Here is a 72,089-nt window from a genome sequence, read left to right on the forward strand (position 1 = left end):
TTCATTCTCTGGGAAAGTGTAAATTGCTGTGCCAAATACTTCAGTACAATTATGGGAAGCTCACACAGTAATTCAGTAGTTCTTTAAGTACACTGCAGGTTGAAGTGAATGTCCTTTTATCTACTTTAAGGGAGCGAGCAGTGAACATGCTGTATTTGCTTACTCATTCCTGACAGGGATGGCATTCAGAAGGGCAGTACTCCTCACTGCTTTCATGGGCACAGAGTGAGACTCTAATGAGAAGTATGCTGCCAAACTAAGAACAAGCAGTTTTAGGGGGGCTGAATCAAGACAGGGAGTGGATGAGGCCAGTGATTTCTGTGCATGAGCCCTGATCGCTAAGGGAAACGAGGAGGAGGATTTCCAACGTGCCTGTTGCAAACAGCCACTGCAGTTCCCATGGGAGAAAGGGCAGTGGCAGGGAGATACAAGTCTTTGGAAATTATTTTAATGGGTATTTCCATCTAGCTGGGCTGAACTGTATTGTTAAGAGCTAGCTCTTACACTAGGGACAGTAAGGCTCATCCTCACCAGAACTTTACCAAGAGTAATCTTGGTAAAAAATTTCTGAGATATTTTCTTCTTGGGCTAAGCATGGATGGTAGAGGACCACATGTTAATATCAAGTTTGGTACCTGGGATCTTCTCCAGCTAAAAGGGATTCTGCAGCTGGCCCTGTTTAAGTTAGATATTCAGCCATGGTTGAAGTAGTTGCTTGCTCCGTTACCTAAAGTTACTTACTTTAACTTACTCAGTTACTGAGTTGCTTAGGCTACTTTTTAGAGCACATAATGCAAGTTGGTGCAGTTCCTGTCTAGGTCAACCAAGAAACTAGATCTTATTTTTGTGGATGACTTGGGAGATTAATATACTCAATAGATGTATTTATTGTAATAATTAGAAAGATCATTCACTGATATTTAACTTTGTACTTTATAGTAAATTAAGTTTCTGAGCTATGGATGCCTTAAAGTTTATACAAGTAAGGCAACATGTTAATGGATATGGTTATCAGCAACACATCACTTAAAACCAAGGAGCTCAGTATAAAAAGTAAAAATAAAAGACAGGTTTACACAGAAGTTACAACTGATCATCTTGTATGGATTTGTAATGTGTCTTCCTTCAGGGTAAATCATTTCTGTTGTGTAACCCTGAATACTACAGCATCATCATATTTCACAGGTAAGGAAGTTTTGAACTGGTTTATTCATTTTTATTCAGGGTCATGATGGCACAAAACCACTATCCTACCAGGAGGGATGGGCTTTGTATGAAGTTCTTTGCTGCTGCTTTCCGTTATGGACCCTATTGTGCTTTTATCAAAGGTTTTGTTTTAACTAGTGTCCTTGAAGGATTCCAAACTGGAAAATGGCAATCTGCCTGTAACATCCAGCACAAATTGCCTGCTTCCTCTTTGAAAGGCTGCAACACCCTGATCCAATTACTTATCATCTATGTAAAGAAGGTTGATCTCAGAAGCGAGCAGCCCAAAATGTCACTCTGTAGCGTAAGTGGGGTCAGTTTTAGACAAAGTTATGTTGTTCTTTCTTTCTGTTAGCACCTACAAAGATGCAACATTGTTCTCCTTCAAATTACTCTTTAAAATCTTTCTTTTGTGCCTTTTGAAGGATATCTTAGCAAAGATCAGGCCATCTATCTGTTCAGACTGCTGCCTATCATGCTGATTCATATCATCTCCCTATCTCCTTGTGGTCCTCTCTGTTGTCTTTGTCATCCTCTCATAAACATTTTGCTAGAGCTGTTTTACATTATTATGCAACTGTTGTTCTCTCTTTGACAAATTAGTTTTCTGTTCTACGGGGACTATCCATAGTTATAAAGTACAATCTAAAGAAGTTTAGTTACTTTTAAAGTTTCAGGGAACTATTCTAAACAACTGGGGAGGGGAAGGCAGGGTGGATGGTGTATAGCTTTTCAAAGAAATAAAACCTGACAGACTAAAGGTGATCAACTTTGGGAATGACTATCATTTTTTCTTATTAGTAGAACAACTCATTTCATTCTAAAAAAGCCCCAAACCCAAAACCAAATAAAAGTCAATTTTTCAGAACAGCACTTTCACCATATAACTTAGGCAAAATAGTTAAGCTGTCAGAGCAATTCTGACAAAACCAGTGTTCTCAGCCCTAACAGGCAAACATGATGTTTGATGAGGCACAAAGATAATGAATTTAACTGTGCAGTGGTCTGCTGTGTTTACACTGTCAAAGTGTTTATGAGGATAACTTTCGATCTTTCATTTAACTTTATAATCACTGACTACAAGGTTCTGCCGAGAAAACTCAAGACTCATAAGATTAATGGTGAATGATTTTATGTTCTTTTTGGGACAGTATCAAAGAAGTTACTTATTTGTATCATTTATTTTATATATGTAATGTTAAATGCTTATTTTAGAAGGCTGTTCTCCTTAAGCTCTCTCTGCTACAGGCATTTTTCTCTGTTGGATAATTCATAGCAAGAGTTTAAGTTCACTGAGGAGATTCTGGAAGCTCTGGGAAAGACTATTTCTGTCCATTAACTGTATCTAGAGCTGTGCTAACATTAAGAACAAATAAGCTCTTTACTTAGGTGTCATAAGAAGATTTTGTGCCCAATATATTCAACTATTCATGTGCAGCAAGACTTCTCTCACTAATTAAGCTTCTGGTAAACAAATATTGAGAAGATTTACATTTTTTTCAGATTTTATTTTAGCAGTCTTTGTACATTATCATCTTTGAAAATTATCACATATATTTGAGTTTGAAATAATGTATCAACAATTATGGCAGATTTATTTAATAGTTGATAAAATTTTACTTGGCATGAACTGAAAGTAAGCATCCTAGTTTAACAGAGCCGGCTTGAAACATTTAAACTTTCAGTCAATGCATGTAAAGCTTATAACTCATTCAGAGATTTTCATTGTTCTAGTAGCAGGGGGATTTTCTATCCTTAAATTGCATATGTTGGGATATTTTGGTGATATGTCCACATGTTTGTATATAGTAGTATATCTTTTATGTGTTATAAAATCTGGAACTTAAGGAACTAATATATTTTGCAACAGTAAACGCCATCAAAGTAGTGCTCAGTCACAAGCCTACGTGAAACTTAACAGTGCAAATTAATTGTATCAGCTTATTCATTTATATTCGTTTTCATTTCTCTAGTGCAGCAAGCTATCGACTATTTCTCAAATGGGAGGTTAGTTGGAGAGAACACAATAGGAAATATATTTACTCATCTCAAAGTCTACTGTATACATATAAGTTTGATTATAAATAACCTCCAAAAACCTAATACTTGTTACAGCATCCTTCATATAGCATTTAGAGACAAGAGTCTGTCAGGATTTTATAGCAACAATGTAGAAAAGTTGTAATACAAGTTCTCCTCTACATAATAATGTTTTTTTTTAGAAAACCCAGAAGAAATTCCATTAAATATGTTTATTCCGTGAGAAGCAGATGAGCGGGTCAGGAATCTATGGTTTTAGATTTTGTACGCAAATATATGTGGTTTTACATGTGTACACTCTTCTGGTCAGACCCAGATGGGCGAGCACCCCACCATGATGGGGATACCACAGACTAAACAGGTTCGAGTAGCGGTATAGGTGTTTGTGTGACGATGAGTGGATTCACATTATCAATAAACAGATAACCTTTTAATAACAATTAATAATTAACAATTATAACTGATAACCTGGAAAACTTTGAGATAGATATGTAAATACATATACAGTACTTACAACATGAGTGGATGGATAAAACAATATAAAGATGAGTGCGTACAGGGAGCAGTAGGTTTATCAAGAGAAAACAGAACACAGCATACAGCTAAAGATGACAACAATAATAACAAAAGACGCCCGAAAGGATGTGTTGGGCAACGCACCTCTCCCCAATACTGCGACCATATTATCAATCAGGCCACACCGGCAGGTGTGCCGTCCCAATCAGGCCATGCCTACGGGCATGCCATCTTTCCAGAACTAGGATTGTATTAACGCTTACTTGCCTGCTGGGCCCTGGTGTGGCGGCTCCTCTGGTGGCTCCTGGTCTGGCATCCCGGAGCAGGATTGTGGTCGGAATGGCCCTGAAAAAGGCCACTTAGCTACTTGTGGCCTTCAAAAAGGCCACTAAGCTGTTGGAATAGTGATTTCCCAGCTCTGGTAGTGATTTTCCAGCTCTTAGTGCCTTCTTCGTTCTTCTACTCCACCACCATCACCACACACACACATGCACACACCTAGCACACTGCAGCCCTTTTTATAGGGGCCCTTTTTATTTTTTTTATATTTTATAGTCAAATAGTGACCATAGGCACATCTGCTAATGCGTGGCGCGTGCTTAGTGGTCAGTTTCTAATCCTTCATTTGAAGGCGGAGCCCCGTGGGGACTCAAGGTGTCAGGTCCCCCCTAGTGGTAGAATATCACGAGTTGCACTTTGGCTGGTCAGGTGGAAGATGTTGTACCCGCTCAGGTGAAGGCTGGCCTGGTTGGCAGACTGCAGTTGCTGGCACTTTCCAGGGGCTGAACGGCTACATACACATGCACGTGTATTTAGGGGTGTTAAAGGAAATAAAAGCTCATATTTATAAATTGCCTAGACATTCATAAGAAGGGTTACAATGTCTTTAGGCAAGCTACTGCATCACAGGCATCACTCTGAGATGCCTTATGATGCCCCAATGAATCATATTTATCTGCCTAATTACTCTGTTGTTTATAGTAGGCAGGGAGGGAAGGGAGACTCATTTACTGTTTTTTTAATGCTAGAGACACACAAAGATAGCTGCTTTGCCAGTCAGATAACAGATGGGGCTCTAACCTGTCTTCAGCTTTCCTTTTTCTACCATTGGTTCAGTAGTTGATTCCACTCCCTCTCCCTCCCTGCTGGTATTTGTCTGCCACAGAGACCAGGACAGAGTTCAGTTGAATGGTAACAGTATAATAAACCCAAGAGCTATGGCAGACCAGTAAATGCATGTTTTACTCAAAGATTTTGGAAATAATATAATTTTACCCTTCAATATCATCTTTTGGTATGGATTCACTAAAATTTACCATAAAACCCTAGAATGTTTTAGGAATATTTTATCTGTGGGAACCATTGCGTTTAAATTGGACTGCCCTTGAAATATTTCTGAAAACTTTCTTACAAAATAACTATTTGAGCTTTTGTTTTCGGAGTGGAAGTTGGTTACCTCTAAAATGCCTAATTCTTCTACCTTTCTGTGGGTAGACTTGGGAGCAAGATAACCCCTCTAAAGCATTGTTTCACTTCTTTTACATGCACATGAGTATTTATACCAGTTATCAGGTCTAATGTTGTCACAAGATCCTTTGGCAGAGGTTTTAGCTCTCTATTGGATGCACCAGTATAATCCATTTTAGAAGTAGGAATATCATTTAGAGAAAATCACCTGCCAGTCCATATTGAGATTTCTCAGGTATCTTTCAGCTGCTGTGTTCCATATATGGAACATATATAGGCATCAACAGGTAAGCACTGTGGACCACTTGTAGCTTATGATGGTAGAGTAAAATCTGATCTGCTTCAATATTGTAATTTAGACATACCTAAAATCTGGTCTGCTTCAATTTTGTAATTTAGACATAACTAAAGAATAAACAAACAAAAAATCCTGGTCTTTCCTTAGGAGCATAGACCTTATAAATACAGATTCATTTGTCTCAGTTTGCAGCTATTCTAAGGTTTTATATAACATCCAGTAACGGGAGATTCTCCTTTTCCTTTAAAGAGAAATAGATGTAAAAAAAAAAAAAATCCACATAAATCTGCTGACATATATAAATCCTGTTTTTGTTCCACAAATGAAAGTGTGGAGTGTCAATTAAGTTCTGGTGGACTTACCTGAAATTTGAACTGAGTTACCAAGTTGGGAACAACAGTAAGTTTCCATGAGAAACAGCAGCCTTTTTTTTTTAAGACATTTTTAATCTTACCTCTATGTTGAGGGTCTATATTTAGGGACTGACTGAAGTATCTGATGTTAAAGAAGTGCTTGATGTGTGCATGTGGACCCATGTATGTAAAATATGACAGGATATCAGCACCTTGTCCTATACAAAGAAAAACCTGAGCCTAAGCATAGAACAAAATATACATCAAGATTATTATTTAAAATTGCATTGAATTGCACTGACATATTGCTTTCTGAGTGACACAAACTTAAAGAGTGAATTATCTTTTGAAGCAATACATAGGTAGAAATTGGGACCTGAAAAGTACAACATGAATACAAAGAAGCCAGATATTTACTTGTAATTGTCTCTTCAATTATTCAGAATTTACTCTGAAATTTAGCTACTTCTTTTTCTCTGCACATTTTTCCCTATGCTTAATTTAAAATTATACAGGAACAATATTAGAATTATTTTCTATGCTCCTACTAAGCGACAGGAAGAAGAAGAGTAGTTGCATTAAAATAAGCTTTTTTTTTTTTTTTCTGCCATGATTTTGTCATAAGAGAAAGCTAAAATGTCTTAAAAATGACTTTGTGGAATAAAATATCAAGTAAGCCTAAAGCAAATAGAATTTAAATTGAAATAGAGAATACTTGATGTCATATAGCATAAAGATTTTATATTCAAGAATTTGGGATGATTCACTAATGACAAGAAGAAAGTTGTAAGTGAATCATATAGACTACAACAGGTCAGTGCTGTGACTGTAGTATCTGGTTTTCTTTGCACAGGAAGAGGTTAGAAGTATACATTACACCAGTTTCGGTTTCTGAGGTTGATCAAGGAATCAGACTATTTTATTTTGAAAATTGCATTTCAATGTAAAATTCACGTTTTTGTCAATGAATTTTTATAGAGTTTAATAATGTAAGAAACTTGTGGCTTCAGTCATGCTAAGCTTTCTTTTGTCACTTTTCACATTTTGCCATTTGCCATTGCCATTTTGTCAACTTTTGCAAGTTTGTCTTGTGTTAAGCTGTAGATGCTTCCAGGGCATTTATGTCCCAAATTCTGTTCCCTGTATTGTAACCTGTAACACAGGTTACAATATTTTGCTAAAGTAGTATAAGCTTCATTCGTTAACCAAAGTCCAAAGACGAGCAGTCCATACATCTCTTTTCAGATGGAATGTCTTCGGAAAGATTATGGTCTCAGCTAATGATGATATGTTCAAAGTATAACATCTTTAGACAGATGAAATATATTGAAAATCACAGAAAATTTTATATATCATGACAGGATGCAAACAGTCGCTTAGTTCATTTTATAGATAATGTCTGATTAGAAGGCTATATTATGTTCTTATCTCACACATTGCTACAGAAATGGCGGGTCTTTGCAGATGAAGTAAGAGTAATATGTCCAAAACTATTATACATAGGACAATTAGCTGAGACAGCAATATATGTCTTCCACAATTTAGAAAACAAATTCTCCAAAATAGGTATAAGTTATTACTTCATCGTCACCATTTTTATTTGTATGTACTCCTAGTAAATATTTTTGAGGAAAATAATAAATTGCTAACATTGGATTTCCATTCTGTATTACTTTACTAGTAATGAAAAGGCTTATTTCTTACCTTCTATTGAATCACTGCAATCTCCTGCTAATGCAGTATATGACAGTTAAGGATCTAAACCTGAGACAAGCTTGAATATAAGCTCTTCAGGCAAGGTGGCCATTTGTTATCCTATCCTATCCTAATTAATGTGTTTTCACCTTGCAATAGCGCGTTTACCAAATGCACATGTGTATAGGCAAACATTAAAACACTGGTTATAGTAGCAGCCTGAGTGATTAAATGCTAAGAATATTTGTTTAGTTATACTTAGGTTCTATTTGCTAGACTCTTCAAAACATAAAATATTCATTGCAGAAAGTAACTCTCACTTTAACTGAGACTTGTTAAGAATTGTGTCAATTAGGAATGAATTCATATCTCTCTCCTCAGACTCTCAGTGCATGCTCATTTTCCACTCTGCACTATAAACTCTTCTGGATAATGAAAGTCTATTTATTTAGACAACACAGATGAATAAATGGAATTCAGAAAGTAAATAAAACAGAGAGCTGTAGAATCAAACTTAATGTTGGCTAATATCCTTTTTTAGTACTGAAGAAAGACAGTATGCATGTTATTGCACCACTTTCAACTTTGACCTTATTGCAACTAACTTCAGGGAATAACAGAAACTTTTGTTTCTCCCTTTCTGACAGTGCCATCAATGTCATTTGCAAGGAATCAGTACTTTACAGACTCTATTGAGAGTTAAATCACAGTGTCAAAGGATCATGTTAATGAAAAAGCATACTAGGGTTTCCGCGTGGAAAAAATAGATCATGAGCCATTCATCCTTCCAAATATGACCTGATTTAAGTTGCTGTGGTCAACACCTGTTTGCTATGTCAAGCTTCATGACTCAATGTATCTTTTATAAATAATAGATAATAATGAATGCAAACTAACACTGAATCTAAATGTGTTGGAAATTAATATTTTGCAAAGAGAAGAGTACCTTGTAGTGGTTGAGTGGTTGAGTGGTTGACGGGTAGTTTTCAAATATGAATATAGATACATTAGAATGAACCTTGCTTAATGAGAAAAATCAAACTTCTTTCTGTTTTATAGGTAATTACAAATATATTCAGTACTGTTTCCTTTAAATTCTAGAGTACCTAGAACTGAGAATGTTTCCACAGCTTGCAAATTTCTGATGATATTTCTTATTCCAAAATCATTTAAATATGAATCATGATACTGTTAGTGATCTGTACAGAAGAATTTAGATCTAATGTTTGATCTAGTATGAATTGTATACGTTGTCTATCTCCCCTTTCTTTTTTTTTAATTCTTTAACTAGTCGTCTTTTCCTTTTATTAATAAAGAAGGAAGCTTCAAATGTTCATTTTCGGTACTGTATAAAATGTTATCATCAAGGCCAAGCCAAAAAAATTCAAAAAATTTTGATTTTTTTTTGATTGTCTAAAATAAAAGGATAATGAGAACTTACTTTTTTAAAAATAAAATAAGAAAAGCCAAAAATAGACACTGACCTGTAGATTAAGCCTTTTTCTGTGTCTAGGTGAGATTCAGCTCCCTACTCTGCCCTAGCCACTAGATTATATAGTCAACCTTTTGTTTCAGTCTCTTCAGCCTACTGCAATATATATAAAATAGTTAGGCATGAATTTGACTCTAGAGAGCTTGAGATCATATCTTGATGATTAAAATACGCATCTGGAATACAGAGAGCCAAATTCATACCAACAGTTCACTTAGGATGTGATAAATCTTTGACACTGAAAGCAAGACTCATCATTAATTGACATTACTAGGATGTTTTTTTCTCATTGCAAGTTCTGCTCATATGAGATAAAGCTACTTATCTTTTTATTTTCTACAATTTATAATACTCTGTATTTAGACTGCCTTAATGCTTCATGTGTTCTAAATGTGCTGCTCTCAAGTAGCTGTGTGAAACATCCTCCAAGCTTCAGTCAGAGAATTGGCCCAAAGGAATATAGAAACATGTTCCTATGACGAAGATTATATCTCGTCAGAGATTATATCTCTCCCAGGTCTTCAAGAAAAATGTATAGCATTTAAAGCAGCATGTCCTTTAAAGGAGAGGTTGCTGTTGACTGTTCCTACCTCTCAGTTTCCAGGTTAGGCTGCGCTCTAGACCAGACTCAAACATTGCTAGGGAGCTGCCAAATCTAGTAGCCTGATAGCGGGGAGGCTGTCGCAGCTCGTCCAGCCAGTAGTGAGGATGAGTAAGTATTTCTCATTCCATGTAGTCCCAGTAGGCACCCACACAAACACCTGTACAACACACACATGCACATATACACACAGCCGGCCACACAAAACAACACAAACAGAGACACTCAGCACTCACACAAACAGAAACAGCGTCAATGGCTTCATCCTCTTCCCCTCTCTGGCCAACCAGGGTGAAGGTCCATTAGTGTGAAAAATATACATATGTTCAATGTGGATCCTTCCAGCAGGTGGGCTTGGACACTAAGTCCTCCTAGCAGCTGGCCCTGGGTCCCTACTCTCACCAGTCCCTGGCACCAGGACATATGAGCTGCCGAGGCCTGCAGTTCCTCTCCCATTGCTGGTACAGACCCCTTTGTACACACACGCATGCACACACAGTGGATCCCTCCTGCAGTCCTGGTTCCTTGTACTCCCCTGTTGCCTTCCACACAGAAACACACACGCAAACGGGTCTCTTAGTCAACGCCCCAGTCCGTACAGTCTCTCCAGTGCTTGGCTGGGACCCTCTGGCCCCTCCAGTAGTCAACTGCCCCTTTGGTCTCACCTTCAGAGACATATGCACACATCCGCTCCCAAGCCGCTTGACCTACTCACTGGCTAGTCCAGCTTGAAGTTTGCTAGCAATCACAGGCTGACTTACAGACCCTCACTGTCTCCAATTGTTTTCACCCTGGACACAAGGCCCTGTGGCCCAAGGTCCCACTGCAGCAGCTGCAGTCAAACCTCCACACAAACAAATGCATACAAAAGAGAGGGCCCTTCACTCAGGAAAATAGTTAGAAATTGAGTTTAATGAGCAGACAGGACAGTCTGCCCTGATCAGGCACATGGCATGGCCAGACAAGTGCATGGAGCAGCCCCTGTTTAATGGTAATTGATCCTTTTTATTCCTTTTCCCCCCCTTTTTTATTCCTTGTTCCTCCCCAATCCACCTCGATCCCTCCCCTCGACATCCCAGGAAGCTCTTCCCCTGCATCCCATAACGAGCCCTGCGCCTGGGCAGTGCTCCAGCTTGCGAGGGCCCCCGAGAGCCTCTTTGCTGGTCACAGGTCTCCCCTTGGCCCATGGGGCTGGGGCTCTCCTGGGACAGCCTTGGGGGCCGAGGCAGGGGCTGGCGGCTCTGATGGGGCTATTAGGGCTCCCCCGCCTGCTCCTGGACTGCGGGGCTCTGGGGTGTGCGTGTATGGGTGTGTATGTGTATGAGTGGGTGTAAATGGGCCTCATTTTGGTTGATAGACTGCCTTTCGCTGAAGCTCAAAATGTGCAGAACACCCAGATGCCACCAGTCTTGGAGACCTGCTTCAACTTTTCCCCACAAAAATGGATGGAGATAACCCTACAAAAACTTGCCTGTGTGCTGATGACAGAGATGATAATGCATTTGAACTCACGCTGGACTGACAAAGTAAACATTTTGTTAGTGTTTTTTTTTTGTTTTAACCATTTCCTGTAGAACACGTACATTTCTGTTTATCTCTCTGGCTCTTTATCTGTTTATCAACATTTCTGAAGAATATTTCTGTATTTAATACATGGAAAAAGATGTAGATTGATCTATAAGCCTATTTATATCCTCGTCAGAGGATAATAACGATTCATTGCTCCCCATGTGTCTCTAATTTGGAAATATTTGAGATGCTAGAACTTGAAATATGATTCCTATGACACAAAAAGCACTCTTCCCCTATTTTTTGAAAAACTCTTCCTCAATTTCTCTCAGTGTCCTATACATGCAAACATACACAGACACACACATGAATATGAGACTTGGCTAGTCTTCCTATAAAAATGCATCTTCATGGTTTGCTTTATGCATACACTGAAAGAAGTTTTATAGATGAGATAATTTGCAGAAACTGTTTTGATGAGACCAACATGTAGGATAATTGTACAGAATATTTAAAATTTAGTCCTAATTTTAGCCATTTTTCCATGTGCAGATGGTTTATTGATCTGTGAGATGACAGTATGTTCTAAAGTGCCCTTACAAAGGAAAACAGAGGAACCAATACAATGATCTTGTCTTGGCACTCTGCCATTGATTGTTTTTAGCAAAAATATTAAGAATATATTTGCATGGGATAAGATTTAGTGGTAATGGTTGAGAAAAGACTCTAAGATTTGGTCATTATAGGCCTTTTTAGTGTAGAGTCAAACACAGAAATCAGACTAGGAGGGTAACGTGAAGGGTAGGCGCTCCATTAATCTGTTCTGGTCAGCAACGGATGTAAAGATGAACTAAAGAAGAGAGATTAGACAGTAGTCAGTAGGATAGAATGGATGAATTTTCCAAAGAGAGAGAGCAAAACGTTTTTGTGCTGAGTAGGTAAGAAATCTGAAAGGACTTTAGAAGTTGGGCTGAAATGAGAGAGCAGGGCTGAAAGAAGTTAAAAGATGAGACTGACTGTAGATATTGGAACAGGCAAATGGGTTAGAAAGCAGAATAGGCAGGAAAAGAAGAGAAGTGAAGGAAAAGTAAGAGGGAAAAAGAGGATTAAAAAAAGGAATAATATCTTTTTTTTTTCCTTTCCTTAAGTAGAAGGTATTAAGCCTTTGTGTAAAAAAGCAGGAGCAGAGCATGAAGACAGCAAAACTAATTTAAAAACAACCTGAAAAATAAAGTGCATGCCAATATTTTTGCTATGTGTTATAGCAGAGGAGTTGCTTCACCCCCGAAAATTGTGAAGATTACACGATTAATAAACAAAGTGTATCACACTGTGTCATAGCTGATTCAATTACTTCTAAATGCTCTAAAATGCTGTAGAAGCTATAGACATGGCAGATTTCCCTGTACTTCTCCAGCACTCCATTACTGTACCATTTGTCTTAACGTCTTTTCACACTGAGACAAAGTTTATGTTGTTAGATGTATTGCTTTGTTAGTCTACAGTGTTCACATTGGGATCATTATTACTTTTAAATGACTGCACTATTCCATCTCTTTAGGTTCCCCAAAGACAATCACGCTATATTTCACATACACCTGAAATTAGAAATAGAGATTTATTGCTATTGTTTTAGCTTTGGTGGTTACTGCATCTCTATTGCAATGTACGTTTCTCCTCTGGGATAACCTCTGATTTTTGTTCTACTCACATCATCTATTACATTTGTTGTTACTTACCTCATTTTCTTAAACCTTGCACTCATTCTATTAGTAATTCAGCAATAGTAGTCAATCATAGATATGTATATAAAGCATTTCTTGCGATACCCCGACCAAGTCTCTTTATACTCGATATGATGCATTCAGAATAGCGAATTTAAGGATAATTATACCTTTTTCCACTGTAAATGAGATATTTTAAATGTTCCTTGGAAATTAACTACGGAGCAATTATATTTAAAAGGCTTGATATGTTTCTTGGGCAACAGGCTTGACCTGTAAATATTTTATACATTCATTCCTGATGAAAATTCATGACATATTTCTAATTCAAAATTATGTTCCTGAAAAAGGAAACCTATAGACATTTATTTAAAAAAAAACAGTAATAAATTTTGTACATTTAAGTGTAAAAATGTACATAGTGGTTCTGGAAAATGCTAAAAGAATAGTCAGCAGGAGGAAGGGAAAAATAGAAGAATATGTCTTTGAATTGTAATGAAATGAAGGACTGGAAATATGTTAGGAAAACATACAGTAGTACTGAAGACCCTTTTCTCCTGACTTTCAGGGGAAAATTTTGATAGCTTTCCTGCAAAATTAATGCTAGTTCCTTCCCAGAGACTGCAGTAGAGGGGCAAATAGCTTAGCCAAGGTACAAGGGTAACGTGCTCAGAAATCCTTGAGAGAAGTGGACAGACCTGCAGGTGAGTGATGAATTACTTGCGTGTTGTGACAAACTTGAAAGTAAAGTCCTTAATTTGTCTACTGAAGAGAGATTTTGCAAGCAAAGTCCTTAATTTGTCTCCTAAAGTGAGATTTTGCATTGCACAGACAATATTTACTTGCTGATATTTCTTCTGAATCTCCTGACAAGATTTAGGTTGTCATGGCACTCTACATGATATAAGCTGTCAGTATTGGGGATGAGATTAGGACTATCAAAATGACTTGATGTAAAACCACAAGTCATCTTTAAAAATCATGTTCTCTTATTTATATTGTTTACATATTCCATATATCATGTGCGAATCAGACATGAAATTAGACTTTTTGATTAGCTTATCTTCAGAAATCAATCCAGTGCAATGACAAAGAGATTTATAATCCTTAGAGAAAATTGATGCATCAAATCAAAAATGTTTTAACTGAAATCATTAAATACTTTCCATTTATTCAATTTTGTTATTTTTGTATGCATATATATTGAAACATATTGAACATACACATGTGCATAAAATAATTCCTCAATGTCATTAATCTATTTTCTTTTGTACTTTTGTTTTTCTTCTGTGAAATGTAAATCAGGGGAAAATTGCAGAACACCAGGTGCAGGCTCTCCTGAAAAGTCTCTTATCAAGTCATCCTGAAATTGTGTCTCGCACATAAAGGTCAAGGACAGAAGGAAGCAGTGCAAATGCAGTATGGAGGAAATCAACCCTTGCATTCATTCCAAAGCGAAACGCCTTTAAAGAACTATTAGCAGTTTGTCACGAAATCAATGGATCTGATTCTCTTTTCACTAGCATAAAAATAAATTAGGAGCAACTCCACGTTTATGAATGAAATGTTGTTAGCATAACTCTCAGTGTATGATAAGCCTGGAGGACAAAACTGTCACCTGGTTTCTGTTTGCCTAGCTCCAATACCACACTACAGAAGACACAAGCAGGCACACGTGTTCATGTTAACACATATGCACTGGTTTAATTTCTCCATTTTCTTTTTTTTTTCCAAGTTCATAACATAATTCAGTCTCTGAAAGCAGGAATTTCACTCAGTATGAGATTTTTTTTTTTTAATAACTTAAATTTGTCTGAAAGTTTATTTATTTCTTCATGGAATTGTTAGATATAAATTAGAGAGATAAGAATTCCTTTGTTTATGGTATTGATATGTTCTAATTTTGCCTTGCTTTATATGGTGTAATTAAAAAAAAAATTAACCTAATTTACGTCTAGTTGTGGAGTACATACAGAACCGTTGCTGAAGAATAGAAGAGAATGGTTACCTGAGGGATTTTACCTCATAAAACTTTGTTTCTTTCCTGCTGCCCATTATATGTGAGTGCCATGTGTGACTCCCTTTCCATGATCAGGCTTGTGTAAATGAAGCATAAACTGTAGAAGCCTGCGCAGCACAGCTAGGGCACGAATTGTCTTTCTTAGATGTGTCAAATTACCACTACGAGGTGGCAATTTCTCTTTGTTGACTATAGAGGGACTTGAAAGAGGTGAAGCTTCTAACTTATAGCTCATTTAGCAGCTCAGAGTAAGTATGATGAATTCTCTGCTCAGCATTATTAACTCTCATACAGTGTCTTAAAGTCTGGACATGATGTAATCACCATACTAGAGCATATGCAATTACGTTCAATTCAATATGTCTAGTCCAGTGTGCCAGACATACATATATGAGACCAGAAACACAGTATTACGAATAGAGTTGTATTTTCTAGTGCGATGCGGTTCTTTAATGCATTAATCTTTTATATGCTCAGTTGCTAGAGAAATGACTGAATGTAAATGTGAAATAATTGCTCCTTTCAAACGAATGTCAAGCATAAAACTGCAGTGAGTATATCCTTTATTCCATCATCTTAACTTTGAGCATAAGCATTCTGAAGTACCAGATGTATAGATTTTGTTTGTTTGTTTGTTTGTTTGTTTTTTAATGAGGCATCAGTATTAGGATTTCAAGGACACTATAATCTTGTAAATAATTTTCATCTTAATTAAGCATTGAATAAATGTGTTCTTTATAGCCTGTGCGGTCTGCCTAGATATGAAGTAGATCATTAAGGGGGCAGTGAATGTACATTTTCTTACTTTAAACAATACTTTTTATTTTAGATTCTATACTACAAAAGCAGAGATTCGCACAGATGATCTATTTACTGTCTTGAACCCAATGCAAAGTCCTACAAGCTTATACATATTCTTCGTCCTGTTGAAGTCCATATTAAAGTTTAGCATATGTGAATTTCTCTTTAGGGGTGATACCTTGGGAGTTATCTTGAAATGTCCTTTGTATTAGTGATCCGCTGCATTGACCCAGAGTGCCACTGACCTTACTGAGACTCAGGGAGATGTAGAGTTGTGTCTGCATGGAAGTCATTACAGAGCTGTAGAGGAAAACCCCCCATTGCTTTCCAAAGTCTCACATTACCCTCAGTGGGCCTGGAGTATTTTTCCCAAAGTACAGACTACAAATGTGAAAGTAAAGCCTCCAACATTCAGTCTAAAAATATGCTGGATCAACAGAAACGTTTCAAAATAATTCTTACATTTTAACAATCTTAACTGAAACTTTTCTCACAACATTTGTGTTCTAATTTGCTTTGGGTATGGTATATCAACATCGGCTTTGTATGGAGAAAAATAACATATTCTCAATACTCTCAGAGTTTTTGTCTTTTTATTTAATTTGTAAAGTAAATATGGTCATAGATCAGTTTCTTATTTTCTGTTGTGCCTCCAATGCTTTTATAATCTGAATTCCGAGTACTTTGCTTGCACATAAAAGGCATTTTTAATATTAATGTAATTCAGTGATAATTTATTTTAAAGGTTAAATGTTACTGCTCACTGAGTTCTTGGTAGGCTTCAGGTTGTTGCACAAAATCTTATTGCATAAATTTAAAGAAATATGAACTCTTATTTTACTGTGAACACTATTTTTCATTTTAATGCCATTAAATCTAAGAAACCGCACCAAAAATCTTTAGGAGGAAATCATACTATAGGAGAAATTAAACAAAAATTGTTCTTGTTCACATAAGTTGGCTTAATAATAACGAAATATTATGTGGCAGTAACTTAAGAAAACAGAACCATAATTTTCTGATATTAAATAATAATTTAACTACTGCAGTATTAATTTCCCAAATAAAGTTTAGTTTAAATAATTGTTTTCTTTCTCTGTTCATGCAGAGATACAATTTGTCCTCTTAGCTGCAAATTACTGTTAAGTGTTACAGTGTCAGCTTAATCAGCTTTCTTTTTATTTTCTTTCTCTTAGTGGGAAGGAAGTTGGGAACATATTACCTTGGGGGCAATATATCGGTGAGAACGTTCTACTATAGCTGTGTTAATCGATGTCACATTGTCCAATTAATCCTAATGGTCAGATATTAAACATAATGTTATTTGAATTCATTTGAAGGTAATAATACATACAAACAAGATAAGCCACGCCAAGTCAGAAGAAACATTTGTCTATCACACATTTTTGCACCCCGATTTTCCGTCTGGTTTCCAGGCTTAAAAGTCACTGTTTGCTTATACTTACCTGCACAGAGCCTTTCACAGAGCCTTTGATTTTGTTAGCTTGAACATACTTTGCCATATCTAACAGAAAATATTGATTATACTCCAATACTAAGTGGTAGCAAGAGACTACTAAGAAGGATTTCTCCAAGACATTAGAGTCTACAGTTTCGGAAAAATGGAATGTGAAATAAATATTTTATGATCTATAATTGTGCCTCTTAGGTTCTGTCTAAGTGTTTTGCATAGGCTGGAGATTGAACTAAACTCCTTCATTAAGAGAATGACATAGTGTTTTAATTTCTATTTTGATCTTATCTTCAAAGCACGTTCAAAGTTTCTTTACTTATTTGACAATAGGGGATATTTTTTCTTTCAGTTTCCATATCTTGAAGATGAATACAGTAAAAAGTGTCTGGAATAGGCATGTATAGGTATAATATATATAAGTGTATATGTGTATATATATACATATTTACTTTTATACTTAATGAAAGCTTGATCAGAGGATTGACTGCCCTGCTAGATTTATTTTCTTTAACTGCCATATGAAAAAACTCAAGAAAAAAAATCTTTAAGAGCAATTTCACAAGAGCTTTTCATATTGCAATTAAGTTTTGTGACATTACAGAGAAGGTCTTTTAAACAATGATGAATTTACTCACATTCATGTACCTTCTAGGAACAACCTCACAAATATCAGAACAAGTTTTAGTCAATTTTTTCATGAGATACAGATTGGAAAGTTGACTAACTCTAATTCAGTACAAGACTAAGTAAAAGAGAAAACTATATATATTATTTATATAAATTCAGCCATTCTGTTAAAGAAATAGGTGAAAAAAGTCTATCTATCTAAAACTCTAGGAACTAATATCAGTAAGCAAATTAATATTAACTATATAGTATGTAGGATTAACATAAAAAGTTCTATAGCTCAAGTCACAGGGACAATTCCTTCCAACTCTGCATTGTTATGGTAAGTATCCCTGCCGCCTTTGTCAAAAATCTCTTTCAGCATAAGTCTTCCCAAGTGTGCCTAAATGTTTAGTTAAATTTGGCTTAATTTGAACTGAGGCAGGAAACCCGTTCCAATGGCTTTCTAAAGCATGGCCTGCTGACCAACACCATCACATCAGAGACAGCTTCAGTGTTGCTGCTGCTCCTTGCCATGGTAGCGTAATGTGGGAAGAAAGTCAGTACACCAGTGTTATATGGATACATTGATCATAACTCATTAAACGTTCTCTGCAAACTTGCGTGTAGTCATGGCAGTTCTTGCCCTGTTAGTTCTGCCCTAGCAAAATGCCCACTCAATAAAGACCTCATGCGTTGCAACAGCTTTCCTCTCTGCAAAGGTTTAAGATCTAGAGCTTTATGAGAATATGCTGAATGAACATAGCTCTTGCAACATGGAAAAGAAGTGTTAGAACTTCCTAGGCAGATGCAGACAGGATAAATTTGATGTGGCCGTTGCTGTGCTGTGACAGGATTTTGAATTCACTTCTGAATTGGGAACACGAAAAACTAATAATAAACCTACTGCCTCCATCAGGAAAGAGCTTTCACTCATCCAGTTTGGGTTTGCAGAAGATTCTGCACACAGTGTCTTTATAATGTTAACTAGTAATTCAGGTAGGCACTTTGAATCACTCATCAGAGGTTTTCACTTCTCCATTGCCTACACAGGGACCCTAATTCATAATTGTGAAGCACACAGAAATTATTTTCTAAGTACTGAATAAGAAGGTGGTATGAATTCTTAATAAAACTCATGAAATAACTATTGACAGATTAAGCATTTAATATGTATGCATCTTTATTTTAATGTTCTATAGAGTAATTACACTACTATTATATCTGAGCTGATTTCAATTACAGAAATTCTCATTTAGTTTGGTACATACACATTTATTCTCATGCAAATGCTGTGTCAAAAGATAATAGCATTTTGTTATTCTGGAACACCGAGGACATTTGTCCAGCTTCAAGTTAAATTCTGAACGTGTTCACTGAAACATTTGCAAAACTTATGTGAATTTTCCACAGCTTAGTTCTACACTAGCTATTGCAGGAGGTGAAGGTTCAGCATGATCATTTTTAATTTAAGTGGAATGCTCTTTAACTTAATGCAGTACAGATGTGAAACTAAGTACATAGTTTAATTAGGAAGAATAACTCAGCTATGTGCACTGACAGAAAATTTACATTCACAGAAACATGAGTTCTTTTGGTCAAGTAGGTAATTAGTAGAGTTCTGTAAAACTCCTACACTATGTAATTTGGGGGTGTGGAAATGTTTCACATTTTTGATAAATATTGATTGGAGTAATTGTAAATCACTCCTGTAACTGTGCTCTTCTTAGAGCAGGCAATCACTCAGAAAGCCACATTTTGCAACATTTTCCATTTATCTAGCTATTGCTTCATTTAATTCTGCATCTCATGCAAAAAAACGGCAAGTAGTGCATCAAATTTCACTCGGAACAGATTTAGAGAAGCAGAAGATCTGTCTGAACTAATAGGTAGGACAGCACTGTGGCTAATGCCTGAAGCCTAAGCTTTCAAGCATGATTGCAAAATCTAATATTTAATCTAATCAATGTAGTCTTCAATTAATCTTAATCTCATCAGTTTCATCCAGGCTTCATTGTAAGGTTAGAAACCTGTATTTATGGCCTAATTCTCAGGGTTGCTGAGCATTGCCACTTACACTGTTTGCTATTTCATCATGAACACAATAGAAATGTTAACCATTTCTACTGCAAAAACAGTATAGGATTACAGCTTTCACAGCATCACTGATTTCAGTAATCACAACCCTTTTGAGCAGAGAGCAAAACAGAAATGCAGCAGTTTGAGACGTGTATACAGAGAGATCCCAGCTGCTCCAAAGTGTCCAGCTGCAATTTGTGCTCAGCCTGGAGCCCCGGCAGTTTCATTAGCATGAGCCTAGCACTAGGTCCAGGCATCCTCCTCAATGCGCCAGGCTGCTGGGGCTTACACTTGTTTCCTGTCTCTTTATGTTATGATATCAAAAGTAATTTCTGCATATCAAAAGTAATTTCTGCACGGTTTTTGTGTACATCTTTTTTACTTAAAATCTTCTAAGACTAACGTGTAGCTAGTAAAATTAAATCAAACACATGCTAATTAACATGTATGTGAATTCATCATCAACTATTTCTTTACTAAGATAAAACTAAAACAATAAAAATTAAGGAAAAAAATCAGGCAGACTACTAACAACTTTACAACAAACAAACTGGTCTTAAATATAATTTAGGAAACAGACAAAGAGTAAAATATATGATTTGTATTAGTATGAGGATATTTTCATAAATGTAGGATTATCATTAATCCATTTATCTTCCATAAAAAAAACTAGGTAACTTTGAGTTGAAACTTCTAACTGCATATTTTTTATGAAAGATAGTGCAATAATCATTTATGATATATTTTATTTTGTACTATATCTTGCACTCTTTATTGAGTTATCAAAATGTGCATGCATGCACGTACGTGCACACCTGCACACAAAATGTGGCGTAAAAAACAACATATTCTAGATTTGATCATTATTGACATATACTTGTCATTAAAAGGCAAGCAGGTTCTTTTATTTTCTTGAAAATAAGTTTTTTTTTCTTCTCGTATTCAAGGATGTTGCATATGAAATGTAAAATACACCCTTCATGTAGATATAGGATCTATCTATCTAGTGCATTCACAAAGGTTTATGAACCCAGAGTTCTGGATTTTCACAAAATCACAGAATAGTTGAGGTTTGAAGGGATCTCTAGAGATCATCGAATCCAACCCCCTTGCTCAAGCAGGGTCAGCTCAAGCACATTACCCAGGATCGCGTCCAGGCAGGTTTTGAACAGGGAAAGACACTCCACAACCTCCCTGGGCAACCTGTGCCAGTGCTCTGTCACCCTCACAGCAAAGAAGTTTTTCCTCATGTTGAGATGGAACTGCCTGTGCTTCAGTTCGTGCCCGTTGCCTCTTGTCCTTTTGCTGGGCACCACGGAGAACAGACTGGCCTCATCCTCTTGACACCCCCCCTCTTCAGATACTTGTACACATAGATGAGATCCCCCCTCAGTCTTCTCTTCTGGGCTGAACAGGCCCATTTTGGCTTTCTCATATGACGCTCTAAAAGCTGAAAGCACATAAAGTCTAGTTTCACAGAGCCATACGTAGCATGTGTTCCAGATGGCCAGGGAGCCTGCAGAGACCTGAGAACTGTACACACTAGGCACTGAAGATACGCATTGTGTGTTGCTGAAGAAAATGCAGGAAACAAATCCTGAAGATCCATACCACATACCTGTTGAACAATTTGTTGATATGTTATTTTCTACATTAAAAAAAAAAAAAAGAAGATGGGTAAAATGTCCAAGACAACTTCTTATAATCAAAATCTTCTCTTCTGACTGGGCTAAGAAGCACGCAAGATAATATACCCACAGAAGCTGTCACATACAGACAAGTATCTCATTGGCTAGTCGTGCTGTCCTGGGCATTTTTCTGTCTCTGCCTCATAAATTTTGGCAAAGAGCTCATTTTTCTTCTCAGAGTTATCATATGGAGCCCAGCACAGTTTTCTAATCTGAGATTCTGCTTAGCTGCCCACTAAATAATTGTCTTCAGTCTCCCAAAGGTACACAACACTGTCAACCTACCACCGCCTGCCTGTTGATTAGGCTGGTCTGTCTGTTATCCAGATAGTAAATGAAAGGCTTCAGCAAATATGGTGATAGAACCCAAAAAGGAAAAGAAAAGAAAGGCTTACACCTTCCTCTTCCATAGTTTGTAATATAAAACACACTTCCTGCAGATATGGTCATTGTGAATGTTTCTAGGCTGATAGGACTGAGTGCTAGAACACTTTAAAGAAGTCTTCATTTTATTTATGAATTGTGAGGCCTCCGGTGTGAACCAAAGAGTATGAATCATCCACAGCATCCACAACAGTAGTGTAATTGGAGAATTCTTATTGTTCTCCTGCAGGAATAACCCTACATTGCATAGGACAAGCCAAAAGTTCAAAAAATATCTATATAGTGAAAAAAAACCATATAGGGAACATGCATACCTTGTTGAGTACATGCTTTATGTTAAATTTTACTTGTGTAGAAATAGTAATTTGAGAAATAGCATACTTTGGCACTTAGCTCAGATGCAATTGCATCAAAGCAGTTGCACTGTAGCTTTTTCTTGAATGCATCTCCATTTTAGATAAACCAATTTGTGTAGACAAGTCCCAAGAGGTAACCATACGATAAGTTTGTGAGGCTATAAGAAGCATATTGTGAAAGTTTCAAAAGTTCAGGCCATTCTTCAAGTGACAGCTCTATCTTCATTTTTAATAGTCATCATCACCTGCAAATGATCCAGGCTTCAGGTGCTTCTGGTTGGTTCTATGATGTTGCTTATCTATTTTTTTCACTTACAGCCAAGCATAAAGGAAGTTGAGGGACAAATAGATATTTAATTTGAAGTTCAGTTAGACAAACTTTAGTTTCTGGATACTTACGTTTATGCCTTTGAAATAATGATCTTTGTTACACTAGAGTGTTTTTTCACCTATCATACAGAATCTAAACACTGATGTCTTAAGGGCAATGTAGTTTTTCAATGATAAATGGTTAATTTAGAAAAGTTTATTGGCAGTAAGTGCTCAACACCTGACCTTACAGTTAAAGGAAGCTGAAAGAGCACTGTGCTCAACTTTCAGCAGCAAAGCTATTCCTTCCTAGCATCTCCCTTTCACCTGAAGCAATAAGTAAAATGTAGTAAAATCAAATGTCTGACCTCTAAGTAAAGCACATCCAGTGACTTCCGTAGAGATTCTGCACATGCCATCTCAAATCCAGCGTTCACTTCCCTGTCTCTCTTACAGAATCCCTAGTGGGGTCTTATGTCTCTGCATCTTCCCTGCCTTGTAAAAGCATGAAGAACATGGTAAGAAATTGAGGGTTATTTCACTTTGACCTTGATGTGAATTACAGTGCTCTCCAAAGCCTGATAAACCGTAGTTGTTATAGTTTATTCTGTTTTTGGAAGAGTAAGTTTCAGAAGTTAGAAGGAAAAATTTAGCTATCCAAGTAGTGTGAACCAAGCAGGTTGCTGTGGGCACCAAAATTATTTTAGAAGACCGCATGATAAACTTATGGAAGGGATTCCTGAAGATAGATTTCATGTAGATGAAAACATATCTGTGTTTTGAATCTTTAGGTATCCAATGTTTTTGGTATCTCTAAGGTTTTGAAAAGACTGTATCATTGTTTGATTTCATCTTTTCCACAGTACTATAATCCTAAACTTCAGGGTACCTACTGGTGTAACTGGCGGTAGGGACCAAGGGAAACACGATTCCCTGCTCCAAGACTAATGACTTGTTTTATGGGTTTTGGTGTATTTTATTTTTTTATTCTATTCTTCTTATTCCCAAGCACTGGTGGTTTGCCATGCTTAGAAACAAGATGTGTGGAATTGATCTGATTGCTCTTTCCATCCCCATGACATTGCTGATTTGAGGTCAAAAAGAAAATTGTTAATCCACAGCTCAGATTGCCAGGTTTTTGCCCTCTTTAATAGCACAAAATGTATTTCTATCCCAAGATCACATCAAAATTGAAATTTTAATTAATAGATTCCCTTATGGAAGTGTAGGATACTTGTGATATAAAGTTTCTGCTGTCCTCCTGTAGCATAGTATATTTTTGGCTTTCAGTATTTTGCTATAAATCTTTAAGTTGTCTGGAGAGTACAGGGAAGTTTTTCTGTGGGCCAAGGTAAGTGCCAGCGTCTATCCTAGATATTGTAGAGAATTTTCTTAGTAAAACTCTTACTGCAAAGAAAGAGATTAGATTTCATAATTTAGAACATTCCCTTGCAGCCTTTTCTTCCCAAATTCGTGGTTCCTAAATGCTATCTGTAAAAGAGAACTGTCTACCAGTGGTCACGCAGAACACGGCAGCAAGTACCAACAGGAACAGCAAAATTGAGAGCGTGCAGAGAAATAGAGACTGGACAGAGAAAAGTGATCTTATGTATTCGAATGTGAGGTCTGTCAGTGATTTGTACAATCGTTGGTGTTATTTATGAGGCAGATCAAAGTAAATCAAAATAGCTGTCACCTAAAGAAAAATAATGCAGAAATTAGGAAAAGATATTCAATTAAAGATTTGTATTTTTTTCTATTTTATTTACTGCCGATAGCATAAAAATTTTTATTTAAGATATGCAAATAAACTCTTGGAATAGAACTATTGATATGAAAGGGCCATCTTTGCCAGATGCCAAAGAGCTCTTATGTATTTCATAGATTACTTAAGAAAACTGAATGAGTGTAGCCATATTTATCATGCATGGTCAAAAACAGTTTATCAACTGAGACCAAAAACAATTACAGCTGTCTCTTGGTTTGCTGCTGCATCAGTAATACCAGATTAATGGGACTTATGGACTTTCTTTTATCACATCACATTTATTTTTATTAGTTACTACTACGACTTCCTGTAAGTTTCTAGTATGATCGCATATACAACTTCCTGGAATTTATTTTTAAGAACCTTACAGCAAAAATAGTCTAAAGCATAACGTGTCTAAATGTCTTCAGAAATTAGCATGTCAAAAAAGAGGATAAACAATTTAGTGTATAACATTAGATGTTTTAATATTTAATTTTTAATATGCTTTTAACCATCAACATTCAAATAGTGTGCATATGTGACCACTGAAAATTCAGTAATACAGGCTTACATGAACTTCTTCCAGGAAAAATTGTGTTAGTGGTAGATAAAAGGTGGATGGACAAATGCAGTACTAGTTTCCTGAGGCTAAAATCATTCTGACAAGAAAATAGTTGTTAAGGTTTTTTTTCAAAAGGACAATTGGAAAAGAAATACTTCTATATGCATCTTAGTATTGTGCAAATCCCTATCTATTTTTCTCTTCAAAAAGACCATGAGATCCCTAGCAACTATTACCTAAATCTAATCATAAATAATAAGATTACATATATATGACAAAGATTGTGGCTGGTATTTTTTTGCAGGTCTACAAACTTCTTTCACTTTTCTGATTCAGGTCTGAGAACTGGATAAAGTACAAAAAATTCCTTTTTTTTTTTTGTCTGATGATTGCGTGCTATTCATAGAAGAAAGCAAAGTGAAGTGGAATGCAGATCATGCTAATTCATTTGGATCTGTCAGCTGTCTTTGATGATAATGATGGTGTAGGTGGTACACAATCCCAGAGGTGTCATCCCAGAGACTGAGGAAGTCTACTGCTTCTCCTCATCTGTGAGGTGGAAAGGACTGAAGTTGGGTCATGGATTACTTTGTACAAATCAAATATGGAATGTGTTGGCAGCACTGCAGGACAAAGCTTTGGTGGAAGAATGTAGTTCCTCTTGTAAGGGATAACTGAGCCTTTAAAAGGTTATGAGATAAAATGCAGCATTCTCCAAACATGGGTTTTGAAGACCCAATTAGAATGCATTAAAAAGTCTGCTTCTCAACAAGGGAGATACACAAATCTCTTTCTTGCCCTCCTAAGCCCTTTTCCCTGTTTGAAAGCTTATCTTTTTTACTAACGGCTCCACACAGGTCTTGGCTCTGACTTGGATATGTTCCAGCTAGTACTCAAGAACATTAGTGACTTTCCTGAGGACCAGGAAAATCAAAGGAAAGGATATGAAAGGAATTATAAATAAGAAGCACCTTGCTCATAGCAGGTGGAGACGATTAAGGCATGAAAGGAGAATGTTGTGGAAGATGGACATTTTTCATGTTTTCATGCTTTTTTTGTATTATACGGATATAAAATTTAGGGAATTACCCGTTGTACGTATGACTCATCTTCACTGTGTGAATATTTAGCTACCCATTTCACTCTTGAGTTCTAGTCCTTCAGCTGGCTATCTTGGGTACATGCTATATCTCACTGTTTTTTGGCACAAACCTATTAGCTTCCTTCAAAACAAACCTTAAGGATGCTTCTGAAGTTGGTTCATTCTGGAGGCTTCTCCCAGTAAACAGTATCCTTAGCTGTGTATCAGGTCTCTCCCCTACATAGTTCTCTTGTGTTAATCCAGCAGTTGTGCTCACTCTTAAGAAATACCACCTATTTTTATGCTGTTTTTATGCCAGGCACCATATTTCCGTTTCATGTACCACTCTGATGGCCTGCAACACAGCTGTCAAATTATTTCAGATAGTGTATACTAGAAAAAAAACACACATAAAATTGATCACAGGGATACCATATCAGACCCAGAACCAATAATCAAATGCTATGTTTTATGATGAGTTTACGATAGAAAAGGTTATCTCTGAGGAGTCTGGAGATCATCACTTTTTAACGTGTAACTCACTTTCTGGAGTAATTGTTGTATATATAACCCATCTACCATGCTGTCTTCTACCATCCCTCAATAACTTTTGATATCCAACTTTGATAGACATCTTAAAGATAATTCAGTTTTGTAAACTAGAAAAGCAAGTAAAAATGCAATAAAAACTCAGAAGCTGGGAAAAACTTCATTGAAACTCATTGCCTCTTAGACTCCTGAAAATTTGCAGAAGCAATGGAGGCATTACAATGCTCTTGAATTAGCATATTCCCCAACCCTTTGTGAACGCATACTGATTTCAACTGACCCAGAGCCTCTTCCTTACACTACTCCCCACTGGAGTAGTAGTTACTACTAGTAACTGGAAACTTCCCTATCTCACCTTTGGGGACAGGCCGGCTTATTCCGAATTCCTATCAATATATATTCCCTTTTTCCTATCAGTATGGGCTATGTTGAAAACTTTATTTTTCTGAATCTTATTTTAATTGGGAATAGGATTAGCTGACCATTTGGTCTTCCTCTCTTTGCACATAATATCTGTTGAACCCAGCAGTTGATTACACCTGCAGGTTATGGTGGCAATGGAGGAGCCAAAAATATTGAGTTCTAACCAGTAAAAAACAATGAGATAAAAGGGAGAGCCAAAGTTGAATTATCCTTTTGAATGAAATCTACAGCTGACTGTAACAACCCATATATTTTCATCAATGTACTTTTCCGATGATTATAAATATATGTTAAAACAATAGGAAAAGGTAACATAATTAAAATGTTAATCAAATAAAAGCTACACTTCTATAGGGATCATAGGCTATTTTGCCTCCAGAACTACCATTTTATTGGACTTTTGAAGGGAATTTAGATGTTTCCTCAATATCCTTGCAAGTCATTAATCTTTCATAAAATTTATATATAATTCTGAATATTTTTTTCTGTGTAAAGTGTCAAAAAGCAAATGCTGTCTATCAAATGATACAGTGTAAAACTGAGCACTTGCTGTCAGCAGTGAAACAGGAAACTTTCATCTGACTGAAAGGTGCGTGTTAAGAAAAATCATCAAAAGAAAGTTTTAGATTTTGATCAACTGTAGCCATGTCTACTAGGTGTAGCAAGTAGTAGAGTGCAACAAGACTAGATTTGTTGCGAGAAATAGTTGGTTTTGATGACCTAACAGCTGTGCTGTACACATTTCAGGGGTTTTACTTTGGATTTGTTTCATACTGATTGAGGGTTTGAATTTCTTTTAGTGGTTGAAACAAGCCTTTCAGTTTAGTTTCATGCTGTTTCTGCACTCTGATTTTTTCTTCTTGCTGTGAACCAAACATTGATAAGTGGATAAAATGGGGTGATATTTTTCAAAATTGAACTCCTGAAGTCTGGAGATGCATTCCAGCAATATGTATGAATTAATGAGTTGCAGTTATGCTAAGGATTTTTGAAAAGGGCATCACTTTTATTTAGATAAACAGATATAATTTACTAGGTAGCCATATCAAAGCAAGACAACTGCTAATTAACAAATATTTAGGTAGAAGCTTTCACTCTGTTCCAACATTATTCTCTGTGGATTTCTGTTTTTATACTTTCCTTTGAAACTTCTTTGCTAGAGCTGATCAAAAAAAAAAAGAAAGGTATGTTAAAATAGAAAACTAATTCACAGAAATTCTTAGGTAATACCTAATACCTGATATTATTCAAGAGATATCTTGTTTGTGTTTAGACACAACACTTCTGAACTGTACTATGTGTTGATATATGTTAATTATCTGTCATGTAATTATAAAACATAAAAAATGCATAATGTTATAAATGTCTATAAATTATAGAAAATATAAAATTCTGTGTAAGTATAATTTAGAAAACCTTTATTTATTCTACCTGCTGCTTGTATACTTCCTTTATTTATTCTACCTGCTGCTTGTATACTTATTAGATTTTTTTAGGTATATTATTCTTGCATAAGTAACCTCTGTCTCCTCTGCCTCCTAATACAGCAGCCAAAAATTTGCTTCATGTGTTTGTTGGGAACGTGATTATTCATGCCTAATGTTGATATACATAAGAGCAGTGTTAACAAACTAAGTGGAAGAGCTGGTGGAAACCGTGCAATCACCTTTGAAAAGGAACATAAAGTCAAGACTACAATGATTTTTTGTATCTTGAAACTGCCTCTGCACATTGCTCATCATCTGATACTGAATAGATCACAATTTATTTGATTTATCAAGAGCAGAATCACGGTGCCACCATTAATATTCTATTATTACTGTTATACTTTTTAATTTTTTTAATATATTGACTTAAATAACTGGGTATAGCAAGTACAATAATTCTAATTGCTCCAAAGTATAAAACAATTAAATGCATCTGTGTTGTATTTAATGTCAGCTTCCTTTTGGGTTATACTATCAATTCACTAGAATATTATGAGAAACAAAAATATAACACTTTCATTCTATGAAATGCTACCTATCATGGTCCTTTAAAATTATTATTATTTTAAAATTCTACATTGTTTTCTATTTAGAAGTGAAGGCAGAAATTCTCTCCTTGCTCCCTTTGAGCAGTATACAAGAATATGCTTAAGTATTTTGAAGTTACCCTTCACAACAGGAAAGCCAACACAATAGATATGATCGGTTGTGCCCAGTCATACTGTTGAGAGGTATTTCATTTTACGTTTCATGTCATGAAGGGTAAATGCAGATCTAAGCCTGTTTTTGCTCTACAATCTAATATGGCTGGTGAAAGTTTACCTGAAGAAACAAAGAAAAGACATCTCCGAATATTTCTTGATCGTAATCATAATCAGCATGTTTTCTGGCTTTTGTTTTGTGGTGGTGAAAACACAGGAATTACCAGACATGGCAGAAGTTAGTTATACCTCACTGATCTCTATCATTTTTTTCATTATGGCAACATTTTGGCCAACCGTACTTAAATTATTGCTCAATGAGTTGTGAAAGTGACTTCAAAAGGGAAACTGAAAGGTCAGACTCCGTTTGCATGAATGCCCCAAAGGTCATATTTCTTTCTCAATTGATTCTGAGATAGAGAATAGGAAGTATGTCACAGTTGCCCACTATTTTAGACAGACTGTCTCTGTTAAGTGGTCTCTTTGGCACAACTGCTCCAGTGAAATCACTGAAAAGCAAGCAGAGCAGTTAAGCTAACATAATGGACCTCCAAACAATTATATATTTCAAAATAGAAAGCATTCTGATAACAGGATTATTGGCTCTTGAACAACTTTTGAGTTTTTGCTTCACTTTTGGTAGTAGTACAGTAACATTTCATTTAACTTAAAGTTTTTTTAAAAAGGTGAATATATAAATGCACTAATATTAAGAAGGTATAATTACTTTTTTAACTTAAAATTTAGGTACAACTTTCACCAGCAGATTTCATTTTTCAGTATTTATGGCAGCTACATAAACTGCAAAACTCCATCAACTTCACATTCCTAGATTTTTTAGTTGTACAAAGGATTAGTTATCACATTTCACTCAGATACTAACAATTAAAAATGAATTTTTTTTGGAAATCTTTTCATATGCATGTCCCAAGTCCAGAATTTATTTTTGTTTTATAGAATATTTTGTTTGCAATTCTATGATAAATATTCCAGTTTTGTTATCACTTTTTTTTTCAAAAATCATGAATATGTATAAACAGACAATATGATTTATATTACTTGAATTGCCATGCAAGTTATTAGAGATTTTCTTACATATTTGTACAGCACTGAACCTACTATTAATACCAGTGCCTGATATTTATTTTAATAAAATATGACCTCTAGTTATGTTTAGCATTAAACACACATGTTTAGGTTTCTGTTAACTGTAAAAGTCTCCCTCACAAATCTGTAAAAATTTAGTATTATAAGTCACTTTGTGCGTATTTTAATAGGGAATAATGCATTTTAATAGGAGATAACATGCATGAATACTTAGTTTGCTATGTTAGAAGGAGGAAAATTATAGATGTTTAATCTTGCATCAAGGAGTCTGCATTCCACATATATGTGCAGTGTATCTTTATTAAAAAAAAAAGGTAAAATTTCTATTTGCTATAATAACCATATCTTGTTTTCTTCAATTAACAGAAAACTGATATCTCTGCATTATTCATTATTAGACAAGCATGATATCTTCATCTCTCTGAACTGCCTGAATTTCTTCCTTGTTAACCTGGCCTTTACTAAGTGGCTTAAACTGTGTTTGGTTAAACAAACTTCTTCATCCTGATTGTATATCTGGTTAGCTGAGAGCCTGCTATGTAAATTCAGAACATATTATTAGTGAAGATGAAACAACAGATAAAGCCTGAAGAGAAACAAATGGCCTTCATCTTCCTCTAATCTTTAGTATTGTGTGACTTGAAGAAAGTCATGATATTTTATTTACCCTATTACTTTTACATTTAAGATTTATTTTTAGAAATCAATGACTGGAAAACAACAAAAAAAGAAGGATATTGACAGAGAGATGAGCTCTGGGATTTGATTGCAGCAGGCTCTCAGTTTTGGGGTTGTTTGATGAAATGTCCTAAATGATAGAATGTTTTCTGGAACTTATTCATAGCCAACATACACTTACACTCTTACAGAGAAAGTCTTCATTTGAGCTTAGTTATCAGTAAACCTGATAACAACTGCTAAAACATTGTGCTCTTTTCTGCTGAGTGCATGTTTACTTTAATTTTTTTTTTTGCAGTTTATTACTGTTGAAATTTTCTTAATCATGCATGATTCCTATATATTTTTATATTCCTATATATTTTTATATTCCTATATATTTTATATTCCTATAAAATATATATTATATTCCTATATATTTTTTATATAAAACTATAAAACAATTATTAAATATGTGCAGGTTTTAATTCATTCATTCATTTTCCTTTCTCTTCCTCACCTTTATTCCTAGATAAATAAATAAATATATAAAATCTTCCCCCTTCTTCCTCAGAAATTAATTGCTTTTTTCTAAAAAGCTCTTATAGCGTATGTGGTTGAGAATGAAAGGAAGGTAGATGCTTATACATGGAGAAAGTTCACTGAAAATAAGCCTGTGATGGGGATGAAGGGGAAAGGTATGAATTCTATTATCTAGGGAATGGCAGTGATGAAGATAATAATGGCAGCTCTGGATGAGTGTGATCTTTTTAATTCAAATCACGTGACAATAAAAATCTTCTCCAGTTGTGATGCGGTCTCTACCTGTGCCTGAAAAACATGCACTCTTCCATAACCACTGCCTGCAAATTTTTTGACTGTGCATTTTTTGTCAAACATGGACTTAGAAAACTAAAGCGAGTTAGAAGAAAGGCTATGTTTGAAAGACTTCCTGAAATCATTCTTTTTTAAGTTATAGGAAGTTACACTGTCAAAATGAATCATTCATTTCTTTAACGCCGAAGCAGCCTGACAAAAAGAGTTTTGAAGGAGCACTAAAAAATGACCAGAGCTAAAGCTAATTGTTTAATCTGGCACATTCCTGAGTTAATTTGATTCCAGGTACAATATCTCTTGAAATTTAATTTTCTATCTCATTTTAGGATAGAAGCATTTTGGAAATCCTAAAAAATATCCTATGTTACAAGAAACATTTTTGGATGAGCAAGGAACTCCTGGCCAAACTCCAACAGAAGAAGAAAGTGTACAGAATGTGGAAAAGGGGACAGGCCATTTGGGAGGAATACAGGGACGTTGTCAGAGTGCGCAGGGATGCGACAAGGAAGGCTAAGGCCCAGTTGGAATTAAATCTGGCAAGGGATGTCAAGGACAACAAGAAGGCCTTCTTCAAATACATCAATAGCAAAAGGAAGACTAGGGAAAACGTGGGCCCGCTGCTGAATGGGGCGGGTGCCCTGGTGACGAAGGATACAGAGAAGGCAGAGTTATTGAATGCTGCCTTTGCTTCAGTCTTCACTACTAAGGCCAGTCCTCAGGAATTCCAGACCCTGGGGACAGGAGAGGAAGGCTGGAGAAAGGAAGACTCTCCCTTGGTTGAGGAGGATCAGGTTAGAGATCTTTTGTCCAAACTTGACATCCATAAATCCATGGGCCCCGATGGGATGCACCCACGAGTGCTGAGGGAGCTGGCGGATGTTATCGCTAGGCCACTCTCCATCATCTTGGAAAGGTCCTGGAGATCAGGAGAGGTGCCTGAGGACTGGAAGAAAGCCAATGTCACGCCAGTCTTCCAAAAGGGCAAGAAGGAGGAGCCAGGAAACTCCAGGCCTGTCAGCCTCACCTCCATCCCTGGAAAGGTGATGGAACAGCTCCTCCTGGAGGTCCACACTAAGCATCTGGAGGACAAGAAGGTGATCAGGAGTAGTCAGCATGGATTCACCAAAGGGAAATCATGCTTGACGAATCTGAGAGCCTTCTCTGATGGAATGAGTGGCTGGGTAGATGAGGGGAGAGCAGTGGATGTTGTCTCCCTGGACTTCAGCAAGGCTTTGGACACTGTCTCCCATCACATCCTCCTAGGTAAGCTCAGGAAGTGTGGGCTAGATGAGTGGACGGTGAGGTGGATGGAGAACTGGCTGGATGGCCGAGCCTAGAGGGTTGTGGTGAACGGCGCAGAGTCAAGTTGGAGGCCTGTGGCTAGTGGTGTCCCGCAGGGGTCAGTCCTGGGTCCAGTCTTGTTCAATATATTCATCAATGACCTGGAGGAAGGGACAGAGTGCACCCTCAGCAAGTGTGCTGAGGATACTAAACTGGGGGGAGTGGCTAACACACCAGAAGGCTGTGCTGCCATTCAGAGGGACCTGGACAGGCTGGAGAGCTGGGCGGAGAGGAACCTCATGAGGTTCAACAAAGGCAAGTGCAAGGTCCTGCACCTAGGCAGGAATAACCCCATGCAGCAGTACAGGCTGGGGGTTGACCTGCTGGGAAGCAGCTCTGCAGAGAAGGACCTGGGAGTGCTGGTGGACAACAAGTGAAGCATGAGCCAGCAGTGTGCCCTTGTGGCCAAGAAGGCCAATGGGATCCTGGGGTGCATGAGGCAGAGTGTTGCCAGCAGGACGAGGGAGGTGACCTTGCCCCTCTCCTCAGCCCTGGGGAGGCCTCACCTGGAGGACTGTGTCCAGTTCTGGGCTCCCCAGTCCAAGAGAGACATGGCACTCCTGGAGAGAGTCCAGCGGAGGGCTACCAAGAGGATTAGAGGGCTGGAGCATCTCTCCTAGGAAGAAAGATTGCAAGAGCTGGGCCTGTTCAGCCTGGAGAAGAGAAGATTGAGAGGGGATCTCATCAATGTGTACAAGTATCTGAAGGGGGAGTGTCAAGAGGATGAGGGCAGACTCTTCTCCGTGGTGCCCAGCAACAGGACAAGAGGCAAGGGACAGAAACTGAACCACAGGAAGTTCCGTCTGAACCTGAGCAAAAACTTCTTGACTGTGAGGGTGACAGAGCACTGGAACAGGTTGCCCCGAGAGTTGGTGGAGTCTCCTTCGCTGGAGATCTTCAGAACCCGTCTGGATGTGATCCTGGGCAATATGCTCTAGGTGACCCTGCTTGAGCAGGGAGGTTGGCCTAGATGATCTCCAGAGGTCCCTTCCAACCTAAACGATTCTGTGATTCTGTGATTCTGTGATTTTCTTAGGAGTCAGACAAGCAATGAACAATAATTACTAACAACAAAGAAGTTAAAGACATAGACAAGATGAGCAGATTTCAGAAAGCTTATAATTTTAAATACACTTGCAGGATATGTTTAAATGATTTGGAAAATAAGGATTCCAGAAAGGCAAATCTGTTTATGGATAACTTATGAATAGAAAAAGTCTCATATGCTATCCCAAGATAACACATAAATGTGCATTATGTGTACAATTCAGCTAACTCTTCTCTGAGATACTGGTAGGATTTGAGGATTCATGTAAAAAAAATATTCAGCAAGTTGGAGATTAAGAAATCCGTGATGCAAAAGCAGTTTTTACAGACTTATTATAGCCCTATTCATTTGCGTGGAACTATGGCAATTTAAAGTGACTGTGGATTTATCCCTAGGACTACAAAAGGAATTAAGAAAATGCTTAAAGAGCTGAGAATTGGAACACCCGCTGTGCCTTAATTTGGTATCAGAGAGTTATGAATGCATTCTTTACTTTCAGATATGTACTTTACTTACATATGGTTTCTTTATGAAACTGAGGATTTACAGCTACTCTGTAATGGTTAATCAGAAGTTTGATACAAGATCTAAGCAATAGGGTTAGCTGTCTTGTACACACAATTTTTTTTTTCTCCTTGAAAAGCAATATTATTTTTGGACAGTTGACTATTTTAACAAAATATAATGACAGTGCATAAGTGAAGTCTAAAAGAACATTTACAACTACTGATAGCAATTACCATGCTACTAGCTCATTTGTTAGAAGAACCTTTTCATGTTTTCATTTGAACACAAGGGGTGAGATTCATCTGTTCAGTTGTAGATGTCTGCACCTAAGCTAGAGGTTTGGTCTACACTTACGGTGAAAAATGATGGAAAAGAAAAGTTCTAGAAAAGATTAATTTTATTCAGAGGTAGTATTCTACTGGTCATATGCATTCATATTTTAGAGTGCAACTTTCCTGCCAGATAAAGGTAATGTTAATGACTTGCTGAGGTGTACATAAGACGAAAATTCACCGTGATAAAATCCAGCTGTATGTGCTGCAATCAGTAGCAAAAACTCTTTCTGAATCCTTTTCATAAAATGCTTGCCTGTCTTCTTTGCTGTCCCTTGAAAATTAAAGGACATTTCCTGACAATCTAAGCATTTTATTTCCTTTTGGAACCATCTCCTTGTCTCATTAGACATAAAATTTTTCACTTCAAAATGTTTTATAGATTTTGTTCTCTCTTTATATTATAGTAGCAGGTTATTTTAAAACTTTCTCACTTTGAAAAATTAATTCAAAAAGTTAAAAAATTAAATTCAAAGAGACTTTTGGTTTTCCTGAGCCACCTTAGTCAAATTCAATCTTTATAGATACTTCACACTGCTTTCTCAATTACTTATTTACGTTGAAAAGCATCTATTGTCATTTAGAAGAATACTTGTTTATAAAGCTTTTAATGAAGGCATACATACATATATAATATATATTATATAAAATACTTAAAATATAAAGACTATTTTCATTATAAAATTATTTTATACACAATTGAATCTATTCCTAAACAGAACTGAATGCAAGGGTTTAACAAGCTCACTTTAGTCCTTAGTCTTACAATGCATTGCAACACAAGTTAGCTTTCCCTGTTAAAGGACTGGAACACTGATCAATTTGACAATATTACCTTTTTTTCAAATTTTCTCAGTGCTTTTTTTCTCTCAGATAAAATAAGCCATGGCATAGACCATCTTGAGAACTGACGTCAATAATAAGAAAGGGAATAGCAGCCAGCTGTCACACTGTATTACATCAGATTCTCGCCTCTGGTCCCTCTGGGAAATGTTCTGAATTATAATTAGTACATAATCAGTTTCTGTTTTTAATTAAAAAACATCCAGGTAGCCGAGTATCACACAGAAAAATATTTTTGTCCTTGACCTGGAAAAATAGAAGATGGAGAACACTGATCAGATTGGCCTTGTGTCTATTGAATAAAAGTCACCAGCAGCTTTGGAAATATATAAAAGTTTTCAGACTCATTCAGTGTGGAATCCATCTACATTTTTCATAAGTTTCCAATTTTAAAAACTGAGTGCTTCCTATCAAGAACAGCCAGTAACTGCATCAAAAACTAGAAGCAGACTTTCAGAATGTTATTTTTCCAGGTACAAAAGGCAAATAGAGTTTCTTACTACTATTTTGAAAGGTTAAGGCAATATCTAAAGATATTGGAGAATTGCAGTAGGTGTACAGGATAGTCTAGGAATATTCCAGTGAGCTTATTACACACTTTGGTCAATATAATGAGAACCTGGCTATCAATCATTTTAATTATACATGAAAAAATGTATTCACTGAATGACATCGAAATGAAAGGATGATATTCTCCTAATACAAAGTTTGACTTCATTAAGAACTCTTAATCTGAACGTACCATGCTCCAATAGTACGAATTTGAGGAAGAACTTGCGTATCTAGAATATACTGGGTTTAATATGAAGACCCTTTTTTTTAGAATCATGGCCTTTGTTAATCTCAAAAGCAAAGTAAAATAGCTTAATCTACAGCTAAATCTTTTAGAGTTTTCCTCAGTGATTCATTAATTCTCAATATTATGAATCCACCAGTAGATGTCTCTATTGCTCTATTGCTTTCCTTAGTTTAAAAAAAAAAAGAGGAAAAGAAAAGAAAAACACAGCAACTACTAACCTCCTCCCTGCATCACCACAACATAACCCATAGCATTTCATATCTGGAAGGGAAATATGAAGCTTATAGTGAAAAGCAGGTGATAGTATGACTTCTTTCCTCTATCTTCTTTGTTTTCCTAGAGAAAGTAAACAACTCGCTTAATGTTATGCCACTTTCATTACACCAATATTGCACTATTATTTTAACTCTGATCCTCTGTTGATATCCAGATTAGAAAACATCAGGTTTTTCAATTTTGCCTGTTTTCTTGGGATTTGGCATTCCTTACCTGATTATCTGAGCAGAAGTTCGAACAGCAGGAATGTTTGTGTCCCAGAGCTACGGCTGGTTACAGCTCTCCGTGTGGTCACACTCAGGTTCCTTCTCTTCCCTCTAGTTTGGAAAACAATTATAATTTTCACATTTAAAGATTAAGGTGTGATAAAGCACTCTGAACATCTAGAGTGTTTGTGACTCCTGAATCTTTACATTACCACTACGGAAATATTTCTTTTATATTTGTGCCAGCGAATAAGGATTTGCTGGAATGATGGTGGCACAGCTGTTTTGAGCAACTGATGTGCCTGAAACGGACAAGAAACGTTTCCCAGTACCAGCGCACTGCCAAAAAACGTCATCATTAAGAAATGCATCTTCACTTTCAAAGTGACTTAATATTTAACACCAAAGCAATGGAAACACTAACCAAAAAAAAAAAAATTGGAAAGTGAGCCTAATAAATAATTATAAGGTGAATAAAATGAAACCCAGTAACTCTATGAAATCCTAACAGCTAAAATAAACTTTACATTCCTTTTTTTTTTTCTTTTGGATTTGTTCAAAGTTTTTGGAGGCATCTTGACACTGACAAAATCTCTACTGCTGTGAACTAGTCTGCCATGTATTGCATTAGAAATAAAAAAGTAGCATCACTTATATTAGAAAGAATCCAAATTTGCTAATTTGCAGTGCAGTATTCAGAAGCTATCTATTTTCTTTCAAGCTCTGAAAGAATTAGAAGCAAAAAGAAGGGGCTAGAAGATGAAGTTGTTAACCTTATGAAAAAGCCTCCAAGTTTTACTAGCTTTGTACACATATTATATATATATATATATATTTGATGTTTACATATAATAATATAATACAATGCAATGTAATATAATATATGGTAGGATATCATAACATAAGATAATAATATAAAAACATATAGGAAGGCACTTCTAACAATCTATGTGTATTCTTCCAAAGAAAGTGCATGACACAAATAAAAGGTCTAGTTCCCAGTTTCATTGTGCTTCTTATATTGAAATTATTTGCTGACTTATTACCTGAGCAAAGTCAGTATTTTCAGATGGACAATGGATCATTGGAGAATCTTATATCAGAAACAGAAAAAGGAAACAAAAGAAATCCTTCTCCTTACACCCGTGTTTGAACTTAAAGTATCTCAGCTCATTTACTAATGTCAAAAAGAAAGACTTGAAAAAAGATTAGCTAAGCCGGCAGGAAAATATTGCTGGCAACCCATTTTCCTTTGCCTTTAGACGAACATAAATGTGTTCACAAAGTGTCTGTCTTTATTCACTTCAAAAACCGGAGTAGACAGTTTGTGATTGCAAGGGATTGGTAATACTGCAGCAGGTAAGCTGATAAAACTGAGCTGAAAACAGCAGCAAAATCAACATTTGAGCTTTTCTCTGGTCTTGGATTTATTTGGAGAAATGGTGCACAGTGTTCAGCCTGTTTGTGTGTCCTCCTGTTTCTCATTTCTATGCTTCATTTACCACTTTTCATGATTTGTTGCTCAGGAAATGCATATCCAACTTACTACCTCTATCGCTGCAAATTTCTCTCCTCACAAGATTGAGTGGAATAGAGAGGGAAGCAGTCATTTTCTCTGATGTCCTCCACAAAAATATTTCTTTTTCCTCCTTGCCCTCCTCCCCTTGGTGTTTATCTGTATTTGTTTCTTTTTCGTATTGCTCAGGCATATGAGAATGCTTACAAATTCTAAATTAGCTGGTTAGGGCATGATAATGAAGTCTTTCCACATCCATTCTCACCTGTTTTTAGACCAGATATATCTCCTCTGAAAGCCTAAAATACTATTAGGAACAACAGAAAAAAATATATATATATATCAAAAAGCTTATACTGGGAAGAAAAGGTTAAATGTCCCCTGATGCAGCATGAAACTTCAAGAGGCAGTTTAAAAATAATCTCAGAAATCTATTCAAAGTCAGGGTTCAAGGCAGCACTACACCTTTACCTTCCTTTCCTTTTATACATCTCCTCATTTTGTCTACCTAGAAATACTTTACTTGGATAATAGGTAGAAGAACCCCGGAAGACACTCATGTTGCAGCTTTAGACTCCTAATTTTCTCTGAGAAGATATGGACATAATATTTATTATCTAAATCTATTTTTTTTAAATAAATGTCTTATGATTTGGTAGCCATTGAACTCAAAGGGCATTTTGACTCACAAGAGCATTTCAGAATGAGGCCGGCATGTAGCTGCTGTCTCCATTGCTTTGTGTCATTGCTATAGCATAAAGAGAGGGAGAAGCTAAACAGTTCTAGGTGATAAAAGCCAAAGAGTACAAAAAAACAAAATATGATTCAATCTCCCTCTCTTATGGTATCATGCCCTGAATGAATTTAAATATTTTATCTTATTCTATTTTACTGTAAAGTGGCTTATTCTTGGCTTCTCTTATTTGTGAAACCATTTAAATACTTGCTCCTTTTTTCCCTTTTGTAACTAGAGAGAAAAGAAATAGAGAAAGATCTCCAGAAAGAAATGTGGACCAACAAAAGCCTTAAATAAAATTTCTTAGTCCGTACACCAGATACTTAGCTTTTTTTCAAATGATTTACAAGAAGTACAGATAGAGCACCAATAAAAAAAGAGAGAAGAAGGGGGGAACAAAAAAGACCCCATAATTCTAGGAGCAAGGGCATTATGGCATTAAAGTTCACTCACCCTTTTTAATTCACGGTGCAATTATCAAAGACTACGATAATCAGTGCCATTTCTCCCCAAAGTGTCAAGCACTTGGAACTCACGAGCAGACAGCCAGCTCCCCTGTGTTTAGAGCTATCGGCTTGTCCTTTGGAGGACTTGTGCTCTTTAGCTGCAGCTACCATTTGCCTTTGACCTATTCTTTACTAAAAAAATCATATTTTCATACTTCTGGCAGATTCATAGATACTATTTAGAAAAAATATTACAAATAAGACTATTTGTGGTAATAAAAAGGTAGTTCTTTAGGTTTAAAACTATCAATAGTTTCTTAGATATTCAGAATCACATACTAGATTTTATTCTATATATGAACATGTACTGATAATTAACTGTGATTTTCTCTGGCACTGGAATAATACCGCAACATACAGAGAGCTAGCATGTGAATAAAATGGTCCGTAAACCATGATCTTAAATCATCACAAGTTTAAGAATATAGACATTTTGTTTTCCTGGATGCCCCTCCCCCCCAAAGTCTATAATTTCTTTCAAATATAATTTCTATTAATTATCACTTTCTATGAAGATCTTTCCAGAAGAATTGTACACAATAATCTTATTTTCATAATGAGTGGGAGTATGAGATGTCATAAAGCAGCTGAACATAAATCTTTCCTAGCATTTCAAAGAGACAGCTTCAGGCGGGAATTCTCTTTTTGTCTTAGTTTTTATCGAAACAGTAGTTAAAACATGCAGCTCCTCAAATAAACATTTAAACCTATGCAGGCCCATGAAATTACACAGTATATAGACTCACAAGCCCATTAAATTCTGTGCTTGATTACTTATACAAGCATATGACTGTATTTAATCTACAGTAGTTTCAGCATTTAATTGCTATATAGGCCTTTATGTAATCTAGTATAATAAATATATATTCTATCCTTAAGATGCATATATGTAAGTGTAGAAATATCTATACCTATACTTGGAAATTATTCGTACAGCTGAATAAATATAATATTTTCTTTCCACAAAAAGAATAATATATAATTTATGTGTGTGTGTGTGCGTGTGTGTGTGTGTGTGCATATGTATGCTTATAAATGAAGCTTTCTTACATATTAAATAAAATAACATAATTCTTTATTTTACACAGGTTATGGGAAACAAAGACTTCAACAGTTAATTTTCAGTTTAGTATTCAGTATTAAAGGAATATATTTTTCTGTAGAGCTTAATTAGTTTGCTGCAATGTATAAGCTTCTCTCTACATATTTGCACTTTTTCCAATAAATGTTAAAACAAAAAGCTTTCTTAAAATGTAATGACTAATTTTGAGTAACTGCTTTTGTTCCTTGAACACTCATCTTTGCTAAAATAATGACAATAAAGCAAACCATCCAACTTGTTTCACTTCAACCGCTAATCAAAATGATTGTATTAATTTTCTCCAGTATCACATATTTTGTGTTACAAATGCTGAAATGATGGGGGACTTATATTTGTGATGCATGGCTATCATAACTTATTTCTTCTCTCACAATTTGCTGCATAATACTGCACACTGAAGTGGAGGAGAGAGGCCGAGCTGCAGAGAGAAGGTGCCTGTTTGCTTGCCTTCGCTGCAGCTGACGTGCTATGGGTTGGTGTCATTACATGGGAAGCTCTGCAGAACTCATCCCTGCCCAGGGAGCAGCTGGAGGCACCTCTAGGCTGCAAGGTGGTTGTGGCACAGCAAGACTAGGCAGCAAAGAATGAGTCAGCTGCACAGGTCCAGGTTGGCACATTTCTAAGAAAAGCAAGGGAATTGATTGTAGCAGGAAGCAGATGCCAAAAAGTAAAGCTGAAGTACTGAGGTTATGGGAAGAAAATGACCTTCTGAAGACCCTTAAGATGGTTGTGTGAGTTTAACTCAAGCTAGAGAGTCACTGAAAACTGCTAAAACTAAAAAGAAAGAGGGAAAGCAAGGGCTTTCCTTACTTAGTCTTATTCTGGATGACTAAATGTATCACTACCATACCTACATAATCAGAATTTCCACTGTGACCTTTAACCACACAGAAACACTTTTAGCTCTGTTATACTTAAGAGTTTTTTAGATTTAGAAAAGTTACATCATGAGAGATCGTCTGTAGCCTAATAATGGCCTGGAAATATTCTAGAGGAATGAAATAGTCATGGAGTAAGATAGCTGACTGAAGTCATTCTGGAGATATGTGTTTCAGTGTTCAGCTGTTCTAATGTAAGACTGTTTAATTATTCCTGTTGTGAGGTATATATGCAGGACTAGACTAGCAGATCATCCTGAAAAACAATATTTTAATCCCCTAAATATTATACAGCTCTATTAACAAGTACTGCTTAGCAAGTCTTCTTATAGAACATTATCCTTTTCTGTAAAGTTCAAAAGAACTTAATATGTTTTTGAGAAGGTTTGCGTTGTGCTGGGGTTGAATACCTTATCAGAATGACAGATCAGCCTTTCGTGAGGCTGAACACATGCAGGAGGCTGCCGTCAGTGAAGCTGCGCTACTGAAATGCTCTCAGCTTTCGCTGCCCTGTGTATTTTTTTCAGAGGAGTCACCAGATGGTTCTACAGAACTACTCAATGTCAGCCCGAAGTAACTTTTGGAAGTGCTTCTCTCCAGACTGATGACAAAAATTGCTGTTTGTTCCACAATTTGAGTCCTGATCCTGTCCTTAACTGTCTCCTTGACTTATATTTTCTTTCCAAAACGAGCAGTCAGTGCCCTTGTGAGCTGCAGAAGGAAAAGGTGAAAGGGATGCTGAGGGATACACAGAAGTCTTCCATAACATTAAAGGAGCTGGATAAAGTATGCAACAGAGGGAACTGGCTCTGTTAGAGACCCTAGACAAAAATGTTTCTTGTCATGTGTGAGTATGTCAGTTTGGGGGCAAATGTGACATCTGACTGCAGCTTTAACGTGGCTGTTTGATTTCACATGAAATTTCAATATATAGAATTGTAGCATAATCAGGCAGGCACTGAATCTGATATCCTAATCCTGAATATAAATATCTTATGCTTCTACATTTATACTGACAAAGCAGCTACGAAAAGACTACTTCCACATCAGCCATAATATAGTAAATGATGCACACGATGAAATATGACTTTGATTATCAATATTTTAAAACAGAAATTTAGGCTAGATTAATACATAAAAATAATCATAAGACAAAGACATTTGCAAAACATACAATATCAGTAATACTCAATACTTTTTAAAATTCTAGTAAAGCCTTTTTGTTTCCTCTACCTTTATTTTCCTCCTCATGTAATTCTTTTAAACATGCAGCCCTCAAGGGTTTTAAATTTTCCATAATAATTTGGGAAAGATGACTCATGTTGGCCCCAAACTTGCATGTCTGCTGGTTGTGTAGGTTAGCAAAGGTTAAGTAGGTTCCATGAAGGAGTTGGCTGGTTATGTTAAAATGTTGATTCGCTGCAATTTGATTACACTTCTAATTTGTAGAGAGCAGATGTTAAAATCACAGAAACAGTTTGTACAGCTGGAAACTCTCATAAGGACTAAAATTGAGAAGCCAAAGGGTAAATAGACCTTAGAACTGACTGACTTGCATTTTTATTGGACTAGTGGTATAAAGAAACATACGTTGCTTAATGTACAGCTTGCTTTGTGACTCAGAACTTCTGCCTGCAAGCACCTTCGTATGAAAATCCTCACAAGATTAAATCCAGTGTCCTGAAATGAGGGTGCTGACAGTATTGCTCTGTAAGTAAGGCTCTTTGGCTTCCAAATCTAAAAAACAGCGCTATGCAAGCAAGAAGTTTACAAATTCATAGACTTCAGCACATGTTCGACTATATGCTCCATCAGCACTATATGCTTTCATATGTTTCTGATTCAAGTTGCTTAGTTGTACTCTCCTGGTTTATTTCAGGAAGGATCTACAGCCACCTTTAGATTTAGTCCAGGAAAAAAAAATAAAATAGGGGGAGAGAGAAAGTAAAGTAGTCTAGTCTGTTGCTCTGATTTTGAAAAGCTCAGTATGATCCTTTGCATTGCAAGAAACAAGACATTTTCCAAAAAGAAAACAACAAATATGTTTTAGGGTTTCTCCTTGTATACTGAAAATCATTGCTGGTAAAGTTCTTGTTTAAAACGTAGGTCACAGTTTGAAAAAATCATATTGCTTTTACATGAGGTGGAAAACCATCATTAAATTTACTGGGGAACATGGAGGAGGGTTGGCTTCACTTAGCTGAGTTGATCTATTAATCTTGTTTGCTCTTCCTATGATTAATTTTGCTCTTAGAAATATGAGAATGGAAAGGATCTTCCTGGCCTTGGAGTCCAAATCCAGCTAATAGAGGAATATTTGTTGCAGATCAGGATACCATTTCTCTGGAAATTAAAATCTTATAATTTCTAGTCTACATATCCTCACATCAATGCATATCTATTTATACCTCCTTTAACATGTTTCTTCAGTTTAAATGTGTTATTTCTTTCCTGCTGTTTATCCTGATGTATTTAGAGAAGGAAACCATATCTCCTCTCAGTGTCTATTTTACCAACCTAACAATTCAGGCTTTTTTAGTGTCCATTGCTAAAATAAGGAATCTGTTCATTGCTAAAATAAAGAATCTGTTCTTATTGTCACTCTCATAGACCATCTCCATACATGCTCCACTTTTAATCCTCTTTTTGGAGTATGCATGATCATAACTACACACAGTGTTGTGAATGTTTTCTAGTTGCCACTAACAGTGCCTCAAAAGGTATTCCTCAGTATCTCATTTTCCTATTTCTTTTCACCATCTAAATCATAGTGATGACTGGCTTTCTGCTCTCAGAGGTGTTTCACCTTCCTCTGCTTTATAACAGCTCCTGTGATTAGGCTCTGTGCTGCAGCCTTGCACTAGCCATAGTTAAGTTTCACCTAGCTTTATTGTTGCAATTCTTAAGGTTTTTCTGATCTTCTTTCTAATATTCTGATCAATCTCTATATTTATAATGCCTGCTAACATATTACCATTTGAAAGTTTCTTAGTCAGCTTCTACTTTTTCTAGCAAAATAAACAATGAAAACATTAAATGAGAATCTATCCAATTGCATTAGCAACTTCTTTCTAGGATGATAGATCCTTTCTTGTTATCACACCAGTTTTGTCTACTGTGATCAGTTTCTCATTGAGTTTGCAGTAATTGTTCTGTGCCATTATTGTTTAAGAAATAATGTGATGTAAAAGAAAATAATTTTTGAATAACAGACCTGCCAACCAGACATGCTGTAGCTGAGATTTCTAAGATAACAAAGGTATATTAGTTTTATCTGTAAGTCTTTGCTCTTCAATTAAATTAATTTTATCAAACCCTTAATTAGGCCACTAAATAATTTGACTAAATACATTAAGTCAGGAGCCTCTCATTGCTTTTTTGCTTTTTTGCATGACCAATTGCTTTCAAAGGTAAAAATATCTTTTGCATTTTATATCTTCCTGAGATTTTTTTCCTTCTTGCTTTTTTTAAATATCATGACTGTAATGTCTCTCCTGTCTGTTCTGGGTTACTTTTTCCCAAGAGAGGAACCATGACATTTTTATAATATAAATTGCTACCTTCATGTACATGTGACATTTCTAAAAACTGTCACTTTCCATTAAACTAGACCTATTTATTCCTGAAATGACTAGACATTTTTTAGACAGAAGCTTCAATCTTCACTTATGAACAATAAATAAACATTCTTTTCATTGTACAATATACACCCATTTTCAAAGAACTCCGAATACACAGCTTTACTGTGCCAAAAGATAACATATGAATGAAGCTCCTCAAAAGACAGTGCATGGGAGCCACAAAAACCTTTAAGATTGCTGACTGATGAATTAGAAAACTCAACATTTCTTATTTTATGCTTTTGAAGATTACTTTATAACAATTACTGGTTTTGTTTCCCCTGAAGCACTTTCTCAGATATTATTTTATAGCATTTTGAGGTAGAATTTACCTGCAGATGTTACTATCTGAGGTAGCAACTTTAGGACATCTTTCTACATACGATAAATAAATAAATATTTCTAGATTACAATTCATGTATTGGAAGTACATAAAATAAGTGTGACAAATGTCACCCTGACAATTGTTGCATCTCTCCATTAATTATTAAAGAAGTCTTAAGCGATTTCATTTGATTTTTGGCATATAAAGTTGAATGAACCACCTTTTTCCCCCCATTATTTTAATAGTTCACATTTTAAAATAGTTTTCTTAGAGAAGGATATGTAATCTGATAGTTGCTGTCTTACTCTTTCTTTTTTCTTACACTTCCATTTGTTTACCCTGCTCTTTTGATAAGTCTGTACTTACACGGCCTAAACATTAAAAATGTTTGTGAACTCCTGAGGAAATATAATGGGTTTGAGAATTTTCTTGGAAGAATATTATCAACTTGTCAACATGCCATCATGAATGTAAGTAGATTGAATAAATTATCATAAAGTATTGCCTCATATTTCATGTATCTATAATGGGCTAGATACATTGAAAGTATATAAACAGAACTCTATTCAAATAGTTTTGGTTGTTTGTATATTCCTATTTGCAAAGAACAACACAAGATTGTCAGAATGAAATCTAATTTTAAATTTAATCATTAGTTTCATCTTGACTGACTAGTCTCTGCTGGCTACTCAAACAAAGCCTAGCAGATAATTTTAGAAGTTATTTTTTCCATATGCTTGTCGATTCCCTTGCCCTGCAGAATTTTCTTTGTAATCTTCATCAGTGTGAATTTTAACAAGTAATAGGAAAGAATATGGGAGGAAAGGGAGAAAGTAATGCTTCCGTTCTAGCAAACTTTAGGTACAAACTTCAGTGAAATATTGCAAGTATGTTACTTTGAAAAACTTCTCAAGGTGGAAGGAATTTAGAAATGAGTTTTTAATGTTAAAGGAAGAAGGCAGGAAAAGAGCAATGAAAGTCATCAAGGACATCTAATGGATAAGAAAAAGAAAGTGCAAAAAATTGGTAAGCAAAGCATTAGAGACAGAGTGGGATATCCTGCTAGTGTGTTAGATTATTCTACAAGATAACAACAGTATTTTCTTTTTTATTCACAAGCAGTTTTGGCAGCTTCCTGTCAGACAACACTGTGCTAACTGTTTTTATCATAGCAGAGGAAAATGACAGAGCTGTTACAGCACTCAAAAGAGGTGACATCTTGCAAGGGCAATATCCTGCTGGCATATTTCTGTGCAGGAGTGAAAGATATTAAAAGACGTTCCAGTATATGGTAAATAATCAAATCTGAAATTCAATAGAAAGATGAACGTGCTGGTTTCCCTCCCCACCCCCCTCCCCACCCCCCGCCCCCAACAAAAGCAAAAACAAAAAGCAAACAACTGAAAAGAGCAAAGAAATGAAACTTGGACTTCCTGGGTCAACACAGATAAACAAAGTATAACCTACTGTCTTAAAAAATTGAAAGCATCAAGCAAGTGCTGTCCTGTGATGTTATTCAGTGCTTATGCTAGACTTACGTCACTCAGCCAAGAAGTCTTCCCTGTCTTCCCTATCTTGAGCCTACTGTTACTAATTTCTGCAAACTTTCCAGTAAAAAAATTTACGATTTGAGTCCGGTTTATGCATCTTTTAAGAAGCTTATGTATGTGTTGCTTTTAATCCCTCAGTCTTAGAAGCTTTAGAAACTGCTTATATAATTTTTTTTGAATTTTACATAGGAAATTTCCAAATGGTATCTGTGCATCTCACAAAAATAGAATCAGATAATTATAAGAAGCAGTCTTTGAGATCTCCTTCCCCTGATGGGGACTAAACACTGAATTAGTCTCTTATGATCAGTTCTGCTGTGGTATTAAACATCTATGACTTCTGTTAGAGCTACTGTTTTTCCCAGGAATCAGGCACCAATACACTTATGTGGGTATAGATGTTCTTTCCCTCTAGCTCTATTGATTATCAATATAATGTTTCTCTTCATTGCCTGGACTTACCAATAAATCTATTTGCCATCGAAGCACTAAGAGTGAGAGTAAAAGTTTAGCAGGTGGTTTAGAATTTGACTAGATAGATACACACTTTGAATGGCTCTTTGAATTAGTGGGAAAGAGCTCTTAGCAAGATTCTTTAAGAAATAGAGGCATAGCAATGGGCTTGAAATGAGAATCAGCAAGACAAGAATTATCACAAGTGGCTGTAAAGATATTGCTTAAAAATGACATTTAAACCATTATTGTGTTAAGCAAGTTACAACATCTAAAATCATATTCTCTGCCTTCAGTTTGTTTACAAAAATATCAGCAGAAAATGAGATTCAAGAGGAATGTACATAGTCCAGAAAGGTCTTATTTCTTCCAGAAAGCACGTTAGAAGTTTATGCCCTGCGCTGAGTCTTTCTCTGATAAAAAGTGCCTTGTCGTGTAAATCTTCAGAATTGAGATCTAACAGACCACTACTTTTCTGACAAGAAAATAGTGTAAATACTTATAGATTAAAATGATGAAAAATTTTCACTCCTAAGGGTATTTCTAACACAGTAGCACAGAAGCATAGTTCTTAGTGGATATTTTTCATTTTATAATGAGTTCTTTAAGTCTTAAATGTTTAAAAATGCAGAATTTTCTTCTGGAAAAGTTTTAAGAATTCTTAGAGACATTTGTGTGTTTGCCTTGTTTTGTCCAAATCAACTGAAATATTTTGTTAACAGCAAAGCAAATAAAATGCAACTGAAAGAATTATCTAGTATAATTACAGAGGAAGTTAATTAAAAACTCTTGTGATCGAGTTGATAATTAATATTGTAACAGGTGCAATTTTAAGTACCTTCCTTTGGTGACTAACTTGTTAAAATATTTATAGTACATCAATATTTCAGACATTAATAAGAGTAATGAATCCTTTGTGTATGTTTTTCTTTTCTACTAATTTAGTAATATTTTGCTTTTATTAGATGTGTGTTACTGCCCTTTTTTTTGAAACTTCTATGTAGAGCTGATGGTATTCAATGAACATACTCAAGGCATTTCATGTTTTCATTTATTATTGTGGGGAAAATACTCTTTGATACTGAGATTATTATATTTGACAAAGAAATTCTGATGAATATTTTAATATTATATTAAATATTAAACCCTATTATTAAATACTATAAGGCTTCTCTTTTCCTAAGAATCTTCTTTCTGAGGGGCTGCATTAGGATTCTTGTTTCTTTGTCTCTTCTGTGATTCTTCTTTTCTTAAAAACTACTTTTTTCTTAATATTTTTGTACTATTTCATTCTTTTAAAAAGTGTGCATTAGCTCATCGGAAAAAATGTTAAGTGCATGTGAAGCATGCATGTGAAGTGCATCCTACGAGGTCTTAAGTGCAGCACCATTTTTTATCTTGCAAGTTAGCCTACCACACAGATACACTAAAGCACAGGTATCATTTACTGCATATTTTCAGACAGTGCTGTTCCAAGGTCAAGGCAGTCAGTGAAGCTAGTTATATCTTGCTGAAGGACAATGACAACTGCAGAGAACCTTTTGTGCAGAGTGAGATGAAGTGTCTCCAACATGACCATGTGGAAAATCTGTGAAGTATATAAGGGCACTAGTTTTCCTTTAAAATTTAACGGAAAACATTTACTGCTATACATGAAAGTAATATATCAATGAATAAATAACTACTACTTGTCCAGTACAGCAACACCCTAAGGCATAATCTATAAACTGTGCATTTGTCTGAAAGCTTGGTGATGGGGCATGATGTTTTTTGGAGTCTCTTTGAATGAGCGTGCAGTTTTATTGCAGTTATACTGGTGCAGATGTAAGCAAAACAGCCTCTGTAGTGTGTGTACTGCTGGAGCTTCGTAGGCAAGATTTGTGCTGCTGTTGCTGTGCCAACTGCTGAGTCTGAGGCATAAAGCTAGTTTGTCAACTGCCATCATATGAATAACCATTGCTATTTGGCAACTAATGAAGAAAGCTGCAAGTAGCTGGTGAAACTGAGGCTTCTGGAAAAAAACAAAAAACAAAAAACAAACCCTTTATCTTTCAGATAACAATATGATTACCTGTTGGAACAAATTGGAAAGGTAGACTGAAAATCTACAGCATCAAAAGAGGTTGCAGTTTATGAAATACTCACGCTAGGTATATTGGTAACCGTTCTCATGGTGAGACCTCAAGAAATTGATATAGTATTACTTTATGGAAAAAAGTGCTATTACCTCAAGATCTTTACAAGAACAAATGGTGATACTAATTATGCATTATAACAGACTTTAGAAAGCAAACATAACCATTTCTTGTCCAGGAACTGGAGTTTTGCTGAAGAATAAATTGAATCAAGAAACAAAGCTTTAAGAGCCTTAAAACACCGCGACCAATTCTCAGAAAAATGTTGAACTTCATCCTTTCTCATGTGTGCAAAATCAAAGCATTCAGCAGCTGACCACTTTTCCCGGTTTCCAGAAACTGCATGTTTGTCACATTTACCAGTCTGAACACCATGTTTTCCTTCAAGATACATCCGCAGGTAAGGTTCAGACTCAATTTGCTCTCTGCAAGCATCCAGCAGATTGTCAGGAATGAATTAATATAACTTTTGAACAAATAAATCTTTCATTGTTGCAGAACCTTCCTATGGTCTCCTTATATTAATACTAAAATTGAAAGGCATTGGAAAATTTTTGGATGTATCTTGAAAAAATTACAGTCAGAACAGTCTATCTTATCTGTCATGTGCCTACCCGACTTTTGTGTGCTATCTCATAACAATCCACTTACAATTTCCTGCTGTGACTACCTGATAGCAGTGTTAGACATGCTGGCAGATGACTATCAGCCTTTGTACTTGTAACATGCTCCCTTGTACTTTGCAAACACTAACATTTCCAGAGCTGCAACACTATTTAATTTTGTTTACTATAAGCAGAGCAGGTAAAAATTGCTGACACCTTTCGTTCTAAGACTCGTTTTCAGTTGACGGGAACTCTACTGAATTTCAGAGCAGAATTTCTATGTAACATGCATTACCCCGAATGTAAATTAGATTTATTTTTATTTTCAAGATTTCAGCAAACACTGTTCAATCCAAATGAATTTTGAGACTTGTATTCCCATATAAAAGAAACATTAAAATATTTTATCAGGATACTCGGAGTATAGAGTTGAAGTAAGTGTGTGCATGTATGGATGTGTATTTCAGGAGGAGAATGTTTGCTGGTTGGAAAGTACCTTTGTTCATGTAAAATTCAATGATATTTGTCCAGGTTATGACCATCCGAAAAACTTATTTATTTAGTTGTGTTTTTAGAGGGTCTGATCATTTACTAAGGCAGATATCTGCAACTTACGTGTTGCAAAGTAGAGCTTAGGAAGCAAATATGCGCCTGGCTTCCCAGACCAGAGTGATTCTGAGCATGTGTTTCAGTCCATGCTTGAGTATTATCCACCTTGCTGCGGTAGGATATTTTGAGGCCTCTCTCTATGATTTTGGCATTCACTCTAAAGACTCTTAGGATGATCCAAGGTTTCCCAATTGTTACCAAAGTGCAGTGGAGAGATGTCCCCAATCCTTTACTTCATAATTCGTAGAACTCTTTGCTTTCATAGAAGCATTTTGCTGTGCCCAGCTTGCTTGTTTCAGTTTCTTCTTGATTCCACATTCTCTCCTATGCTGAAAGTTATATCAGCTCTCTGTGTGTTTATCAATGCATAGAATATAGATGCCCTCCTGTGCATTTATTTGCGTCACACAAGCTTTATGCCCTATAGCAACATGGAAAAGGGAGAGCATCAGTCTCAGCTGAGGCACATTTATAATGTCTGCAAGGGGTGTTTCCATCTTCATCTACAACTGTGATGTTCTCACCATACAGAGTTTCTTCTTAGACTTTGCCACATATACCCACAGCACAGCCTAAGAATTTAGGCTAGCTCCTTATGTAACTGTTGTTCCCAAATCAACTGCACATGCCAGTGGCAATACATGTTCCTCAACATATGATGCCAGCTATGACTGAGGATAGACATAGGAAATGACCTAGAAAGCTATGCACTGCAGACCTGAGCTCTAAGACTCTTCCAGCTCTCCCCGAGACCCCGATTTGTCCTGTCCCACATTACTAACACAAGGCAAAATAAGCAGCAGCTACCCTACCCCTACTCCTTAGGCTGCTTGAGTGCCTGCACTGAGTGTACAGAGAACATATCCTGTACTCCCAGGACCAGGGTACAATGACACATTCTGGCCCTGCTCTTTATCTTCTCTTACTTACCTGTTATTTGAGGTCTTTATGCTGCCCCAATTCTGGGAGCTTACTGACCTCCTTAGGCTCAGGTGGATTAGGAAACAGAATCAGGGACAAATGAATAAAATGTGGGTAATTATATAAGCATGCACAGACTCAAAGAGACTAGCAAAAAACCAACTTTGTTGCAAAGATGCAAAAAACTACTTTTAGGCCATATTCCACCATCATGATCTTTAAATCACATCAGACACCACGGCTTGAATCTACAAAAAGAAAAACTTAGCAACTTGCAAGTGAGATTTCTAGACAATAACTGACTAACTGTGTACACATGACCTTGGGCAATCCAGTCTCTGAAATACACAATAAAAACAGCCTATTAAAGTCAAACAGTCTTTAGGTCTGCTCTGCCTTTGGACCTCTTCTATGACAGAGCAGCATTTTGTTTTTTGGACACACGGCTCTCTGTGGCCTGATCTTTTTTTGGTTACAGCTTTAGAAATAAATCAGAAGAGATCTGGTGGTTCCCTTGTAAGAAACAGCATTTGTTTTTTCATTTCTCCACAAACATATTAGTCATCACAATGTTCTCTTCACTTACCAAGATGCTGGCAGAAATGATTAATTACTTATTTGGTTCTTTTGGTCAAGGTCATTTTTAAGACCCTTTCTGATCTTCAAGTGGGACAATTATAATAGTTGGTAAAGTATCAGAGACAGGTCTATGTACATACATTTTTCACCTGCATATATTTGTGGTAGCCTCAATTGACATTTTAAGCCCCAGTGCAAAGCGAAAGGATATAACTGGAAATTAGGAAATTATACAATCTTATTTTGAGATAAAGTGAGTTTTCAGTTGTAGTTAGAATACAAGATGATATTCAGGATCCTGAGAAAGGAAAGGGCTTTTATAATCCTCTACTGATGCGAAGGGGAAAAAATTCCAAATATTTTCCCATTCTGGTAGAATTCTTCTTTGACTTCCTTGGCAGATCATTTATGGTCCTTATTGGGCTGAATTTCTGTAAATGAATTGTATGAAAGAGACCAGAATTTATACTTTATAGAAATAACGGTGTAATATCTCCTGCTATTAAAGCGACATCATTAGATAGGGTGTTGCTGGACAATAAAAATTGAGATTTTTTTTTTCCCTTTCTCTCCACAAGTAGTTGCAAGCAATATCTACTTTTTAACAATAATTTTATTTCTGATTTATCTTTTACTTACAAATCATGAGGCATTAGATCAGAATAATACTGCACTGCCATTTGGGGTCTCAGGGATTGTAGTTCTATGTCAGGTATTATTCTAATTACAATTGTATGACAACACTGGTCAGTCATCATCTTTTCTATTATCAAATAGAATTATCACGTAAGTCAATAAGATCTTTTTTTCCACATTCACTGAGAGACTAAAGCTCACTATAGAGAAAGGATCTTTCCTAATCAGATCTTTTCTTCAGTTATCTCTCTCATCACAGATGAGGCTATTAGAATTTACCACTTGAAGATACATGATAACAATACTGTTTAAGCTAGGAAAATGTTGAGGCAAAATAAACTTTGAAAGCTGAATTGCTTTGAAGTAACTTTTTATAATCAGCAGGCAGTTCTTGGTCTCTAAAACATGCATATAGATTGCTAATTTTAAATATGCTACAGCCTGGATTGTTGACTCTATCAAATGTAGATCCTCATCTGTCATTTAACAGCCATCTGGTGTCTGTTGGCAAAATATCACTTTATCATTTGTAGGATATTGTTCATGTGAGGGCTCTAATCACACAGCAAATCTTGAGATATTCATACATTTAACATGATCAGATCTTTTATTTCCTCTTACAGATCTTTATTTGTGGATTATTATTATCTGAAGTTTAATTTTCAAGCAGAAACATGTTTAATAGTCCTTCAAGACTTTGAAGCTTAAAGCTAGAAAACTCCATGTGTAAGTATCTAACAAGAAGTCTGTTCAGGATTTTGAGAGCTGGCCAACGTACGACACTCCCACTTTCTCCAGCCAGACTTTGTAACTGCTCAGCTGTCCTCAGCGTGCTCAGCAAGACATGTAGATGTTCAATGAGGTCATTGATATTCAAGTGCTAAGTGTGAAGTGAATAATTGTTTTACTATACAACAACTATTACTAACTGAACTATTGTTTTACTATACAACATAACTGACTATATAATTTATTGTATTTACTATACAATAATTTTCCCTAAACTAGGAGCCTTTTAGAAATGTCTCTCTAAATTCAAATTATTGTTTTGATTTTATATTACTATTTAATAGAATATCACTAAGTTATCTGGTTCAGTGGAAAAAAAGTGATGGCTTCCAAAAATTCAACTTGATGCCAGAATTTGAAATCATATGCAAGTACAATATGAAAATTATGCATAGTTTCTGCCAAGTGTGGACTACTGTAAAAAGCTTTTGAAATGATACCGGTGTTAGAACAGATTCTCATCCCAGATTATTTTTATGTGTTTGGATACAGTCACTCAGTGTTGTCCCACCTCTTTATTTATTGTGGTTTTTGTTCATTTTAAGGGCTTTTATTTGAAAATTGTTAAGATATAAAAATATGACCACAGCCTATTTTCTCCAGTGCAATTTTCTTATTGAACCTTAGGCAATTCTGCCAATTTTTCAGTGGTGCTTACTGTGCTTAAAGGTGAGAACATAAGCATTTTCGGACAGACTCAAGGACTTGCTAACCACAAATTTTGTCAGCCAAAATTTCCTGGCTTTTGAAATATGCATAAATATGTCTCAGGTGCATTTGAAACCTAACATACGTCACATACAATGTTCTTTCCCTTCTGAGAAATGAGCTGTTCTCGGATAGTTACTCAATATCTGCAGGTTTTTGTCTTTAGTTTAGATATACAGCATAATTAGGACACAGTTGTCACTAATAAGTTGATGAGTGTTCGTGTGTGGGTTGTACTAATAGTGTCCCTACCCTGAAGTCAAAAGGACTCGTGTATGGGTGGTGCTGTCAGTATTGCATCAATAGCAGAAAGAAGCACAATATGTACTAGCTGCCCAAACTGATTTAACAGCTTCTGCTTAGCTTGGCTACACTGTTGAGAGCAGCTAAATTTTAATTCTATCTTAGGTATTTCTACTACTACATTGTACTTCTGTACTAAAAGTTACTAACTGCACTTAAAGTTACAAATGTCAGTACTTAAACTCTCCTGGTGAGGAATGGTGAGAAGATATCTCATTTTAGCAGGTGGCAAAACTTTCAGTTCTTCTCAGCTGTGATGCTTAATTTTTCTGCTTAAAATCCTCAGAATGCCTCACCCTGGCTAATTAGGAATATATCTTAGAGATTACTTTTTCTGTCCTTATCTGTTTGAAGATATATACTTTGTATTGTGTTTAGTACCAAGGTAGGGTATGTCAAAGGAATCACTATGTGTTTCCAAAGTTATTACCTAAACATTCACGAATAAGGAAATATTATTTCAGCACTTTGTTCTAAACCTTGGCCCCGTAAATGCTTGCTTTTGGATTATGCAAATACTGAACAAGAAATTAACACAGAAGTTCTTGTTAAATGATGTAATCTGATATTAAGTGTTCAAAGGTTGGAACTTTATTTGCTAAAATAAAGGTTTGTGTGAACTTAACTAGGAGCGTAGCGCAGGAGTGGACTTGAGATCAAGCCAGAGTTGTCAGCTTTTCTCATTGCTTATTTCAGGCTGATGCAATCTATGTTTAGCTCTGTATGTTAGCAGACCTACTTTGGGTGTGAAAGGAAATCTCAGATACAGAGGCAAACTCAGATACAGGTAAAGTCAAATGTTTAAGAGTGCAGACATCCATTTCTTGGATGTCTCCTGATATTGTATACCTGACTGCCTCATGTTTCCTTTTATAGCATTACCAGGTGACTATCTCTGGGCCGAGAAGATGGTTCAGAGTAATTACTGGAAGAACCTACAGGGCTACTTCTAAAAGTGACCCTTCCAGGATTAGAGGCAAGTTGATTCCATATTGCAGAGACAAATGTCACTTGGTCTCAGGATTTAAGTCTCTCTTGGGACCTGAGTAATCTTCCTGACGAATGACAATGTCAAGGTATAATCTTACCTGGAATTCTGAGGAGGGTCAGTTAATCCTTATTCTGTAATCATCAGTAGGCAGATCTATTTCTTCGTAAAGCTTTATGATTTTATAGCCTTCTGCATAATACAGTATAAAACACCCAGTCAGCCTGCGCTAAGCAGTCACTTTTACCTTGCAGGTATGTGAATACTGATTCTACACGCCTGAAGAACTTTGTAATGACTGATAATACACTAGAATTTGGAAAGGAGTTTGTGTTTTCTTCTTTATTACCAAATGGGAAAGGGAACTTTCCTCCCTAAGTCTAAGTATAGTACAGTTAGGGTGACTACTAAAAACGGCTATCATAACTATGAATATATATATGTAACTGCAACTAACACACTGATTTAGAAGTTGGACGAGGATGAGCTCAGACAAATGAAATAGGCTATTGGAGATCAGATAGTAAAGTGTGGATGCAGCACTAAGTCTCAATGTTCAGTTACAGGCTGCTAAGCATTCCCTATGCCATTCCAGTTGGTACAATTGACATGATTCCAAACATGTTTTACTTTTTTTTTGTGATGTCCCCTCCACCCCTGCCTGCTGAGATTCATTGTCAGTGCTGCATCTTTGAAGAGATGCCACAAAGAATCTATAGAGATGTGGTATAGAAGCCCATATTGTTCAGTCACCATAAATACATGACAGATGACTATGATTCAGTTAGTCTGAATAACTTTTTCCTGATTTGTAATGGACAGATGTTGCAAGAAATATCAAAGCATGACTTCACTAGGTTTTTAAAAGAATCTAAAACAAAACTGCATATACTCATGAAGCCCTGCGCTGGGGAACAAGATTCTTTAGAGAGATGAAGCAAGTAAAAAGCCTCTGAGCACGACTGGGGCTCAGGCTCTGTTGAATTTTGGCCATCATGAGCAGCTTAGGTCCAGAGAGATGGGGATCAGCTTTCCTCTGTTCCCTCTTGCTTTCTGTATGTGCTGCCCCCGTGCCACTTCCACTTTTTATGTATGAATTTAGCACTCCACCATACTGTGCATTATGAGGTGTCTCAAATCATGCTTTACATCTTTATTATTGTTTGACCTGACCTAGTCTTTGCAGCTTATTTGCTTCTGGCTCAACAGGAATCTATGAGATAAAATACTTCAAGTCCTGAGCTACTTTGCTGTGGTGACGGGGTGGCATCTCCACATCCATTCTGTTTCCTGTGCTCTCTGACCTTCCTGTCTCTGAATCTTCCAAGCTACTGTATGTTACTACTTAAATGTCACCGTTTTTTTCTTTATTCTTTCTTTTTCGTTTGTGTCATTTGATCCACTTATAAATGTTAACATTTTTTTCCTACTATAATCTTGTTATTGTGCTATTATATCTTGCTGTATTTGTTGCACTTTTTTCACACTGATTTCATTTACATTCTTGGCAAATCTGTTGTAGGATAATGCTTTCTTTTTGCTCCAGAGAGTATTGAACAGAAGTTTAGGCCTGTCAGTTTTTTGAGACCAGAGACAACGTTCATGTTCTTTTCCTTAGTCTCCGTGTTAGACCGCTTTTATACCCTGCTGCTTGGTATGATGCTGCATTGCCAAATGGGAACACGGTCCAGTTGCTTTCATTTTCATCAGTGATATCTGGCCAGTCTTTACCGTACATTTTCTATTTCCACTTCTTGGCAAGTATTTTTAAAAAATAAAGTTTTTAGCTTCAGGAAACATCTCTTGCTAGTGCTCTTAATTATCTGAAATTACACAATTTTGAGTTTAATAAAAGAAAGTAGTATCACAAATTACACTTTTGCTGGCTGTAAGAGGGCTAAAATCTGATCTTGAAAAATGAGAAACTGTAGACTATATAAACATCTCAGAAGATGCTATACCTAGGATATCACATCACATAAAAATATTACAGTTTCACATGCTTTTGATTTAGCTGTTATCAACTGAACAGTATGCCCAAATTTGTAACTATGCTTACATGTTTTTAAATAAGAAAAACTCCTTAGGAGTGCAGGAAGTCCTGTTTATTAACTGGGCTCAGGAAACATCTACCAGACTTGAGGATTTGAGCAGAATCGTGTGGAGTTTCTGGATCCCCATCAGAATCAACAGCTGGATGCCCAGCTCTTACCGCAGATCTGTCGAAGGTGGATGACTTCTTGGGCATACCCAGAAGCAGAACTTTCATGCGCACAGAAAACTTTTTATTCAGGAACATCTACACCAAAGCAGCGTATGTGGCCACGATTAGCTGCCGAGTTAGCATATCCAAACCTAACCCGGTTGTCAGAGCACTCTCCTGCGAGGGCAGCTAGGGGGAAAATCATGAATTTTTCACTTTCTGGATGAGTGTTCTGATCAATATCTCCTTTTTTGATTAGTTTTCTCTGTTTAAAGAAAGGACATGCACTCTGATTTTAAAGGGAGTTTTGGAACATGGATGGGGGGTGACCATGCCTTTGGCCTCCCCAAGAGGCTCTTCCTGCTTCCTGTTCCCTTCCTTTTGGAAAATTCCTGACCATTCTCTCACTCTGGGTGACATCCTCCTCTTCAGATGGACTTTTCTGCTAAGATGTCTGCCCTTGTGACAAGCTGTATGCTTCCCTGGCAGCTATATGTATTTAATTCTGGAGGCTGAGTGCCAGGCCCCGCGCGTGCTCCCCACCACCACCCCGGGGCCTCCCCCAGCCCCGGCCCCATCTCAGCCCAGCCTGGGGCCGTCAGTCGCTGCCCCGCCATGCTGCAGCGGTGCCGGCTCCAGCCCCGCCGCGGCCCGGCCCTGCCCGGCCCCGGCCCCCCCTGGCCCTGACCCCCACCCTGGTCCCAGCCTCAGCCCCGTGGCCCCCACCACACCCTTCACCCAGGGCTGGGGCTGCCCCAGTTGCCCCCGAGCCCTGGCGGCCAGCACTGGCCCAGCCCGGCCCCAGACAGCCCTCGGCATGGGCCCCAGGAGCCGCTGGCCCATGCAGCGCCCTGACAGAGAGAATGTGGAAGTCAAATGTATAGAAGTCTTTTCTTTAGCCGGGCCCTGGAAATGCAAATTTAATGAAAGTGACAGATGTCAGATTCCGGTTTGTTTGACACATTTTTTGGAACCAAGAGTGCATTGGGTAGGAAGGCTGTGGGTCATGGCTTTCAGAGAAGCATGAGCCTGCAGAGGCCTTCAGGAAGAAAGATGATGTTACTTTGATGGGCAGAATTCAGAGGTATTTTTCTTGCTTAATTTCAGATCTGGAGGGCACTGCTTGCGTGGGAGGAAGGGATGTGAAGATGCTCTGGGTACTTCTTATCCTATCATGGGTATTGGCGGGAGGTTGTGTCCGGCCAAGACTGGTGGCGTGATCATACTGCGGTTCCACACTCCCCATTAAAAGTACTGATTTTAGAAATTTAAACCATAAGGGAAGACAAGGAGACATCACATTGTGGTGTTTGTTGTTCTAATAGACTTACCTCAGTTTTGCAAGTGTCTGGTCAAAGTTCTTTCTTATTCCTTAACTAAGAAATAACAGCTTGTAAGTGCTTTTCGACATCCCATCTGCATTAATGTGCCTCCCAGATCTGTTTCCAACATGTCGCTTCATAAGACTAGCCTTCCCTTTGGGTTATAATAATTCATTAACGGAGAATTCGAAATTAACCTCTTTACTTCCTCAAAAGTTTTTTCCTGTATTTCTGTCCATTCCCATATGCTGACGTTATGTATTACTTAGCTTAAAGCTTCACTCTTTTTTGACAAATGATTAATAAATTTCAGTACTATCCCTAAGGCTCTTTGAATAGCACATATTTATGGGACAGAGCATGTTTGTGATTTTTTTCAGCTCATACTTAAGTCCTTTTGTCAGCAAAAGTGTGATAAACAGCACTTTCTCTTACTGAGCCAAATTAAATGCAATTTCAGGTTAACCAGGTTCTGTTTGATATTTTTCTCCCTAACTTAATTTGAGTTTCTGCTCATGATCTCTTCATGTTGCCTTGTTCTCTAGTAATGAGAATGTCAGCAATTATTTGTGTAATAGTTAGGCAGTCTTTCTTGACCTCAATTTGGTTTTGGTCAAGTCATCTCCTACATGCATAGTGTTTTTAACTACATGTAACTACCTAGTAGCTAGTACAAAAGTAATTAGATGACTTGGTGAAATGTCCTCTGTAACTTAGATTTCTTGTTCACTGATCTTGAATACAAATACATTAGTGTTCTTAATGGTAACTGTACCCTAGAGTACATGGATCTGACTAGTTTTTTCCTCTAAAGTTTATATTAAACTTTTTATGTCTTCTCCTTAAAGCTTTACAAATAGTCTAATTTCATATTATTTAGTAAGTCTCATAGAGGTATATACTTCTAATTTGTACTGTTTATATAAATACCCTGCATCCTGAAAAACAGTTTTCACACTATTTTAGGTGGTGTCACCAAGTTATGTTTTATTTTTTGCATAAGTTACTGAAATGCGTGTGGAGCCTAACTTTCGTGTAAACTTTTCTTTCTTAAAAAACTGTTCTGTGCTTGAATCAGCTTCAAATACCTTGGATATATGATATGATTATGTTTCAATCAATATGATTTCTATTTCTTTGTTATTGTTTGTACATATGTATCCTAGGCTCCTTATATTTTTATTACACATCGGTTTGTTTTTCATCTACTCTCATTCATTAAAACTCTAATCTTCGTGAAGCCATATTTGCAATCTGTCTGAAATTTAAGTGATTGCACCATTACAAAGAAATGCATTAGGCTCATAGCTTATTGACTTCTATATGTTTGTGTCTAACAGATTAGACACCTTCAGTAGTCTTAGTCCAGACACTTTCAGATGCTTTCAAATTCCTTCCTATTTCACTTTTTTTAATCTTATTTTAAAAATAAGTAATTTTATTTCCCTCTCTTTCTCTGCTCATTTTTTAGGGAAATATTCTCTTCTATGTTTTCCGGTCTGTTAAATATCATTTTCTTTAAAGAGAAGACCTGTGATGCAGCTTTAATCTGAGTCACAAACGCATCAGTATAGTCTTCTAATAATTGCTGTTCATGCTTAAGAGGGCTTTCAAAAGTGACATGCAACCTGAAAAACTCATCAGTCTTAAAAGTTTAAGCATCCTAATGATGTTGATGAGCAGTCATTATGCAGTTATGCATATTAAATGGAGGAGCTGCTATAATTTATACTTTGTAAAAATCATTACAAGCCAGCTAGAAATTCTTTAAAGTGACTGTGATAGTGACAATGATATTAACTTCAGAACTTTTTTTTAATAAGCTTTGAAGACTATCAACTTCCATTTGCCTGCTTCCTTAAGCAATGTCTGAAGTGCGATTGTCCATGTGTAACCATGTAGCCCTGTAATACAGTATTGCTCCAGCTGTGTAGGAAGAACTTCACACATATTCACAACAAAACTAACAAAAGTGTGATGACTTTGAGGAATAGAAGCTGAAAGTGTAATGTGCTAGCCAGAAAAAACTGTTATCACTGAAACAGGTAAAGTTTGATGGCAGTAAGAAATGATTTAATGACTTCTAGCCATAGTTCAGGCTACCTACACTTCCAGAAATCCAGGGAAAAAAAAAAAAAGCTTACTCTACTATCTTTCCAGTATAATAATTCCTCTGCAACTTAACATGGAACATTTTTTCCAATTGATACAAAGGCAGTTAAATAGGCCAAATTCTTGGGGTGTGTAAACAGAAGTTGCATATATTAAAGATCTGGATTACTTCATGCATCAGTTGCTGGCAAAATAGTATGTTCGATCAATATCTTATTTTCAAAGATGTTTCTTCTATGGCATAAGAATCAGTGGAAGTTGTAAGTCCTCATTTTGGAAATTGTGCTTGTGCTTGTTTCAGGGAAAGCTTGTTTCTTCAGTATATTCATGACTGAATTTGTTTTGCTATTCCTGTAGTCATCCAAGATTAGATGGTCTCTCTTTAGGAATATTGCTGGTAAATTTTCCAATCAAGAGAACCAATATAGTTGTTTTGTTCACATCTTTATTCACAACAGTGAATAATACTTTCATAGTCAGAGCGTCCAAAAGATTTCCGTGTCTTTACATTCTATGTTTTTCTATTCTTTATTGATCTTTTTTAATTTTAAAAATATCAATTAGAGTAAAAGAAGCATTTGGAAAAAGAAGAATGAGGAATCTGAGGACCAAAGAGTATGTGTGCTACAGACCACAGACATGTTCTTCATTGAATATGCTGCGTTGTATACCATTTTTACACGCCAAAAAATAAACCCCTGAAAATATGTAGTCAAGAGTTAGGGCTGGAAGTTTCTGTTCTAAACACAGCACTTTTTGCAAGAGCATTCAGTAGATCTGGTGTGAGAACTGCAAGTATAGCCTGAGCTGGTGATTTCAGTGGCTTTCACTTCTTTCTGTTTTAAAGTGCCTAGTATACAGTTTTTGAAGATTTTCTTCTTTGATTTTTAGGTGCTCCTCACTTGTGCTTCTCTTCTTCATTGCTTTATTATACTTCTCTTATCTCAGTTAAGCTAGACCTGCAGTGGGAGTTGGACAATATTTTAAACCACGTCCAAAATTGAAATTCAGAAAATCTATGCTCAGCTGCTGCCTGCTCTGAGGAGATTTTCTCCCCTTGTGGTGAGCCTACAGTCCATAGCAGCTTTACTTTCTACTTTAAAGATTTTTGACAATGGACAAGCCTGGATGAGCCACCTTGACAAGCCTGGATGGCTCAGGATTCAGGAACTATTTGTTCCTCTACCAAAGTCCCGTGATAGGTTCAGTCTACAAGGTTTTCTAGGATCATGTCAAAGCACATCATCAGGACTAGGTTCTCTGCAAAATACAACAATAATTCTGCTCTCTTTTAAAAGCAGAAAAGAAAGCTTTTCCTTTTTGATATAATTCCTTAATTACTGTAATACTCAGTCTTGTAGCCTGTAGCCCAGATTATCATTGCTAATAACAGACCGCAGGCTTTGTGCTGACTTTGCTAGACCTCAGGACAGAAGCTCGCTTTGTCTGAAATTGTCCTACCTACAATTTTTGACCTGATTTGTTTTATTTTTTGTTGACCTTTGAAAATATGGTTATAATGTGACCATGTTTTTTATATAGATAGTAGTGACAAGCAATTATTCTGTGTAGATTGACATATTTATGAATATAACATAACAGCATAATGTCAAAGAACGCGGGCCTGGTGCATAGGAGAGGCCTTGAGAATGGGGACACAGGACACAGTGTAGAGGAGTACAGGCATGGAATGATAAGAAAAGGAACGCTGGAATCCCCAAGGCTATAAAGAACTCATCAGCATTCAGTTACAGAAATGCAGATTGGGGAGCTAGTCAAAACTGGTTTTACGATAACTAAGAGAACAGAGAGCAAGTATCTAACATGCATAAAATACACCATACATAACAAATTTGAATGTAATATGGAGTTGCAGACCCATAAAAAAGAGCAGGGTGTTAAGTGTGTTAGCCAATATACAAAAATAGCCTTAAGTGGACCCCAGAGAGAAGAAGATACTATCAATGTCGAGATCATGGTCTTCCTAGCAAAGAATCAGCAGAACAAATGCCATCGTCAACATCACAGTCTTGCAGGAGAAGAATCCAGGATGCAGATAACTTACTCTACCTCCCTTCCACTAGAAGTAGAAGTACGATACTTCCGTAGATAGGTGCCATCGACAACAGGGACCAGAGGGACACTGAAAGGGTGAGCACAACAGCACAGGAAGGAGAGCACTAGGAAGTTTCTGTGCAGCAATTTTTAACTGTATTATTTATAAGATTTCTTTTGGGTTATTTAAATGATTTAGCATCATTGTAACTGAACTAACCATACGATTTGTTTTATCTTAGCTGTACTGTTAAAACTTTAGATAGACTAACAGTAAATTCTTGGCATGTTATAAAAGGTATGTTCCCCTTTTTGCCCATAAAAGGAATTTGAGATTCTCAAAGCAGGCTACATACATAAGTTTTCATCTCTGTCTGTAAGATTTAAATCTCTTCTTCTAAATCATTAGCAAGTTGTTCGGGATGAAACTATTTCATTTTTAAGGAATGAATTCAGGAATGAATGATACATTGATTTCCACTAATTGAGACAGGAGTAGTGTAAAGTTAGGCTCAATTTCTCTTCTTTCCTCCATCTCAGTCTGGCTACTCAGACTTCCTCTGTCACTCAGCTGTTGGCTTCTGATCTTAGAAGGAGAAGAATTTATACTGATTTTGCAATAGTGCTTTGGAAAGTATTGTTTTTATCTATTTTACAAGGAGATCTTTTCTGAATGACCTTAGGCTTGCAAAGGTTTATGGCTAGACCTGGAGCCTAGAGAAGTGACTTGTTCATTCATGCAGGCAGTTTTTGGAAAGCTTTGAAAAGCTAGGTTTATAGCCTCTGTCTTCTAAATTCTGGTTCAATTCTTTAACATAAACCCATTACATTTATTCATCCTATCTCCCAAAACAACTCTCAACTAATTCTTTGGTCTTAGATATTCCTGTTATCTCCAAGGATTATGAAAAAGTACTTTAAAGGCACAATACTTATTTGGCAAAGGAAAATTATATAATGTCTTCCTACTATCTAAATACTTTCTTCTTTGCTGACTGGAGCAGTAAACATTTTACTGCCATGAGTGAATCTCATCTACGTAAGAGGTGTAGACTAATCAATGCGTGACCTAGGAAGCTGGGAAAATCTGCAGCTGCTAAGGGTTAGTATAAAAAGCAGGAGATAGTGGGAAAAATATTTTAATTACATAAAAATAAGTAATTTAAATTTAATAGCATATGGATTTCTTCAAATGCGGACTTTTGAAATTCTTTTGGAAAAAAGCAGCTTTATTCCCTGGAGGAATATAAATGCATTTGGCAGGGAGAGAAAACAAAAAGGATTATTTCAGAAAGAAGTTGCTGCTAATGAAATGAGGAAGCATGAAAAATAAGACTTATAATGAATATTTAAAAGTAACCTTAACTTTATGTAGCTGAGAATCATACATTTTATATACTTTCTTTACTGACAGGAATGATAAAATACTGCTTTCTTCTTTTGACTTGTAATTTTCTTTCTATCTTCAACCCAAAAGGAATTTGTATAAAATCTATAGAAGACACAACACAAAGACCTTTAGATCATGCCTAGATCAATATGAAAAAGTATTAAATATTAGCAGAGTATTTTAATTAAAATATCCAGGCTTATGAGGGAATATCAGTATGAATACTTATGTCTGTCTGTGTGTCTCTCTTTCCAATATAAACACATATACATAAATCATAATAGTTTTTACCAGACAATTGGCTACCATGTTTAAGATACTGTCTGCTACTAGATCTATTACATAATAAATTGTCCTTTAAGCTGTATAGACTCTTAGAAAAGATTTCAAAACTCTTCATCAGAATACTGAATGAAAAAAAGCCCTAGGAAAACTTGTTTGGGCAATTTTGAAACTTTAAAAATAAAATATATGAATTGTGAGATTTAGTCAACTTAATACCCTCATGCTAGTGTCTCAACAAACTACCACTTCAAAATTCCTGTTCAGCTCTGACTGATCTCTGTTCCAGTAGCATGCTTACCCAAAACATATAAAAGAACAAAACATCATTAACAATTTCTCCTTTGTTTTCTATGCTGTTTTAGGTTTGCTCACAAACTCAGTCCAGTGAATTGTGTTTATATGGGATGTTTAGCATATGTATAGAGCTATAGCCTACCGCTGTGACAGAGAAGTTTCTGTTTGTTCTTCATAACTACTAAACCACTGTTTCCTCTATTTTACCTGTTTTAGAGAGACTGGGGAAGAATTACACATAGATGCTGAAATAAGTTAGTAGTAGTTCTTTTCAGTGTTACTTCACTCATATTGTTGCTTACTCTTTCCAACCCTAACGAACTGATGTGGAAGGATCTCAGAAAGAATGTGATATCCCACTTTATTAGCACCATTATTAGTCCATATATAAAAGTATGTAGTTTAACTTAGTTAAAGAACATGTATTAGAGTGTTTTTTGTTTGTTTGTTTGTTTCCAGGCTTTATTTTCAAAGAATTGATAATTTACAGGATAAAGATTGGGGAATGGCAGAAAAGTTTAAGAGGGCCTATTTATGAACTGTGTTTACTAGCAGTAATTCAAATACCTTGCTATGGGGATGTTTTAACAATTTTATAATTGACTTCAATATTTCAAAATATTACTTGGCATTGAAGAATGTTTTTTAAAGTCATAGATGAAGGTGTTGCTCTCTTCTTCCTCCGACAATCCTATACTCCTTTAACATCGGGATTAAAATTAGCAGTGTACTTTCATTACTAACAAGACAATTTTAGGATATAACATCATCCTGATAAAACAAATAGATTGAAAATTACAGATTTTAATTTTGCATATTAAAAAACAGTTATTTGAACTGAAAAATAGCTAACTAGACTTTTAAAGGTTCCTATGTTTATAGTCTTTGAAAGTTCGACAAAATTCTTCAATTTTTGGGTGTCTAGTATCCACTAAATGCCAGCTTTGTCTTCTCTAGACAGGTAACATCTACAGTTCTGATAAATCTTTTCTACATTTAATCTAAAAATGTTGCTTTTGATAATCTGAAATTATAAGATAAGATCTGCAGTCATATAATCATTACAGAAACTTGGAAAATTGTTCAGAACAGAATGTCAAGCTATTCACTACTTGTAATAGAATACATCGCCCTAAATCACAACTGGTTTCTTACAATGAACAATTTTCCTTGAACTATGAATTTAAAACTTACTTCCTGCATCTCCAATTTTTTTTCCTTTTCTGAAAGTTTAAGTCACTTGATGAATATTTGGCAAAATATTGATGAGTTAATATGTCTAATTTTAGGGTTTATTTTCATTGGGGAAAAGGAAAACATAAATGTATTACGAGGAAATGATGGAGGAAGTGAAGAGGACTCACTAAACTTGGCCTGCACAGTTGAAAAGTTCACACATTTAAAGTTATCTATTTTTTAAAAATAAAGTAAAATTCAAGTAAAGCTATTAATTTTCAACAACTGACAGAGATAGTGAAATAAAAAATGTCCATAAATGACATGGAGGATGAAAGCAAAGAAAGTATACTTACTATATCCACACCAGAGTCAAATCTGAAAACTCAATTTTAGCAAAATTTCTGTAGAGATTTTTCCTGAGTCAGAGATTCTTTCTCTTTCGATTACCTGTTTCTCAGTTTACAGGGCTCAGAAAGAAACCCTTGTGGTGAAGGATATTGACTTTTCAACTTTTTTTTTTTTTTTTTTGAAAGATTCTGTCTTTGTCTCCTAAAAGTATTTTCCTTTCACTTATTTTGGAGGACCTCTTGACGTTCCTTTTTCACCTCTTTGGTGGATCTGGTGTCATCTTCTGCACAGTCTTCAGCAACTAATGAATTTTCTCTTTCCCTCTTTTTCTTACCCCTGTAAATTAACCAGAGACCATCAACCTTTCCATGGAAACAGAAGTTTGTATATGTTCTGTAGTTGTGTAAAATATTTTCTGAATTAAGGTCAGAATGGTCGTACAAGAAAAAATGGGGATATAAAACTATCTTGATAATTACTACACTTTAAATACAATAAGAATATTTCAATTTGCTTAGACACTCACTTATCATGTATTCTGAACATTATTTTATGGGAAGCCAACACCTACCTGTTAATTGTCTCCTTCAAAGGCAGATAGTACCAAATGCAAAAAGGTGTTCTGTATACATCTTTAAATCATTATCATTAGCATTTTAATTCTAGTCTTTAAATATTGCTTTTCATAGCATAAGATTTTCTTCTCAAACCTCTTCCATTTTGCAATGCACCACTATTTATATCAAGATAGCTATAAAATGTCTTTAAGACAATTTCAGAATTGACAGGATTATTAGCACATTTTTTCATTTTATCCTTTCTGCCTGACATCACTCAGTACATAAAAGGAGTGTCTTATTTCAGAATCACGTTGCTGATAATGCGGTGGGAGCAGCTGTTCTTAGAGAATTTTCTCTAAGGCATGAAGATGAAGAGAAGTCCATGGAAGAGAGGGAGGAGGACACATTATGGATTTGGAAGGAATTATCTCAGCATACGGGAGCAAATAGCAGAAAGGAGAATACAAAATAGTTAAAATATCAAACAGTCTCTTCAATGAGTTAATGTCAATCTGAATTTTAGAGGAAAGGAATGGTCATAGAGAGCATCTATGTGTATATCCGTATATGCATACATACATATATATGTGTGTGTGTGTGTATACATATACACACATATACATACCCCTATACATATACACACACACTTATAATAGGTGGATTTGTAAGACTATACATCTAGAGTCATAAGCAAAGAAATGACTGAGCTTGTGATTTTATAACTGTTATTACTGTGCACTAGTACTTGTATACTAGGAAAGCAAGGAATTATATCTTAGAAATTTCTTCCAGGATGAAGACTCATTCCACAATCTAGTTTCATTTTCCCACTGGGACACAGTGAAATAAGACATTATAAAAAGAGTTATGGGACATTCAAAATTGTATTCAGATTCTATTGAAGCCACTTCATTGCCTGCCAGTTGTATTTTAGGAGTTGTAGCAGGATCAGCTATTTTTCTGTACTCTTGATCCTGTTACAGGGGTGATCAATGGTAATTCTTTCATTGACTTTACTAGAATAGAACTGAATTTCACTGCAACATCTAATTACCAGAGGAATTCAATAATGTGTGTCTGTGAAGCCCACAGCCATCTCCCTGGTGTCTGTAGCACAGCAGATGAGTATGGAATACTGCTTCCAATATAGACTTCTTTTTTAACTCAGAACATGGTAATGCTACTCCTAAACGAATTCTTATTTCTCTGCTACTTTTGAGAGCATGTTTGGGAAATGTCTTTGCTTTCTGAGTTTAAGTATATCTAAAGGTATGTCTTCCCTATCAGATAATTTGGCTTCTGGCTCCTAGTCCCCTGACAGCCTGCACTGGATAAATGTTTATTTACTCCCAGGCTCTTTTTTTCAGGCAAGCCGTTTAAGTCCTTCCAAAACAAAATCTGAATTTTGTTCTGGGGATGTTTTGCTCAAGAGGACCATTCCCTGAGGCAGTATAGATGAGACTGCCTTGTTTCTGTTTTGTTGTACCTTATACTATCCCAGCAGACTTTTTGTCCTAAAGCTTCCTCATAAGCAAACAGGAGTGCACAATATGCAATTCTACCCTTATTTTCATTCCGTTTTCATTCCTAATACCACTCTCATCAGCTATAGCACAACTTCACAATATTTGGGGTGCTTCAAATAAAAAACACAAAAGATGATAATGGTGACTTGGGACTGCAGAGTCACCAGATAGGGATATCTTCTATGAAGTATGAATGACTGATGCGAGGCAATGTGGACATGACCACTCAGCCCCACCCAGCCAGAGGGCAGGCTCTACTTTCTGATTTGGTTGTATTCAGGGGTATAAATGTAACCCTAGAGAGAATTTACAGAAAGTTCTTTAGGTTCTGTAACAGAGAATTTATTCAGTGAGCGGGAGATGGACGCTCTACTGGTGATTCCTTAACCTCTGTTTTCTTCTCTTGCACAAATTTCCAGCTGCTTTCATTTTGTGAGCCATATATGAGACAAAGCTTGATGTGGGGAAGGATGCTTTTACTTTTTTAACATTATGCAGCAATTTTATTTCTATTTTGCTGGCACTCTTAAAGATGTTATATATACTACAAAATCTTACTGAAATGTGTGAATGGATTTTGGAGCCAAGTTCCTCAGTTTTTGCTACTCTCATTTGAATCTCTATTCACAGACTTCCCCATGAGTCTTTCATGTTCTCAGTTTATTTCATGCTTGGAATTCTCAACTGCTTAAATGGTGCTAAACTTACCAGGAAAGAAACTGTCTAGACAGCTGATAGTATCATACATTTTATGCCCATGGATCACAAAGTGCTTTTTAAGCAGATTGAATACTAGCAGTTGAATACTATGCAGAGATCACTTGACACAGCACTGAGGTATAGAATTCTCTGTGGTAAAACAAACCATTTAGAATAAGGGATGTAAAAAAACATTTAGTAGTTACGTCAGAATTATTTGCTATAATTATACACACAAATTACAGATTGTAATTTATTATAGCATTCGTATATGTACAAGTTATATATAGAAATATGTATATAGACACACTCATGTGCACACACAAACACTTATATGTAAATATAATGTCATTATCCAGCTTGACACTTTGTCCAGAACACGGATCAGATCACTGCCTCATCAGGACATTTGTGTGTTTCATCTGAAATAAGATACTTCTAGCAGCTCTGTACCTCCTTGTACAATGCATGTCATGGTTTCTTCTTGGGTTATTTTAGCAATTATGCACATCTCCTATACAAATTTGGAGCCAAAATATTATTGCCTAACCGTTAGGCAATATCAAAGATAAATCCAAGGGAAATACATCTACAGAGTGAGCATCTAACTCAGACATGCCTGTCTTCCAATTTTGGATATTTGAGCTGAAAGCTGTGAAATTACAAATTTTCATTTTTCTATACTAGAATGAAAAAGATAAAAGTATAATTAAATTCCTTATGGTTTTTAAAGAGTGGAAAGATAGAGACAGGAAGCGTCTATATTACAGAGTAATATTTACTGAACCTCTTTATCTTAGAAAGACTTTGTAAGAGTGCAGGTTGGGCAGAGACTGAGTTACTTCTCGTTGGTTTGTATACCCAGATTCCCTGCCGAAAGAGTCTAAAGGCATGGTCAGAGCAGGAACCATGAGGCACTCAAATGCACTCCTCAGCAGGGATGATCAAGACACCAGGCCGCCAGGGCACACGTAGAATATGCTTCCTGTACAGTTGTGCTGCAGTCTAAGCACCCATTCTGGAAGCAGAACTGCAGGATTGTCCTCTGTCTTATAATTTAACCATAGTCATAGCATGACTTAATATTAAAAGGTATAATCATAGTGAGGTAGCTGATCTGATGTTCCAGTCAGATGTTAAAATTTTCTGTGAGACTTGAAAACTGTAACAAGAAGAAAGTTCTTGCTTGTGAAACTCTATATGTATAGTTAGTAATCTTACTTTTGAACAATAAATTTAACCACTTTAAATAACTAAAAGTTCTGTGTCTCTTCATTGAGTGCATAACACTCATTTCCAACCATCTTGGCTGTACATTTCTATCCTCTTTCTTTGGGTACTGCACAAGCTTCAGACAGCTAAAGTTTTTATCAGAGCACCAGTAAAACTGATGAAGGGAGAAGTTGCACAGACATTGTGTTAAAAATTGCTAGACAACAGCCAGAGAAGAGAACTTTAGTGAGTAATTTACAGCATGGGAACTGTGTAGCTTAAGAAAGCAGATCTGTTTGTACGCTCAAGCAGTCTAATAACTAGTGGGTTTGTTTTTTCTGCTCTGAAATCAAGCATTTGGGAATAGATGAGGAGTGGAGATGTGTGACTTTTCTTCAGTTTATGAGAAATAGATTATTATTTAAAACAACAGAAACAAAATTCCCTTAAAGCAATATGCTGTGTATACCACATTTCGGAATCTAATTACATTGTAGTGCTTTAAAGAAAAAAATTCTTTCTGAGTCATTTGTTATAGAACAGTTCATCAAAAGGATGTTTAAAGAGCATTTTGTTATTTGCTCAGAAATATGATATCTCTCTGGATTACTTTTTTGGGTCCTCTGGAAAAGTCAAGTGTTTCTGCATCTGGAAATTAAGTGACAGGAATTCATCTTATCAAATGCAAAAATGAAGCCGATTAAAAAGAATAAAAAGTTTATTTTAGATATCAACCTTCACAAAATGAAATACTAATATTTTATAGTTCAGAACCACTACAATTTGAAAGAAGTGCATAGTAATTTAATTGTATCAGTTTA

The sequence above is a fragment of the Struthio camelus genome, chromosome 2 (assembly GCF_040807025.1).
Source record: "Struthio camelus isolate bStrCam1 chromosome 2, bStrCam1.hap1, whole genome shotgun sequence".
Classification (NCBI taxonomy): Eukaryota; Metazoa; Chordata; class Aves; order Struthioniformes; family Struthionidae; genus Struthio; species Struthio camelus.